We start from the raw sequence: 72089 nt of genomic DNA on the forward strand, positions 1-72089 counted from the left end.
CTTGACATTTTTATCTTTTTGATTGCATCATGAAATTGTTTTTATATCCCAGATGGACCATCTCAATTCTACAAAGCAGATGCTGTTTTACAATCCCCAGAAACCTGCTTTGATAGCCCCCCCGAGCGCTTTACCAGACTCATTCAGATTTCATAACCAGCTCTGGATCTGGTGCAGAAGGAAATTGGACGATAGAGCACTAGTCCTCTCGTTTTAAAAAACCGCCCCAGACCCACTTGACTCAAGAATATTCAGCTTGACTGCCTTAAGTTCCTCTGTGGGCAATTACATTTAAAAACCCAAGGGTTATACTCTCAAACAGCATTCTTTACATTTACATTCTCAGGTACAGGAAGGTGAGTGTCTATGGCAAACCATTTTCTCACTTAACGGATATCAACATTAAGGCATTGTAGTAATGTTCTGACACATCAAGTCGCTTGGCTTTGCAGGCACAGACGTAACCGAGTGGTGGGGGGAAAGGGGAAGTTTGGTCTAGACCCTGAATTCCTGGTTACACCGCTGCTTGCCTGTTGAGAACATAACTTACATACCAGGTCCATGACACATTATCGTATAGTATCATGATACACCCTCTAAGCATATGGGGTGACATGGCTCAGGCAGTAAGAGCAGTCGTCTGGCAGTCGGAGGGTTGCTGGTTCGATCCCCCGCCTGGGCTGTGTCGAAGTGTCCTTGAACACTTAACCCCCAAATGCTTCTGACGAGCTGGTCGGCGCCTTGCACGGCAGCCAATCGCCGTCGGTGTGTGAGTGTGTGTGAGTGTGTGTATGAATGGGTGAATGAGAAGCATCAATTGTACAGCACTTTGGATAAAGGTGCTATATAAATGCCAACCGTTTACCATTTTATATCAACCGCATGAGCTTCATGCGCAGCCGTTTCAGGGCACTTTAAAATTAATGCAAGCTTAATTAAATTGATACCGAGTTTAATGTAAACAACTGCACCGATCTGCAATCAAAGTGCACTTCTGTTATCAGAAACGTTGATAGCAACCTTGATATCAAGAGTAGCGCATGCGGACCTCAGACTATCAGAAGGTTGATACTGAAAAGATACTGAAAAGTTTTTTTAGCGTTTAGTTCCAAGCTTGTGCAAATAAATGACCTTGAGATCGAGGTCGGCCATCCCTGAACACTACACAAAACAGGTCTTCTCGCATGAACTGCATGTGGCTACGAGTGTTCACAGTGATGCATGCAAATGAGGTGGTAAGTGGAGGCGCATACAAATGTATGCCCCCATTTCTATTATGAGGGACTATGAGCTCTGAAGGGCATCTCCCGTTTGAATACTTATCTGCTCACAATTTAATTTGGACACTTCCTCATTTGCAAACATAACACTTTTAAACTTTTAACTTTTAACTTTTAAAGTAAACTGCACGGTTGACGGCAAGTTATTTCACACATCTGACACTACGAACGAACTACAAACCGCAGGTTGATATCAGGAAGGGCGAGCATCATTACAGTCTATTTGTATAGACCGTTTTGAGGCAAAGCAATGCTGACAAGTTAATAATTTGTGTTGTCAACCCACAATGTCACTCAACCAACCAGTAATGAAATGTTAGCATGCTGCATTCATGTCACTATCATTTAAACGATAACTGCAGTTTAGCTTTGCTCTCACATGAGCATAGGAAATACTATGACTATTGGTCACATAAACATTTTGTCTTATTTGTCTATGGTAAATAATCTAAAGGTAATGGGGGAACAAATAATTTTAGGCAGTGATTTGTTAGAGCATTATTAGTCCTATTACCGGTTCCCACTGTCTCATTCACAGCACCAGCAGTGGTACAGCACCACAAGCAGATCTGAGACTCCTGCTGAACTAATTATGCAGTGACAGACATGTAGACAGAATGGTCACCAAATTTAGATTATTTTTTGAAACCGGGCAGAGAGAACATGTCATTCCCATGGTGTTACTATCCATCACATAAGAAGAAATACATCCCACATTGGATCACACAAAAATCCTCTGTGACAGAACAAATTTTCCTACAATATAATTATGTGCAATATTCGAAGAAAAAACCCCAAAGAAAACAAAGTGAGACGCTAGTGAAAAAACAAAAAACTCTTGTGAAGAGATACTTAAAATGGCTCAAGGATAGTTCACATTCGTAAGTTTTTGATATTCATTTGGTTTTGTGTGTATGTATTTGGCCAGCCAAGTTTTTTTGTGTGATGAGAGATATTTTTTGACAATCTGTCAGCTTATCAATGGCTGGTATAAGAACACTGACGTGTTTGCAGTTAAAAGCAAGAAAATACACGCCAGACAGTTCGTACAGCAATGCTATGCTTCCAGACAACACACACCAACACAATCATAATTGTCATGTGATAATTATATGCTGGCACTTCTTTCCTTCTCTGTTCAAAAGCGGCAAAAGCACTTCACTCCCAAGGGCCAGAGAAATGCCAATATCATAAATGTAGCATAGCAATATGTTATAACAAGGTGATAACAATACCAATGATAGTATTAGCAGTAATAGTAGTTATAGGGCTAATAGTAGCATGCTGTCTTTACATTGAATGCACTTGGGAGATTGGAGAGGATTGGGTGTGGAGCAGTAGTGTCAGCAGTGGAGAGGGGGCAGGTGGCAGGGCGCACAGATAGGTACAGTGTCTGGAACTCGGGTAAAAACAAAAAACACAATGCTGAGGCACTGAGGCCATGTTTACTAATTTTTATTTATATTATTATATAAAAGAAGCATTAGCGCTCAGCTGTCAGCACAGATAGACTTGCAGCGAATACAGGGGCACGGCTGCTCTCCACAGCGCCCCCCGGGGCACAACTGAATAATGCAACAAAGCCTGCAGCCTGGCTGCCAGCCAGCCCGGCCGGTTTAAAGGCTCCCTCTGACAGCCGCACCCCGGGCAGCGCAACGCCTCCTAAACTCCAGGATTACAGGGGGAAGCTGGTTCTGCGCTCTTCAAGAAAGCCTCCTCAACTTCCCCAGGTAAAGATGAAGGAACTGTCCAACCTCCCGTCTGATTGGTGGAGCAATGAGCCCCACCCAGTCAGTGATAGTCTCTCTGGGGGGGTGTCCCTTCATTCAGGCGCGGTGGTTAGCGGCGTGTGGCGGTGACGCAGGCATGGCCGGAACGTTCCGGTCTGGCTCCTTTTGATTTCGCCGGTTGTGTGTTTGGTCACGGCGGGGGGGCCGGGCCTCACAGGGAGATGAGAGCGAGGGGGAGAGAGGCTCCAGCATGAAGGGGTGTGAGAGCTTCACCGCCGGGCCCAACCGCTCCACCCCCAGACAGCCTGGGAGGCAGCCGGGGCCAGAACAGATCACATCACCTCAGCCCAGAGGGAGGACACCTCTGTGCTCGCACTGCTGAGGCCATTAACTGCACTGAGAACGTGTCGGTCTCCCAGGGTGAAAGAACGGACCAGTAGCTACGGCTGCCGTTATTATCACTGTTGTTATTGTTACATAGATAGATAGATTATTGCATTTATATAGTGCTTTTCTAGACAGCCAAAGCGCTTTACAGTGTTGAGGGGGAAACTTGCCTCTACCGCCACCAATTCCCTGCTATAGATTGGCATCCTGTTCAGGGTGTTTTCCGACCTTTCGCCCAATGCATGATGGGATAGGCTCCAGTAACACCCTGACCAGGAATAAGTAGGTTAGATAATTGATGGATGGATGAATTATTATTATTATTATTAACTGAATCCAGGACAATCTGTGCAGCTTACATTTGTACACGATATCTATTTATACAGCCGAACGCTGAACTGCCAGCCAACCTGGCACTAAAATATATGTTTATTTTTCAGATTAGTCATTCAATTTTCCTTCCACAGCACTAACACTGTCCAGTGGGTGACGAGGAAGTTCATATGACTGGCTCCTCACGCCCACTCTTATTAAGACTCTTAAAATATCAATCTACCCAACCGCTCTGCGTATCGCCGCAGACCAAGGCGGCCATTCAGAGCACCTGCTGTGGAAAACGCACAGCATGCATTACAAGGGCTAACATTATTAACCAGCGCTCTGAATGCAGGGCTGCCTTCCTTTAGCGCAGCGCTACTCAACCTCACGTCCTGCGGGCCACGCCGTCTGCAGGTATTCGCTCTTACCGTGCGCTACACCGCCTGCTTTCACAAATCAGCTGGTTGGTGAACCAAGCAGGTAAAATAATTAGTGAAATCGGTTGGTGCGGTGCACCGTTGACACTGCGGCCCGCAGGATGTGGAGTTGAGTAAGCTGGAGGGTTTCACATTAACGCTAACAAAGCATGCATCAACAAACAGCTAGAGAGCTTGAGCTGCTTATTAGTAGAATCAGGTGTGACAAACTAGGGTTAAAATGAAATCTGCAGGACGGTAGATCTCCTGGAGCAGGGTTGGGAACCCTTAGAAATAATTTTTTTGATTCTTGGAAACACAATTATTTTGTGTTTATTATGTAATGGTAAATGGTTGGCATTTATATAGCGCCTTTATCCAAAGCGCTGTACAATTGATGCTTCTCATTCACCCATTCATACACACACTCACACACCAACGGCGATTGGCTGCCATGCAAGGCGCCGACCAGCTCGTCAGGAGCATTTGGGGATTAGGTGTCTTGCTCAGGCACAATTCGACACAGCCCGGGCGGGGGATCAAACCGGCAACCCTCCGACTGCCAGACGACTGGTCTTACCGCCTGAGCTAATGTTAATATATGTATGTACATATATTAACCATATACTGTGCATATATTCAAGATACACGCTATATATACCTATATATGTTCTCTGTTTTTTTTAAGTGTGATTTATATTGTTTTTGGGAATTTAATATTTCACAATGCAATAAATGTTTTTCAATGGTGCAGTCTCGATAAAAAATTTTTATCACATTTTCACACACGTTACCATCTGGACTTGCAGCAGTACTCCCCTGAGGAATATTCTTTCGCTGTCAGGCAGACAGACAGAATCTCACAGGTGGAGTTCACAAATACAATATGACACCCAATCACTTTATGCGACGATCCGTCTCCGAATGAAACATAACGAGAATGAGGAAAGACTGATTTGACATCTATCCGCTCGTACGGGCCTGCCAGCCCGGCTACCGACCTCATTCGGCATTCTGAGCGCGGCGTCTGCAGACTCCCTCTCACCGGGACACCCGCCGATCCATACGACCCGTAATGCAACAGCCAGCCATTCAGTCTTTGAGCACTCAACGGTGTTCCAAAAGGAAGAATGAAAAGACATAAATGAAACGCAAAAAGACACGGCACGTAGGCACATCAGAGAGTCGGGGACAGAGGGATGGGGGGATGGGGGGATGGGGGGGGGCGAGGGTAGGGGGGTGTAGGGAGGAGGGAGGGGGACACGGAGAGGGGCAGAGATTCCTGCTGTGTGCTCGCGCTCTGTGTGTCTCCTGAAGCTCGTGCGTTAGAGGGATTTATAAAAGAGTATGTGATGGGGACCCGGAGACCGAGTGAGGGAGCTGTAAAAGGAATGATAAATCACTTCAGCTGTGCCTCGTGTGCTGTCTGCCCAGCTTCCGTACACTATGCGAAACGTATACGTGCCTCAAACCCACACACACACGCTTCAATCACACCCGCTAACACATACACACATACACACATACATACATGCTTCAAACTCCCCCCCCCACACACACACACACGCTTCAACCCCCCCCCCCTACACGCACACACACACAAACACACACACGCTTCAACCCCCCCCCCACACACACATACACACACACACACACACTTCAAACCCACCCCTCAACACACCCACACACACTGCAGTTCTTGATGACTGAATCAAGTTCTTTGTAGAAATCCCATATTTTTTGATCTACTGTAACCAGCTTGTATGTGGCCTGAATGTCCATGCAGCTTGTATGATACGCATGCGCACAGAGTAATGCTGGTAAGGTTGGCATAGCAACAGACACACACCAACAAGGAGCCCAGTGAAGTTAGGATGACATTGCTTTTATTCAATGTCCAGCACTTCAAAGACAGGATTTGCAGTGGTAGGAAATGTTTTGAACGAGAAAAGAAACCTTCGAATATCTGTGCTATTATCCTTCCCATTGTTTTTGCCAGCAAAGCACTCCTTTTTGCCAGCCAATTCCTGTCAGGAAGTGAGAAGGAGTAGAGTTGGTGTCTCATTACTGGTGTAGTATATCACACTATTGCACACTTTTTCGGCATAAGCACATCCTCAGTGTATTTGATAGTTTGTAAGGACCTACAAAGTGTACTTTGTCGAGAATACATACATTTGCCCCAAGGTGAGCATTACATTACATTGCATTAATGGCATTTGGTAGACGCTCTTATCCAGAGCAACGTACAGTTGGTTAGACTAAGCAGGAGACAATCCTCCCCTGGAGCAAAGCAGGGTTAAGGGCCTTGCTCAAGGGCCCAACGGCTGTGCGGATCTTATTGTGGCTACACCGGGGATTGAACCACCAAGCTTTAAAAATGAAGTGGTAGATCCCCATCACAGCCACGACAAGAAGGGTTTTTGTTAAAACAGGCTTCAAATGGTTTGATTACTATTTGAAAAAGTAATTAACAATAATAAAAACATGGATAGCAAATGAGTTCATTGTTATGTTTTGCTTTTAATAAATAAAAATAGTAAAAAGGCAAGAAATATTTACTTAAATTAACCAGCTAAAAGCCCTGCTGTATTTAATGCATCATACAACACACACATCATTTCAACAGCTCACTTTTGGGCCAAAATTTGTTCGGAGCGTTTAGATTCTTGTTGGGTGTTGCCAATTGCATCAGAAATTCATCCCACATACAGTGTACAAAGGAGGCCTACATCTGTTCTCAAACAAACCGGATTCATGTGTTTTTCTGCTGAAGTGTTCAATCAGATCTGTGTCAGTTGTGTGGAAAAAATTGGAATTGGGTCACATCAGAATGGTACTGTAAATGGGCCACACACACACTCACAGTTTTATACACATTTACACACACCCACAGACATACACACACACACACACACACACACACGCAGGCACACACACCTTTATACATATTTAGACACACATACACACACACACATACTCACATACACTTTTATACACATTTACACACACACAGACATACACTCACAGGCAAGCACTCAAACCCACTTTTATACACATTTACACACACACGCACACACACATATACACACACACAGACCTACACACACAGACACAAATGCATGCACATGCTTTTATACACATTTACACACACACACACACACACACACATAGACATACACAGTTTTATGCACATTTACACACACACACAGACATACACACAAACACACACACACACATACACATTTCTATACACATTTACACACACACATGCACACGCAATTACACACACACACCTGTACAGTACTGTGCAAAGGCCTTCGGCACATGTAAAAAGAGAATATGCTTTAAAAAATAATTCAATGAAAAATTTTTACATATAAAAAAATGTACTATGAAGAGCCGTAAACTGTTAAAAACGAAATCAATATTTGTTGTGACAGAACTTCGCCTTTAAAAATGCATCAGTTCTCTTCGGTACACTGTCCTAAAAACAGAAATGGCTGGTAGGTTGTTCTCACAGTTTTTCTGCAGACCTTGGCTGTCTCTCTTGCTTCCGGCTCTAGGTAATCCCAGACAGCCTTGCTCAAGTTCTTATTTGGAAAATGTTACTTAATACGTTATTTTATTGAATGAAATACAAAAAATGATCTAACATTGAATTGCTTGGGAGGCGGTATGGATGGTGCAGTGGGTAGCAATGCCGCCTCACAGCAAGGAGGTCCTGGGTTCGAATCCCGGTCAGCCGGGGCCTCTCTGTGGTGTGGAGTTTGCATGTTCTCCCCGTGTCTGCGTGGGAAATTAATGCTTGGAAATCTAAAATCTGCTCTTTTCTAGTGACACACTTATGCAGAAAACAAAAAATGGACACATATTTCATTCATACTGTATATCTAAAACAATAATAATAATAATAATAATAATAATAATAATCTATGGTGCCCAAGACTTATCAATATGCACAGTACTACTTATATTCATTGACACACCAAGGAACACACACACACACACACACACACACACACTCACACCCGCGCACACGCACACACACACACACACATTTAAAATAGCGTGGCGCTGTGTGACGGGGCTCAGAGAGAGCACGCCTGAGCTCTCCGGGCGTAGAGAGCAGTCCATGGAGCCACAGGACTTCCACACCGTAACCCTACTGTAGGCACAGGAGAGACCACCCTCTCCCAATACATTACTCACTCACATCATTACCATGGCTTCTGCTTTGATAATGCCAATGAATACCATGTATAGCTCTCTCTTCGGTTTCAGTGATATAATATGTGACACATGAGTTAATGATGATGCAGTGATTTAATGTGACATGTGAGTTAATGATGATGCAGTGATGACAGGTGACACATGAGTTAATGATGAAACTATGCGATGTTATGTGACACCTGTGTTAAAGATGAAACCATGTGATGTTACGATGTACTTGATGTGATGTAATCATCTACACTGAAGACAGAGCTAAGCATATTCGCATAGATATCATTATGCTGCCAGTATAAAGGCATTACATCCGTATGACACAGCCTTTCAATTCAGAACCCTTGAATCTGTGATACTAATTATGCAACAAGTTCTCTCACAAGCTTTAGATAATCTGCATTCGATGTTCGCCTGGATAATACCGTGTTTTCTGAAGCAGCTTCTTCGAGAAGGATGGCAATATGCCCCCAAACACAATGAGCCTCTCTATCGCTCTCTCCCTCTCTCTCTCTCTCTCAGGGCGAGAAGTGAAGACTTGAAGAAAGGGAGAGTGTTGCGTAACTGGCGGATGGCTGCTAGCGCTCCGTACGCAGGTGCTGTTTACAGACGGCAGAACCAGCTCAGTCATCCTGGCAGCGAGCGGCGCTGGGGCCAGCCAATCTGCCGCTCCGTAACACACGAGTCTGAACGCACGGTTAGCTGAACACGTGGTTAGCTGAACGCGCAGTTAGCTGAACGCACGGTTAGCTGAACACGCGGTTAGCTGAACGCACGATTAGCTGAACGTGCGGTTAGCTGAACGCACGATTAGCTGAACGTGCGGTTAGCTGAACGCACGGTTAGCTGAACACGCGGTTAGCTGGACGCCCAGTTAGCTGAACGTGCGGTTAGCTGAACGCACGGTTAACTGAACGCGCGGTTAGCTGAACGCACGGTTAGCTGAACACGCGGTTAGCTGAACGCACGGTTAGCCGCGACTGTAATCACGGCTAACGGCGGGAGCGGCCTGCAGCAGGGTGCATAGGCCAAAGTGCTCATGCAATCGTGCAGCGGTGTAAATTAATAGGTTTTAATGCTGCAAGCTGGGAGAGCTACAAGCCTGAAATAACGCAGGAAACGGTTATGCGCTATGATCATTAGAAACCGTCATGCACACTTTGGGCATACACTATGATCATTAGAAACCGTCATGCACACTTCGGGATATGCTATGATCATTAGAAATAGCCATGCACACTTTGGGGATACACTATGATCATTAGAAACAGTCATGCACATTTCGGGATATGCTATGATCATTAGAAATAGTCATGCACATTTTTGAATATGCTATGATCATTAGAAATAGTCATGCACACTTTGCGATAGGCTATGATCATTAGAAACAGTCAAGCACACTTTTGAATATGCTATGATCATTACACAAGAAGAACATGAGAATTCATAATGATGGCAATACAGTTCATCTGGGCTCATTTAGTAACAGTGCAGAGTACCCTGCACTGGGTTAAGCTTTGAGGGTCTCTGTCTATATGATTATATGACATGGCCAGTGGTACCGTGCTTTTCTAATTGTCTGTAAGTACATACTCTCGTTCGCGTCCCTCTCGGCAGCTGAAATCGGTCGGTAATTTTTACAATGTTTGAGAAACCCTGTGTGGCTGTCTGACAGAACTGAAAAGAACTGGAGCCTCTACTGTTGTATTTTTTTTTAGCCGTTTGTTTGTTTTCCAGGCAGTTCAAGCCAAGCCAAGGCTTATTATATGTGCTGATCACATTCTACGAGGTGGTGCAAAGAAAGTTTCGCGGTCTCTGCAGGCAGAACCTGCCTGAAACGCCAGTGATTAACAGTCTCCGCTGCGTTTGGGAGAAGCCAGAAGGAGCACGAGAGACGAAATGGCTCCAGAAACACGACACTGCATCCACCTGTCAATCACTGCTGACAGTGCGCTGTCATAATACAAACAGCCATCTGCGCACCCTTATTGGTCCCTTCTGACTCTGCTTTGAGCAAGAGAAACAAACTTCAGACTCTTGGGATACTCAACAACTGCTGCAGTACTGCATGTTCTGTAGGCCAGGGCAGTGTATCCAGCCCTGGTCCTGGAGAGCTCCATGGTTCGCTGGTTTTTGGCTTTCACATGAAAATCAACAACCAAATCAGATCCAGCCCGGTGAGTTAACAGAATAATTTGGCTGCTTTAATCTCTCAGGGAAGGTTCTGTTCCACTGAAAAAAAGAATAATTTTCAGTCAAATGTACCTTTTTCTGTTTACTGCTGCAAATCATCCCTCAACTATTCAACTTTCAGGATAATACCACCTATTGAATGATTACGCCATGTGTATGGGGAAATTAGTATAATTATTGACCGTTTCTATCTGAGTCGATTTTCTCTAAACCTAGTTTTGAACGATATTACAGGACTCATTTCTCAGTGTGCAGTCATCCTATCAGAGCAGAGGTTATATTTCATCAGGCTGCTGAAGAAGGCCAGACTCGGACTCAAGCCCCTCACCCAAGTCTACAGAGGACTTGTGGAAAGTATCCTCACCAGTGGTATCACAGTGTGGTACGGAAACACCACTATGGCTGAGAGGAAAAGACTGCAACAGGTCATAAAGACAGCAGAGAGAATAATCGGCTCTGATCTCCCCTCCATGGACACTATATACACCCAGCGCTGCAGGAGGAGAGCACAGTGTATCCTCAAGGACAAACAGCACCCAGCACACACCCTGTTCATATGAGTGGACTCAGGCTACAACCTGAGGCATCGCAGGCCTGTGAGCATCAAAACTCACAGGGCCCGCTTTCACAACAGCTTTTTCCCAGCCACTGGCACAAGAATTCCAATGTACCTGTACTGTATTGTACCTGTGCAAATGGCAATAAAACTCTAAACTCTAAAAAAAACTCTATTCTATCATCATGAAACTTTACAAACCTTTACTCCGTACCCAGAGAGTGTTTTGAGACAATTCTTTTATTGTTATACGCTTTAGGGGCGGGTACAGCATCACAAATTATATTGTAAGATCATAATTGTTCTTTATGAAATATCTGGAATTTCTAGAAAGATTACTATTAGGTACTGGTTTAGAATCCAAAAGAATTAAATTTGAAATTTTTTCTATTTGACAGATGGCTTTAATCCAGAGAGATTTACAAGTGCATAGATTCTTCCACAAGTTAAAAGCATCAAATCCATAACTAGCAAAACACGCACAAAGAGCTGTAATTTCCGCCATATTGAATAAAGTATGCAAATGAGCTCATTTACAAATTTTGTTGTAATTTATCTTTTCAACCAAAGATAAATCTGGAAAACCAAAGACGCGTTTTCGGTGGAACATAGCCATAAAGTAGTAACATGGTGGTTGGGCACACTTTCTAGGTTTTTACATGCAATTTGCACGCAACGATATTACAGAAATATGATGAAAGTATTAAATATGTCCATTCTTTAGTTTTGGAGCAGTAAGCATTTAAAATTTTTCATCCTCTTTTGAACTGGTTGAGAATGTTCTCCTCGTGTGCGTCACAGGCAAGACAATGCAAATATTTGACTCACCTTAGGTTTGCTTAAATTTGATTGCCTTTCAAGGAATATTAGACTATTTCTGGTCATTCTTTTATCTAGCTAGCTAGTTTGCTTTCATAAGGACGTTATAGGTTAGTTGTGCTTTTATCTTAACTTGGCTAGGAAGCTAGCAAAAATTATTATTGGATAAGTCAGTGTCCCTACCTTAGGTATCGATAGTTGATATGCTAAGTTTGGCAGCTAGTGAAAATGTAGTCTCCCAAGATGGGTCCATATGATGGAGGAAACAACAATGTGTGGAAAGTGGGGGCACTGTCTGTAAATCACAGTTCTCATTACCACACCCAGACAGTTTGGGTGAACTTTTATAGTGGGAAATTTAGGCTTAAATTAAAAAAAAATTTTAAACATTTAAATGGCTGCATACGAGGAAAAAAAAGCACATTTGTTTTATTGTTGCCTAAAGACAACTAGCAAGTGTCACATTCAACCACCATGTTACTCCTTTAAGTGCGGCATAAAAAACCAGCAGAACGTGTAGCTCTCTAGGACTCTGGAACGGGCGGTCAGACCACTCCGGTCTGCCAGCTCTGGTCGCCTTACGGTTCCCTCTCTACGTGCACCTGGCGGTCGAGCTGCACGTTCACGCCTGTTTTCCGTTCTGGTTCCTCAGTGGTGGAATGACTTGCCTACCACTGTCAGCAGCAGAATCCCTCCCCCTATTTCGAAGCAGACTCAAAACCCACCTTTTCAAACTCTACCTTAGTCCTCCCTCCTGATTTCCCCTGCCCCTCCTTTCTGATATCCCTATCCTTGTCTAACCCCCCCCCCCCATGATGACAACTATGTTTAGAACAGCATTTCCTGTGTATTTTGCTAGTTTCTGGATGTGATGCTCTGACTTATGGTAGAACCTATGCACTTGTAAGTCGCTTTGGATTAAAAGCGTCTGCCAAATGACTAAAATGTAAAAATGTAGGACCAGGGTTAGACAACATGCAAAATGGACAAGCCTACACAGCCTGGATTATTTTTTTCTTAATTATTTTACCACAAAACTTGCTTGTTTTTCAATTTTCTTTAATTAACGATTATATTTTATTCTATAGCTTGTAGAGAAATTCATTGAAAATAACTCTTTTCAATGAATGGAGAAAGCGGGCAAGTTTGGCATTGAGGATAGTGGTAGTGTCAGTGAAGGAGAAAAGATAGCAATGCCTTGCACAAATTGTGCAGTGAGATTGTAGAGACCGACAGCATTTCCGCTCTTCTAACAAGTATTTATTGGGTGGTGCATACTCCAAGCAGAGCTGCATCCATTAGGGAGACCTGGTAAATGCATTCACTGGGGGTGTCATTCAGTGAAAGAGAGGGCTTGTCAGAGACATAGTCAAAGACTCGTTTCTGAATCCAAAATAAATGAGGAGGGGAAAAAGAGCCTGCTGGTGCATTCATTGAGAACTGATTCATGTGCAGAGCAGATTATGGCTGGGTGCTTGTCCCAGAAGTTGCAGGTGTCATGATTTTGCCATTTTTTCCAATTTGGCATTTTCACTCACTGTCAAAGCTTTCCGTGATTTCCCGGCAGTTTCCGGAACGTGCTGGGATTGAGCTTGCCGTCCTTGTCGGCTATTGGTACACTTATATAAATGCCATCATGCATTCTCATCCTAGGCTATCCAGACAATGCCGAGCCAGTGCTGGTGGTGCGCGATTTGTGAAGGATGGATAGATGGATGAGATAAGAAACATCCACATCCTGTGGACAATGGGCAGTGACTCCAATGTCCCGATTGTTCTGTGGAACTCATTTCACCCCTGGGGGGGACAGAGAGGAGACACTTGAGCACTCGGGCCCTCGGGGGCTGGCTGGGAGAAGACTAAATAGGAAGCATCGCTGTATAAACTGAGTATGAATAGCAATCCATTAAGGGGTGACCTTCAGCTGAATACTCTGAAGTGCTTGTACCCTCTACACCGGACTGCAATTGTTCAGGCCGGCTTGTTTGTAAAGACACGGACTTGTTGTACTTCCTGCGTTGTCATGGTATCTGGGCTGTTGTGGGCATTACAGTATGCCTCGGTTAGAGGTTGTTGGCCAGGCATGCATTAGTGAACAGTGCATCTCGCCATCCTTCCACAACTCTGGGTAAAACAACTGCTTCTGGCTCACACAGCCTACTCTGTGTGTGCAAGTGTGAGGAGTCACACAGTATGGTGTTTATTAATGTTTTTTTAATTAAGCTAGTCAAGAGTGCGATGACTGAAAGCTTTTCGAAGGTAATGAACCAAGGCAGCAATATTTATGCAGGTCGCATAGCGCCGATTCTGCCAGCTCTGATAATATTGTAAATCATATGCTTTCAAATGAGAGATTATTATTATTTCATATTCCGTGAAGTGTGTTTGTTTCTCTTTGTTTTCCTTTTTATCCAGAGCCAAGCTGTGGCATGAACACAATGAGGATTTGTGACCCCATTTTGAGTTTGGAGAAATGAGGGCTTCCGTACAGCACGTCTGTTAAACCCCAGAGGGAAATTCTTCCTGGATCATAGATGTGTTCCCAGAAAGTGGGGCACCTCAATTAAGTATTTCTGTAGAGTTCATGGGTCCAAAATACAAAATGGTATAAAATAATGACTGCATTAATGATTAGACAGAACTGAAGCCAACCAGGGAACACAAGTATGTTACCAGCTATTCAACAGACACAAGGTGCAGCCCTATTGTATTTAGTGTTTTAGTATTTAGTTACATTAAATCAATGTAACTATATACTAACCTGCCTCATTGTTTCTGAGGCACTATTGTTACAAGTCATGTCAGTGGTTGTTAACGCAGGATTTTCTGGGTTTATTTGCAGAAAAAAGAGCCAAAATGCAGGGGGGAAATACACTGCATTCTATAAATAAATATCTTATTCTTTTAAACATTACAACAGATGATGATCCAGACTTGAACCAAAACAAAATAAATATTCCCGTTTCTTTGAGCCAATAGTCAGCTGTTGTAAGCATTGCAAGATTCAAAGAGAAAACGCTTAATTTGAATGAAAAGTCAAAACAAGATATCACATTCTAGCTAACTTGCCTAACATGAAATCACACCTAGGGTTTTTTTAACTTTTTTAACATTTTTAATCAGAACGGCAAAACATTATTGGCAGCTTATTTCATCCCACTACTTCCATCATTTCATCCCATTTCTGTCACAAGTAAAGTTAAAATTATGAATGACAAACATTTATTGTGTTGTTATTGTGAGTAAAATAGTTATCTTTATCAGAACACAAGTGAATTAGTGTAAAATGCAGATCTGTTCCAACATTCCATGGGGTAGCGCATCCACTGCATCTTTGCAGTGTCTAGCATACATTACCTTTGTGTTCTCAGACGAAATGTCATGTTTCCAACATATTCTAACCATCACATTCCCATGGACTGTTGGCAGATCTGGGCCAAGCCCACACTGAAAAATATTTAACTCTTAAAACACTCCAGTTGCCTCATCATTCCACTAACCAAAGCACATAATCATGGGCTCAGGAGGTAAGAGCAGTCGTAAGGCATTGCTCCAGCGTGTGGATGGGCCCCATGGTCCGGTGTTGGAGCTGGACTGTGACAGTGCTGGAACTGCTCCACAGAGTGGGGCTTAGTGTGTGTGCTGAACCATAATTGGCTATAGCATCACTGATGGGAGGGATTCGCCCGGCAGGTATGACCACATCCTGCTGCTCACTAGCGCCAGCCACTGTCCAAACGGGGGACCACAGTCTGCCTGCACAAGCTACACATGGAGTCTTCCACAGACTTCTGGAAGCGATGGTTTGGCACTCGTTTCAGATGAGAGCACCTGCTTCTGTGTCCAGAGATCATAGTATTGAATGGAGCTGTTGAACTGGGTTCGCAGATTAGGCAGAAAAAAAGATATATTAATAAAAACGCTTGTTAAAATAAAATTGGGCTTAAAATAAAATTGCCCGTAAACAGTTTAAAATGTAAAATAATTATTAACCAATTCTCAGATCTGGGTTTTAGATGTTGAAAGAGGGGAGAGGCCATTAAGGGTACTTGTCAGTATTGGTCCACAGACTAGGGCTAAAGAGGCACCATGACTGGAGCCCCCAAAAACCCTCAGCTCCTGTTCTAGTCATCACGTGATCGGAGAGCATGGCTGAACCTGAGCCAGACGGTGACACAATCACCATGTGGTGCGTAGGAGGGCGCAGCAGAAAATTACGGAATGGCACTGTTGACATCACATAATTATGGGCTGAGAAATATGCTGTTTGCTTGCCATGGAAAGAAAACACCTTTAACATTAAATGCGAGACTGCAACCGACATAGTTGAAGAACGCAAACAGCTATCAGCTGAGCTGCCCAGACAACAGGAAGGTGAGCAGTCTGATACTACAGGCTAAAATGAGCAGTCACCTCCCTGCTCAACCCTCACCTGGCTAAAGGCAGAGGCTTCAGGTTTCCCAAAGGGCTGACATTCCTGCAGCACTGAGAAACGGACACACACATGCACACACAGGCACACACCACACAAACACACACTATAGGGCTAGTATTTATTTTCCCCTCTGTTGTTCTGTGGGGTAGCTTTATGAAATTGAATTGAACCACCCACACCACAAACACACACACACCACCCACACACACGTGCGCGTACACACACACAAACACACACATGCGCACACACACGCGCACACACGCCCTACCCACCCACTCATGGACACCCACAGATGCAAGAACACACGCAGAGGAACTTGGAAACAACTGAAAAAAACTGAAAGGTTACTAAGTTTCAACATTTTTAAAAACTTAACATTCATAGCATATACAGCAGTTTCTATGTAAAGTTGAAGCTAAAGATTTAAGTATTTAAGCACATTGCCTCAAGGATAATTACAGAAGAAATGCCATTTCAGGCCTCTTGAAATATTTTTAAAAAGTAACACATAGTCAGAGCGGAGGACAGGTAGAGGACTAACAATGGAGCATAAAATTTACTGTTTACTGATGCAAATCATCCCTCAACTATTCAACTTCCAGGATAATACCACCTTTTGAATGATTATGCCATGTGTATAGAGAAATTAGTATAATCATTTCTATCTTTCGAGTCAATTTTCATTTTTACTCCATATTTTTACTCCAATTTTCATTTTTACTCCATACCCAGGAGAATGTTTTGAGGCAATTTGTGTCTTGTTATAAGATTTAGGGGTGGGTACAACATAACAAATCTTACTGTCAGATTCTGAAAATGTCATCATTTTTCTTCATGAAAAATCTGAAATTTCTCTAAAAATGACTATTGGGTACTCGTGAAAAAAAAAGGCTTACATTTTTGAATTTGTAACTTCATCTTGAATAAAGTATGCAATTGAGCTCATTTACATATTGTGTCAGAATTTATCTATTCAAGTCCATACCTCATGATAATTGAAGTATGAAGTATGAAATGATCTGGAAGACCAATGATGTGTTTTTGGTGGAACATAACCTTAATCCTACTTGGTCTCAGCTCTGCTATTCAGAGAAGGCCATGCCTTAACACACAAAGAGCCAAGACCTGCAATCCTCAAGCCCCTCTCACCCAACAGCATGCCCCAAGGGCAGCTCAGCATCGCTCTCAGAAAAACAGGTTCTCAAGACGGGGAACAAAAAACATACTATAATAACAGTGCCTGCATGACAGGCACATTACTGAGCACAGCATGCAGTGCGTGGCAAGGCCAGGCCTGAACGCAGAGGGAACACGTACAAGGACACTGTCCCCTCAGACATTTCCCATAATATGTGCGCTGAACAATGGCACAGAAGGGTCTATGAGCACAGTGCTTATGTCACCGTCATGACTATCCATCCCCAGATCAGAGCCATGGTGACTTTAACTGTATGTTTTATGCAAAATTTGATATGTGAAGTACATTTACACAGTACTGGTGGGGCCGGAGTGGCTTGCTAAAGGAGCGTACGGTTGCTTTACCTCTCCCATCCAATGCCAAGGGAGTGGTGGGGGGCAATCCTCCATTCATCCATGCTGCCTAAATCCACCGGCACCACCTGGGACACCGCCAGGCCTGACGGCGGGCCGTTGGAGCCGGGCCCGGCGTTCCGGGCGGGACAGCCGCCGGGGACCACAAACGCGCCAGATCGCCAGCGAGTGGGTGGGCGTGCCAGAGAGCTGAACTGGGCTCTGACTCATTGACTGATGCTCCGTGATGCAAGCGAAAAGAGAGAGACATGCGCCAAGCGCTGAGGCAGCAAGGAGACGGGCTCCGAACACGCAGCGGGAGTCACGAGTCACACGCACTCTGTGAACACAGCGTTCTTCTAGTGGCCGTGTGGGCTGGGAGTGAGATTCTCTAGTGACATTCTGACCAGGGAGTGAGATTCTCTAGTGACATTCTGACCTGGGAGTGAGATTCTCTAGTGACATTCTGACCTGGAAGTGAGATTCTCTAGTGACATTCTGACCTGGGAGTGAGATTCTCTAGTGACATTCTGACCTGGAAGTGAGATTCTCTAGTGACATTCTGACCTGGGAGTGAGATTCTCTAGTGACATTCTGACCTGGAAGTGAGATTCTCTAGTGACATTGAGCAGAGAGTGAGATTCTCTAGTGACATTCTGACCAGGGAGTGAGATTCTCTAGTGACATTCTGACCTGGAAGTGAGATTCTCTAGTGACATTCTGACCTGGAAGTGAGATTCTCTAGTGACATTGAGCAGAGAGTGAGATTCTCTAGTGACATTCTGACCAGGGAGTGAGATTCTCTAGTGACATTCTGACCAGGGAGTGAGATTCTCTAGTGACATTGAGCAGAGAGTGAGATTCTCTAGTGACATTCTGACCAGGGAGTGAGATTCTCTAGTGACATTCTGACCTGGAAGTGAGATTCTCTAGTGACATTCTGACCTGGAAGTGAGATTCTCTAGTGACATTGAGCAGAGAGTGAGATTCTCTAGTGACATTCTGACCAGGGAGTGAGATTCTCTAGTGACATTCTGACCAGGGAGTGAGATTCTCTAGTGACATTGAGCAGAGAGTGAGATTCTCTAGTGACATTCTGACCAGGGAGTGAGATTCTCTAGTGACATTCTGACCAGGGAGTGAGATTCTCTAGTGACATTCTGACCAGGGAGTGAGATTCTCTAGTGACATTCAGACCAGGGAGTGACATTTTCGTGACATTCTGACCTGGGAGTGAGATTCTCTAGTGACATTCAGACCAGGGAGTGACATTTTCGTGACATTCTGACCTGGGAGTGAGATTCTCTAGTGACACTGAGCAGAGAGTGAGATTCTCTAGTGACACTGTGAGCTGGGAGTGAGATTCTCTAGTGACACTGAGCAGAGAGTGAGATTCTCTAGTGACACTGTGAGCTGAGAGTGAGATTCTCTAGTGACACTGAGCAGAGAGTGAGATTCTCTAGTGACACTGTGAGCTGGGAGTGAGATTCTCTCGTGACACTGAGTAGAGAGTGAGATTATCTAGTGACACTGAGCAGAGAGTGAGATTATCTAGTGACACTGAGCAGAGAGTGAGATTATCTAGTGACACTGTGAGCTGGGAGTGAGATTCTCTAGTGACACTGTGAGCTGGGAGTGAGATTCTCTAGTGACACGGAGCAGAGAGTGAGATTCTCTAGTGACACTGTGAGCTGGGAGTGAGATTCTCTAGTGACACTGAGCTGGGAGTGAGATTCTCTAGTGACACTGTGAGATGGGAGTGAGATTCTCTAGTGATGCTGAGCAGAGAGTGAGATTCTCTAGTGACACGGAGCAGAGAGTGAGATTCTCTAGTGACACTGAGCTGGGAGTGAGATTCTCTATTGACACTGTGAGCTGGGAGTGAGATTCTCTAGTGATGCTGAGCAGAGAGTGAGATTCTCTAGTGATGCTGAGCAGAGAGTGAGATTCTCTATTGACACTGTGAGCTGGGAGTGAGATTCTCTATTGACACTGTGAGATGGGAGTGAGATTCTCTTGTACAAAAACTGTGAGGTCCATCCCATTTACTGTCCATATGGTCCCAGTGCTGGTGTATTTCACTGAGACTCTTACTGAAGCTAATGCCATAACAAAAACTGCCCAGTAAATGTTCAGTGATATTTATTGTGTGCTGAGCAGACTGCAGATTATAGGACTAGAGGCTGCATGCATGAACTAAAATATGAAATGCAAAGACACTGTGCTGGGAGTAAGGTTATATCCACCCTTCTGCTGACCAGACAATTTACAAATAAATGTTAAATGTAAATAACTTTATATTCCTTCTGTTGTGTTGCACAGGGGGTCCTGAGTTTGGTCCATCTGAAAGAATGGTTGTGTATAAAGATATACAGCACTTGACAGGCTATGTTTTAAAATACACTGAGAGACAGACCAAATAGAATAACAACAAATCAAAACATGCAGCTTTAAAGGGCTCAAGGTGAAATGTCAGACACACAGACATGTGCATACTTTTAAAATGCAGTCTAAGAACTGCACCGCAGGCATCCTGGAACACATCCACAGTCTGCATTGCGTCATGACAATGCTTTATGAAATGCTTTTATTAAACATATAGATATATACATGAACTACTTTCTTTTAATGAAAAAAGGTCCAAGGATGCTGGAATATACGGGGTTTGGACAAAATAATGGAAACAGTAGACCACATACTAAAAGTACTAACATCAGTTACCCAGATGAGTCATGTAAATTACAATGCCAATTAGCAATATGTGTCAATTACAAAAAAGTCAGATATTCAGCAAGGTGATATGCGAGTTGCCAAAGCAATATGAGGCGAGTAACATTACCAAGGAGGCCAAATAGACATCGGTCACAATACTGCAATATTTAGAGTTTGGAGAAATCAAAAGAAAGCTTTCAACCCACCAATACCTGTCAACTTGGCAGACACCATGTAATGGTATGGGCAGCTATTTGATGTGAGTCATTGGGTCTGATGATTGCTCTGCATCGCCATAACAGCCAATGAATATGAAGCCATTTCATCAAGCCAGGTCCACCCTGTGGTGCAAACACTGTTCCCTCATGATGTGCCCATATTCGAGGATGATAACGCCCCCATACACACTGCTAAGCAAATTCACGAGTGGTTTCATGAAAACAAGGCTGAAGTAAAATCCCTTCTATGGTCTCCAGAAGCACCAACATAATTGAGGGTTTATGGGAAGTTCTGGAGCAGGGTTCACAGTAAATGTTTGCCTTCATCCCTAAAAGAACCGGAGGCTTCTTTAACGTGAACTTCATTCTTGAATAATGATCTACGTATATACAGTACTGTATATACTGTATGCTGGACGGTGTATTCTACAGCCTCTCAGCTATTCAACATTCTGCTGGTCAAAAATGTATCTTTTCCTATGGTCTGTTGGAAAGGCATGCAGCATAGCTACAGGAAGCACGGGTTTATGAAAAGCTGATTTACAACAAACGCTCGCTCGTATTTTCTGTCTCCAAACTGTGTCCCCACCCCCAAACCAAAACTGCTAAAGCAAACTCACGCGCACACAGACTTCAAAAGACCGCTAGTGACGTAATGCCACTTTCGACCAATCCGAGCGCTTCATCTGCAGCGCCAAGCTCCGTATATTCATCTGTTGAAGAAGCGCTGCTGTCTTTTCAGCACCACGGTGCATCACTTCGGAACTGCAAATTATCAAAGCACGTCTTCAACGTTACTGGATTTTTATTATCTTCATCGCTGTTTATTTTTCTTACGACTACAATATTTTTTATTTTCACTTAAAGAACGGTTTCAGTGTGGGCAGAGCAACGCAGTAGTCATATTAAACATAGTTTTAAATTATAAATGTGTAGTTATCTGTGTACTGTGCATATTTTGGATTTGTGGCGCTTACGTATGCAACCGTTCTTGCACTTCTAAATATCATATACCCTTGTATATTGATGCTTCTAAAGAGTAAATTGTTTTAAAATGTGCTTTTGACAGCTCCGCAATCCTGGACTACAACCATTTTTCGCGATCTGATTAAAGACGAAATCCAAGTAAAAAATCTATTCGAGATATAAACGATATATTACATTTGACAGCGGTGTTTACAGATATCACTGGAACTCGCAAGCTTATGCGAGAGAAGTTAAGTTGTTACAACAACCTGTAAAAGGTAGCTTACTGTAATCGTTATTATATTTGTCGGCATGCTCGTCTCCGTCGTTGGACTGCTGTACTTTTACGCACTGGGTTGTGGGAGAATTGTGCGAGGTCATGACGCCAAGGGTACCCGCTTCGTTTGCAGCGCGATCCCTAAAAACGTGGATCCGGGCTGCTCGCTTCCCCCGAATCCCATGCAGAGCACGAGCGCGCAGGAGGACGAGCTGAGGGGCACGGTCATGCAGCTGCGCGAGACCGTTCTGCAGCAACGGGAGACCATCGTCAACCAACAGGGCACAATCAAGGAACTGACCTCAAAACTTTCGCGCTGCGAGACCGCCGCCCTGGACACACTGCATGACGGAAAATATCCAGGGTCATGGAGACAAGACGGCAAAAACACCATGGGAGACCTCCCCCGGGACCCGACTGAGACTATCGACCACCTCGGGAAGACCATGCAAAGTCTTAAGGACCGGCTCGGGAATTTGGAGGTGAGAACTGAGAGATGATATTTCCATGTGCGCCAGAAAATATGCAATGCAAATGCTGGAATGAGCATTTGCGGATGCATGGTCTATTCTACATAGAGGCGCACTGACCACTTATAATTTAGTTTAGCCCAGAAGAGTTAAAAGTGGTTTCGTGTGGAAGAGTTAAGCGTGACACTATTAATTTAATCCCATCTTCGACAGAATAGTTAATATAATTAACCAAGTTAATTACTTTGAGTTAGGTAAAGACGTAAAAATCTGCGGTTTAACATTACAAAAAAGGAACACAATAGCGGTTTGTGTGCATGTATTATATTGAATTGTTGTTTGTAAAACTATATAGATAGATAGAGCACCCCTGTGTTTTCTCCAGGAGTCGCCTTTCAAACTCGAATATTTCCATGAGCACCCGATGAAATTCGTCTTAAAATGAAGGCATACACTTGCGCACATAGACTAAAACTAAATTCGTGAAATGTGCTTCACTGACCACCAGTGCGCATTGATTCGGTGTCGAGATGTTATCTGTAGCTGTATAGCTACACGTGACTCTAGAGTATAAACTACGATAGAATAGGGTATACTGATATCCGTTTAGGCACTACAAAATTACTTCTCGTTGCAATATTCCAGCAGCTAAGTTTCCCGTCGGACGCATCTCTGTTGCTAAGGCAAATTAGTAGGTATAAGAAACCTTATCCTTCGCAAAATATTCTACTGTACTTACGTTGATGTTAAAAGCGGGTATGTGCTTAACCGCATCCGTTGTGAAAAAATGAGTTGAGTCCTCTTAGAGCATGAATGCAAGCCATTCCTCTTGGATTAAACATACGCGCTTAATAGCACGTTAATGGAACACGTATTCTATTGCTTTTAAATCCCTATTTTGTCGTTCACTTCAAATGTGGTCTAAACGGAGTTTGAAAAGTTGCCATCTCAATCGGTTATCCAGAAACAGCCGCTTTTTTCTAATTCATTGGAACAATAGAAAATATTATGCCCCGGTTTTGGCGCGTTCAGTAGCCAACCGTTGGCGCAGGCTCCTTCCTGTACAAAACAGCCAGGGTACCAGGTTTTTCGGCCGTGCTCATTTTCAAACAAACACACGGCCGCCTTTTTGTCTGATACCATAGTTGTCTTTATTTGGATTTCTGTGGTTGTTAATGGGTGACTTGTAGTACGCATCATGCCACCACCAGAACATTCATGTCCTCGAGCTACAAGTGTACTGACACAAAGAGGGGACTGTTGGCTGTGATGTCGGGAGTGCTGTGCGGTGATTACCACTGTTATATTCCGTTTCTTGTCTAGGTCTTTGATATGTTTCCGTGTTCCATTGCTCCAGCCCCTTGGGACACAGATGAAAGCTTCCTTTAGAAATGTGACAAAACTGCATTTACGTTTGCCAGAGAAACAGGATGAATCTTATTAGTTAGAGACAGGACCCCAGGTGCTGTCACGCCAACATTTGTGCCTGATAACGGGCCAAAGTCTTGCCATCTGGTCAGTCTTGTTCTCCTGCTTCCTGTAAACTACAGGTAGGAGGACCCAGTGCAGGCACAAGACGAAGTGTCAAAGATCATGGCCAAGGCTTTTCCAACATGTCACCACTGGAAACTGGCTTGCTAACCCCCAGATAACCACAGGGGGTTGCCTGGGTGTATGGGCAATTCCACTGTTATGGATGTGACAAAATGACAAACAAAATCCCTCAGAAAAATGACTCCTCTTCCAGGATACATTTTTTTAATGCATATTATCATAGCACCCACATGTGGGGGAACAAATGTGACAAATAACCTGCGTTATGGATGTGATGCAAAACGGCAGGTATTTTGGGGAGACTACCCACTTATAAAAACTATAATTTTTTTATGTCTAATGCATAGCGTTTCATATCCATGCAATACAGGAGGCTTGGCTAAACCTAAAAGTAGCAATACTGAACATTTTATTGATTCTGAAATGGTTCTGATTGTCAGTTTTCACATTGAGAAAACCGTCTGAAATGGTTTTGAATGTTTTCAAGATGGTCGCCAAATAGCATTGATTTAAATATTAATGGGACAAATTTTGAAGCATTATTCTGTTGTTAGTCTACATTTTAATCAGATTTCAAAATGGTCACAATCGACTGTTTGTGACATAATAAGTTTAATTGGAAAGTAAGTAAGTTAATTTCTTCATGCTCAGGCTGACATCATTGTGGAATTGCCTGTATATCACACCAGTGCCTTTTCAGAACTGGGCCAGAGCAGGTGAACTTTCTTATCAAAACAAGGAACCCAAGCAACATGGATAACACCTATATTTGCACAATAAACTTGAATCCTATTTTCTGCAATATTCTTGGATCAGAACCAAAATCTAACTGCAATTCACAGATTTACACTGTGTTTATTCTGGCCGTATTACATGTGGTATTGCTCAGAAAAGCTTGTATTTGTGCCTTCGTATTGTCAGTTTGAACGTTTGTTAGCAGGTAGCGGCTAACGTGCTCATCTCTGTGCTGTACAGCAGCAGATACGGGTGAACGCTTGTTAGCGGGTAGCGGCTAACGTGCTCATCTCTGTGCAGCAGCAGATATGGGTGAACGTTTGTTAGCGGGTAGCGGCTAACGTGCTACTCTCTGTGCTGTGCAGCAGCAGATACGGGTGAACGGGTCTGCAGCGGGGCAGTCCAGCGAGATGCGGGAGGTGCTGAAGAGCCGGCTGAGTGAGCTGGAGAAGCAGCTCCTGGGCAAAGTGGCCGAGCTGGAGGAGGAGAAGTCCCAGCTGTACAACGAGACCACGGCCCACCGCCAGCGCACCGAGACCACCCTCAACCAGTTGCTGGAGAGGATCACAGAGCTGGAGAAAGGTGCGCTGCAACACACACGCATGCACGCACACACACACACACACACACACATTCATACACACACACACACACACACATTCATACACACACGCCCTCAAACACACACACACAGACACACATCCTCAAACACACACACACATTCATACACACGCCCTCAAGCACACACACACGCACATACACATATACACACACACACACACTCTAAAACACACACACACACATTCATACACACACGCCCTCAAACACACACACACATACACACACCCAAACACACACACACATTCATACAAACACACCCTCAAACACACACACACATATTCATACACACACCCTCAAACACACACACACACATATTCATACACACACCCTCAAACACGCACACACGTTCATACATCTCTATAATATCAGCATCTGCATATCTGCATACCTCAGCCGTCACTCACCGCCCGCCCCCTCCCCCTGCAGGAAGCAGCAAGTTTAAATCCCCGGAGGAGTTCAAGCTGTCCCTGCCGCTGCGCACTAACTACCTGTACGGGCGCATCAAGAAGAGCCTGCCCGAGATGTACGCCTTCACCATCTGCATGTGGCTGAAGTCCAGTGCCAGCCCCGGCATCGGCACCCCCTTCTCCTACGCCGTGCCCGGCCAGGCCAACGAGATCGTGCTCATCGAGTGGGGCACCAACCCCATGGAGCTGCTGGTCAACGACAAGGTGGGCCGACAGCGTCACGGTGCTAACTAAACCCCCTGCCTCATAGTCACTGAGCCCCACTGCCCCCATAGGAAGTCCCTCACTCATTCCCCCAATCACTGAGCTCCAAACCACACCCATAGGAAGTCCTTCACTTATTCCCTCTCAGTCACTGAGCACCACTGCCCCCATAGGAAGTCCCTCACTCATTCCCCCAATCACTGAGCCCCAAACCACACCCATAGGAAGTCCCTCACTCATTCCCCTCAGTCACTGAGCACCACTGCCCCCATAGGAAGTCCCTCACTCATTCTCTCAGTCACTGAGCCCTGCCGCCCCACTCTTCCCTGTCACTCAGCTGTGCTCCTGTGTTTGATGGTGCGCCGACAGCTCATGCCAGAAGGTTAGAACTTAGACAAAAGGGAAACATAATTAGAATCACTTTGACCATACCACGTTCACGCATGCTTGGAATAGTGGGTGTCACCAAAAAAACCACGATGTGTTCAGGCACCTCGGTCTTCTCCGGAGGTGCCCGAGATTCCGGAGCGACTACATTTATAGCCGTTCAAAAGTACACTTTCTAATTGGAAGTCGGAAACTGCCAAGACGCCATGAGAGCTGCATACATAAGTCTCTCTCTGCTCGCTTTCATTCAGCCTCGTCCCTAAGCCCTGCCCCTCTCTGTTATTAAGCCCAGTCCCCATGTCCTGCCCCTGAGTCCTGCCCACTCTTCTGGCCCGCAGTCACTTAGTTTACCCCCTCCCTCCCCCTCCCCTACTAACACTGGGGCCATGTCTGGATGGAGATCTGAAGCTTTCAGAAAAAAAAGTAGGAAAGTCATTCCTGTGAAGGCTTAGCTCAGCGAGCTCTCCAGCGACTCCCACAAAGAGCATTCATAAACACTCGCTATGTCGAGCCTGATTACACGACATTAAACTGCATCCGTTTAGTGTACAGAACCACTTTCCAGCAGCACCGACTACAAAGGAGAGTTAACACACAGAACCGCACGCAACTGCAGAACACCAAGCGCTGGAATCAACAGCGCTGTTAGCATCAGCATTTAACCCAGCCTTGCAAATTGCCTCCTTCACACTTTAGATTAAACTCATAAGACACGCCGCATAATTAAACTCACACATTTGTGGGAGGGATGTTTGTGCGGTGTGGAAAAATGTTGCGCGCCACAAAACGGTGGATAAAGGATTTCAGCAGATGGATTTTTGCCTAAGGAAAACAGTGTTGGAGGCGGTTTGTCTACACAGCTCCTTAGTGCGCTTGAATTATACATGTGCGCGGAGGGCACATGAAGGAAGGGGGGGGGGAGAGTAAGTGAGAGTAGGTGAAGAGAGAGATTAGGGGAAAGAGAGAGTAGGGGAAAGAGAGTGAGAGTAGGGAGAAGAGAGAGAGAGTAGGGGAAGAGAGAGAGAGTGAGCGTAAGGGGAAGAGAGTGAGAGTAGGGGAAGCGAGTGAGAGGAGGGGAAAGAGAAAGAGAGAGTATGGGTAAAGAGGGAGAGAGAAGGAATTGGAGGGGTTTTGTTCGCTTGTTAGTACTTATGAAATTTCTAGCAGGCGAGCGCTTGCCAACATGCAGGGCGGTGTTATTCCTCCCAACGTACAAATAAATTTGATAGAAAGAGATGATATGAGAGGCAGAAAGAGAGGGAGAGAAGGAGAGGGAACGGGGAGGAGGCAGACGGAGGCCGTGAGAGAGAGAGAGAGAGAGAGAGAGAGAGAGAGAGCCATCCTTTGACTGCGATTGCTATGAATGGAGGAACTGAGCTCATTGTGCGTTCTGGAAAAGAGTGAAAGACAGAAATAAACACTTCAGCCATGAATGTGCACACTCTCTCTCTCTTCTTTCTCTTCCCCTCTCTCTCTCTCCCTCTTTCCATATTCAGCATCTCCGTTGTGATCATTATTATAGCTCATTGAGATGCAGCCACAGGGCATTAGAGGCTGGCGGTATGTCAAAAACAGATGAAGCTCTAGACCTTGCCAGTGCAATTATTGATGGAGGCTGAAGGGACTGGGTTTGAAAGAAAAAAGCCAGCTAATTAGTCTTTCTAGAGCAGAAATCCCGGGAATGAGCTTACTTTATTCTGCGTAGCGAGGGAACCGCGTATATAAAGCAAAAAGAAGTATTTCAGAATTGAGATTTCGTTGTGGATTTTTTCCCCCTCAACTATCCTGACAGAATACCTTTTTTACCTGCCGAGAGATGTCCAGTTCTGTGTTGACTAAATCTACTGTGGAACAGTTTCCTTTCTGTTGCCATAGAGAAAATGTTATTGATCGATCTTCATTTTCTTCATCATACCCCTCTCTATTGCTGTCTATAACATTCCCATTTCTACAGCATTTGCATATCTATTACATTAATGTTCCCATACGGTGCTCTGGTTTGTTTTTGCCTCCTTTTTTCTTTCATCTCTCGACTCGTATTATTATTACGATTATGTATCGAAAATGGCATCAGGGTCTCATACACAGTTGATACTGTACGCCTCCTTTCCGTGCTGCCCTGTATTTTCTAAATCTGTTGCGCTATTCTTTGCTATTCTCTATTGTCTCTATTGTCTTCTGTTCCTCCTCCTCCACCGCAACCTTGTTTTCTTTCCTTATTTATACTCCTCTGTACTTTGGCGACTATGTTTTGCTCACTGCCTCTCTCCCCCCTGCTCAGGTGGCACAGCTGCCCCTGTCAGTGAGCGACGGGCACTGGCACCACGTCTGCATCACCTGGACGACCAGGGACGGGTACTGGGAGGCCTACCAGGACGGCGAGAAGCTGGGATCCGGCGAGAACCTGGCCCCCTGGCACCCAATTAAACCAGGAGGAGCCATCATCCTGGGCCAGGAGCAGGTGAGCTCTTCTCACGCGAAGCTCCCCCCCCCCCTCCTCCCCTCGCCCAATCCCCGCGGGGACCAGGCGATGTCACGCGGCTCAGACCGGGGTTTCCAGGGGATACAGTGCCGAGGGAGGGCCGGTTTGCGCATGAATGAGGATCCACATCCTCTCTAAAGTCATACAGCGTTTGGCGCTATCATTATTGTACATACATTTATTTTGAAAATGATTTTCGTATTAATATGATGGATTTGTAATTTTCCGTGGATTTTATTATTTCTTCTCTGATGTTCCTCTTCATTAATTTAAATAATATCCTATAATAAATTATGCAACACATTCCATTGGGATTTTGGTTTCAAGCTCGAGGATAGAATTCTTAGGAAATGTTGAATAATAATTATTATTTTTTTTACCATTAGACTGGACTACATATTTCTCTAAACCGCTAAATAAAAGCCAAATGTATGTTTTCATAAATAAATACAATGCGTTTAAAATCTTTTTTTCTAAAACAGATAAGGGAAAGGGATTAGCTGGGACCCAACCATGATAAGGGCGTGAATTTGAATTTGAGAGAAAAAGCATTTTTGCATTGTTGGTCCTTTTTGTCCCTGGCAGGACATCGTAGGGGGTCGCTTCGATGCCACGCAGGCGTTCGTGGGGGAGCTGAGCCAGTTCAACGTGTGGGACCGCGTCCTGCGGCCGGCCGACATCGAGGGCCTGGCCAACTGCTCGTCCTACATGCCGGGGAACGTGGTGCCCTGGGTGGACAGCAACGTGGAGGTGTTCGGCGGCGCCACCAAGTGGGCGCTGGAGATGTGCGAGGACAGGCTGTACGACTCGTAAGGAGCGCAACCCCACAGAGACGCGGAAAAAACCCACCCCCCCCGTCCCGCCCCTCCCGAGTCACCCCCTGCCGAGTCACCCCCTGCCGAGTCACCCCTGCCCACCCCCGTTTACGACCTACTGAAGCAGCCGTGGTTTCACTGATCGCAGGTCACCTGTAACCCGCTGCTGGACCTTGTGCCCGTCTCGAGTGGCCGGTGACTGGGCTTCGTCATTTCAGGGGGAAGGCAGTCTGTTTGATGTGTTCACTGTGTTCAACTTATATGCATATGCATGTGAGTCAGCTGTTGGTTAGCGAATCGTCGGTTTCGGTTGATTTTTCTTTCGCTTGCGTTGTCGGGCTTTCTGTCAATGTGCTGAAAATTTTACGCCAGATAAGGTTGCACTTTTTCCTTCTGAATGACGACTATTTTTTGTGCGACTCGAGGTTTTAAAAAAAAACTTTTTACAACTGGATTTTGGAATATTTGTACTGTAACTGTTGTTTCTATGTGCTTCTACATCAAATTACAACATGCAGGTGCTGATTTCTCATGGACAATCACAGCCAAATCCTGATTTTATGTCATTGTCCAGTGTGACCTGTGTCTCTGAATTAACCAGGAACACTTGAGAACACTGGAGAGGACTAAGAATGTGAACACAATCCAACTGTGCATTGTACACTGCCACAAGCGATCAGAATGTATGCGATTTGAACAGGACACAAGCACACATACACGCACCAACACTAAAGTGTACGAATGCGTCAGACCTGGGTCAAATATTTTATCGGGAATTTTTTGTGTCTGAGACAAACTTCATTTGTTCAGTCGTGCCACTTTTGCTCTCCTGGACAGGAGCACACTTTTTCCAAAGTCAATGTAACAGCAGCCTTACACCAGTTCCGAGAAAGAAAAAAAAGAAAAAAAAAAGAAAAAGCATTTTGTTTGCTCAAGATACTTTAGAAATATTACCAAGGAAACCGACGGCCTCTTATGACACATGAGTATGTTTGATGAATGTGTTCACTACCCATGGGGATGACCCTGCTAGGCAGTGTGTACCATGACAGATATTAGACTCAGCTCTATGCTCCTTCTATCACCCCCATATTCGCCACTACAGGAGGCTCTGGTTATTACCGGAGTTTCTAGTGCATTCTACTCAAAACCATATCGCACTGGGTCACTCCCAAAAGACGCATGAAATTTCTATGTTTCAACGTCACAGCTAGGAAGGCGGAACCTGATATAAACACAACACATCCGCCACATCTGTGATAGTACCGGTGAAACTTTAGGACTATGAATGTGTAGTTAGCGAGAACGTCCTTTATCCCAAAACTAGGAATTATCGTCGGCTTAGCCCCTGAGCTACAGTGGCACACGGGCCAGCATTGTCGTGTGTGCGGTTCTGTACATCTGTGTGGCAATGCTCCCTGCTCTGATGGATGACCATTACACACTGTGTGCGTGTGCGCTTTATGGCCGACGGCCCTGGGTCCTGTTGCTTTCATAACGCCGCACTAGCTGCGTCTCGCCACGACGGCCTTGTCGACTCGCTCTCGCTGGGAGAGCATTTGCCAAATAAGTGAGGAAAAAAGAAATCACTTTAAATTGAAAAATATTTCGTTTTAAAATCTCACCGGTCTGTGGCTGTATACAAAATAAATGCTAGCCAGGCCACAGTGTGTAACTGTGGTGTCACGGTCCTCACCTGTTCAGGAAATTACCAAAGTCGCACCAACATCACACACCGACCAGGAGACTGCGTTCCATCTCAGCAGGTCCTCTCCCTCTGAGATTAACGGGTTCCTGGGTGAAAGGTTTTTTAAAAAATGTTTTTCTGTACTTGGCCTTCATCATGCCAGTTTGATGCCAAAAGTTTGTGAGCTTGTGCATGTGCGGTTGTCTGGATTTGTTTTTGTTTTGTTTTTATGCAGTATATTCTGATGTTAAGTTAGTTGTGTTTGATTTGTTCAGCAATGTGTGATCTTTATTCATCAAGATATGAGGGAGGGGGAAAATAATGAATGATCAATCTGGTAGGGTAATAAAGCTGTCATTCATGCTGAGCAATTTGTAGCTTGCATTTCACATATTTTTATGATGTCACTTCATTCACAGAAAACCAAAAGAAGCTCCACAAGATTTCAATTGGCAACAGCCAATAGAACAATTTTGACCATGCTTCTTAGATTCTTGAGTTTCTTTGGAAATTTAGGCAGAAAGTATTCAGCACTCTTCTTGGGAATTGTCCTATTGGTTGTTGCCAATTCACACCATGGTTTGCGGAGCTCCTCACATTTTTTTATTGGCGAGGTGACATCACCACCTTCATCCCAATAAAAAAAACCGGAAAATGCAAGTTATAAACTGCTCAAAAAAAGACCGAGCTAAAGCAAGGTCTGTATAAAATATGTTTTAAGAATGATTCTGAGGTTTGGGCTGAAGATAGTTCAACAGTTGAAATGTTGGGGGAGGGAGGGTTGTTGGAAGAATGCCTGACCAAGCAAAATAATATTTGGCATGCCCTGTATTTCTCTCAGTTTTTAAAAACAATTATTTTAAAGAAATTACATTAAGTTTTTATGAATAACTGAGAAAGCGTTTATTCTATGTGCATAACTCATACGTTTTTTTTGTAAATGTATCAATTGTTCCGGAAAATACTATTTTTAAAAAAATAGAAAAATATATGATGTATATATGTACATTTCTACTGAGAAACTGAACTGTTTGTTTGTTCATGTGTAATCGCATTGTTGCTCTGTGCTGGGGAGATGAACATTAATGTTATTTTACCTCGTTCCCTGTCCTGTCCTGGGTGAACCGATTCTCTCTATTTTTGTAAGCAGAAAAGCTGCTTTGTGGAGACCTAATTCTTTTACGCATTGTAAACCCGCCTCCAAGTCACCGGTCCGGCCTCCCGTGCAGGGCTTTCGTTGATTTGCTCTTTTGTCTGTTTGCTTATTAAATAAAGTTTAATAGTTAAAGTTACGCTTCCTAAAAATGCAATTTGACGTGAAGTCTTTTGTGGGCATCGGTGAAGAGGAGGTGAACTCTTTAAGGAACACCACAAAGGGGGTTGGAATGTTAAGCGCGCTGGTACAGACGCACTAACAAGGCGGTTAAAAGGGCAGAAACTCATATCCACCCAACGTGGGTGTCGTACTGCTCGGAGGCGAAGTTTAGAGCTGAAACTTCAGAGCGCAGAGATGTGCACTCTACACAAGGATGAGGAATACTGAAAAATCTGTCAGCCAAAAACACACGTGCCCACGCGCCTGCTCCCTCCTACCCCTCCCGGGCCGAGCTCCTGTGATGTCATCAGCCGCGACCGAGATGTCTCCGAGGCTTCACTCTACGTCAATGACATGCTTCATACATATTACTCAAATCAACAGTCAATATTTTTAATATGTTAAGTTATTCTCTCAGCAGAGAGATGATCTACAGAGAACACGTGAATGGCATGCGTCAGAGAAGTGTGGTTACAGGGTAAAAACTAATCAATAACATGCGTCACAAACACTGAAGGGTGGTCAGTGAGTAGCCTACAGTGTAAATACACATAACATGCGTCACAAATTCTGGGTCGGGATAACGGAGGCTAGCTTGAGTGGGACTGAGTGATCGTGAAGGTAGCAGGAGCGACCTAGTGCTAGACGCACACATGCACAGACACACACACATACGCACGCATACAAACACGCACGCACAGATGCACAGACGCACACACACAAACACACACGCACACACACACGCACAAATGCACGCACACATGCAGGCACGCACACATACACGCACAGACACGGGCACGCAGAGCTGGGTTCTGCTGGATCCCTGTAATTAGCTCACATCTCTTTTCTGCTCTTGGGCTCCTCGGGACTCATTAGAGCTATGGTCTCCAAGCAATAATAAGCACTCCTGCAGCCCTTTACTGCAGCTCTGCAATTAGCACTATACTCACCGTACAAAACCCAGTACAATCCCAGATCCACACAAAGATCCACTGCTGTGACATGCAGGTACACAGGCTACGCAAGGATATTACACTCACTTGCACACACATACATGTGCACATACACATTTAAACAACATACATGTGCACTCAGTGATCACTTTATTAGGTAGACCTGTACACCAGCTTGTTAATGCAAATATTTAATCAGCCAATCAGGTGCCCCTCCGAGGAATCGCCACCTTAACGTGGTGGAGGGGTTTGTGTGTCCCGGTGATCCTGGGTTGTCGGGGGCACTGTTAGCCCCCAGTAGGGTCTCCCAAGGCAAATTGGTCCCGGGGGAGGGGCCGGACTAAGAGCGATTCAAAGACTCCCATGACACGGCCACACAAAGACCAGTTACCTCGCCCGGAAAAGGGAAACCGGGGCCCCCTGCTGGAGCCAGACCCGGGAGGGGAGCTCGTCGGCGAGCGTCTGGTGGCCGGGCCTTATCCCATGGGCTCGGCCGGGCACAGCCCGAACTGGTCACGTGGGGTCGCCGCCCTGTGGGCTCACCACCTGCAGGGGTCGGCATCGGAGTCGGGTGCTTTGCCCAACGGGCAGTAGGCAAAGGCGGGGATCCGGGCGTGCTGATCCTCGGCATCGCAGACTGGTTCTGGGGACGTGGAACGTCACCTCTCTGGTGGGGAAGGAACCGGAGCTAGTGCGGGAGGCGGAGCGGTACCAACTAGATATAGTTGGGCTCACCTCCACGCACAGTACTGGTTCCGGAACCAAACTCCTGGAGAGGGGCTGGACTCTGTTCTTTTCTGGAGTTGCTCAAGGTGAGAGGCGCCGGGCGGGTGTGGGGAGACTCACAAGCCACCGGCTGAGCGCCACTGTGTTGGAGTTCCACCCGGGGAACGAGAGGGTCGCCTCTCTGCGACTACGTGTCGCTGGGGGGAAGGCTCTGACTGTCATTTGTGCGTATGCACCAAATGGCAGTTCAGAGTATCCGGCCTTCTTGGAGTCACTGGGTGGCATTCTGGAAAGGGTGCCACCCGGAGACTCCATAGTTCTGCTGGGCGACTTCAACGCTCACGTGGGCAATGACGGAGAAACCTGGAGGGGGGTGATTGGGAGGAACGGCCTGCCTGATCTGAACCCAAGCGGTGTTTTGTTATTGGACTTCTGTGCTGGTCATGGATTGTCGATAACAAACACCATGTTCGAGCATAGGGTAGCTCATAAGTGTACTTGGTACCAGAGCACCTTAGGCCAAAGATCGATGATCGACTTTGTGGTCGTATCATCAGACCTGCGGCCGTATGTCTTGGACACTCGGGTGAAGAGAGGAGCAGAGCTGTCAACTGATCACCACCTGGTGGTGAGTTGGATCAAGTGGCCGGGGAGGCTGCCTGACAGACCCGGTAAACCCAAACGTGTAGTGAGGGTGAACTGGGAACGTCTGGCGGAGGCCCCTGTTCGCGAGGTCTTCAACTCCCACCTCCGGAAGAACTTCTCACGCATCCCGGGGGAAGCTGGGGACATGGAGTCCGAGTGGGCCATGTTCAAAGCCTCCATTGCAGAGGCGGCAAGCAGGAGCTGTGGCCAGAAGGTCATCGGTGCCTGTCGGGGCGGCAACCCAAGAACCCGCTGGTGGACACCAGCGGTGAGGGAGGCCGTCAAGCTGAAGAAGGAGGCCTTTCGGGCTTGGCTGGCCCGGGGGTCCCCTGAAGCAGCAGACAGGTACCGGGTGGCCAGAAGGGCTGCAGCTTCGGCAGTCGCTGAAGCAAAAACCCGGGTATGGGAGGAGTTCGGGGAGGCTATGGAGAAGGACTTTCGGTTGGCCTCGAGGAAGTTCTGGCAAACCATCCGACGACTCAGAAAGGGAAAGCAGGGCTTGTCTCAGGCTGTTTTCAGCAGGGGAGGAGAACTGCTGACCCGGACTGGGGATATTGTCGGGCGGTGGAAAGAGCACTTCGAGGAGCTCCTGAACCCGAACAACACGTCCTCTGTGGAAGAGGCAGAGCCTGAAGACTCGGGGGAATCTGCACCTATATCCCTGGCGGAAGTTGCTGAGGTAGTCAAAAAGCTCCTCAGTGGCAAGTCGCCAGGTGTAGATGAGATTCGCCCTGAGATGCTGAAGGCTCTGGACATTGTTGGGCTGTCTTGGCTGACACGCCTCTTCAGTGTCGCGTGGAGATCGGGGACAGTACCTGTAGAGTGGCAGACCGGGGTGGTGGTCCCCATTTTCAAGAAGGGGGACCGGAGGGTGTGCTCCAATTACCGGGGTATCACACTCCTCAGCCTCCCTGGGAAAGCTTACTCTAGGGTACTGGAAAGGAGGCTCCGACCGACGGTCGAACCTCAGATTCAGGAGGAGCAATGTGGCTTCCGTCCTGGCCGTGGAACAGTGGACCAGCTCTTTACCTTGGCAGGGTTGCTGGCGGGGTCATGGGAGTTTGCCCATCCAGTCCACATGTGCTTTGTGGACTTGGAGAAGGCTTTCGACCGTGTCCCCCGGGGAACCCTGTGGGGTGTACTGCGGGAGTATGGGGTACCGGGGCCGTTGTTACGAGCCATCAGGTCCCTGTATAACCAAAGTGAGAGCTGTGTCCGCATTCTCGGCACAAAGTCAAGCACGTTTCCGGTGGGTGTTGGACTCCGCCAAGGTTGCCCCTTGTCACCGGTCCTGTTTGTGGTATTCATGGACAGGATCTCAAGGCGCAGCCGAGGTGAGGAGAGTGTCCGGTTTGGTGACCTCAGAATCACATCTCTGCTTTTTGCGGATGATGTGGTTCTGCTGGCTTCATCGGACCGTGACCTTCAGCACGCACTGGAGCGGTTTGCAGCCGAGTGTGAAGCGGCCGGGATGAGAGTCAGCACCTCCAAGTCCGAGGCCATGGTTCTCTGCCGGAAAACGGTGGATTGCTTCCTCCGGGTTGGGAACGAGTCTTTGCCCCAAGTGAAGGAGTTCAAGTATCTCGGGGTCTTGTTCACGAGTGAGGGTAGAAGGGAGCGTGAGATCGACAGGCGGATCGGTGCAGCGTCAGCAGTAATGCGGGTGTTGCACCGGACCGTTGTGGTGAAGATTTACTGGTCGATCTACGTCCCAACCCTCACCTATGGTCACAAGCTTTGGGTAGTGACCGAAAGAACGAGATCGCGTATACAAGCGGCCGAAATGAGCTTCCTCCGTAGGGTGGCCGGGCTCAGCCTTAGAGATAGGGTGAGGAGCTCGGACATCCGGAGGGAGCTCGGAGTAGAGCCGCTGCTCCTTCGCGTCGAAAGGAGCCAATTGAGGTGGTTCGGGAATCTGATCAGGATGCCTCCCGGGCGCCTCCCTTTGGAGGTTTTCCGGGCTCGTCCAACTGGGCGGAGACCCCGAGGGAGACCCAGAGCCCGCTGGAGAGATTATATATCTCTCCTGGCCAGGGAACGCCTCGGGATCCCCCAGGAGGAGCTAGAATGCGTTGCTGGGGAGAGGGACGCCTGGAATACCCGGCTTTGCCTACTGCCCCCGCGACCCGACTCCGGATAAGCGGGTGATGATGGATGGATGGATGGCCAATCAGGTGGCAGCGACTAAATGCATAAAAGCATGCAGACGTGGTCAAGAGGTTCAGCGGTTTTTCAGACCAAATGTCAGAATTGGGAAGAAATGTGATCTAATTGCAGTGACTTTGACCATGGAATGATTGTTGGTGCCAGACAGGCTGCTTTGAGTATCTTTGAAACTGCTGATATTTTGGAATTTTCACACACAACAATCTCTAGAGTTCGCAGAGAATGGTGCAAAAAACAAAAAATATCCAGTGAGCAGCAGTCCTGCAGGCAAAAATGCCTTGTTAATGCCTTGTCAGTGGAGAAGGGCCAGACTGTAAAAACGAGTAATAAATAGCTAATTAACAAATATGTACACATACACAAACCTTGCCCCTTCAAAATAAATGGTGCCTTACATTTGTACTTTGTGGTCAGAATAATGCAGATTTTTGAAAGAGAGAAAGAGAGAAAAGGGTCTACAACAAGTCAGCCTTGGAGCAGCTGGTCTTCTGAAAGGATGAATTGCATAGAAGACAGACTGACAAGCTATTTCCAGACACATGTTTGAAAAGAAAGGTCAACTGTACAAGGCTGAATTAAACACTTAAGTGCACCTTGATGAGACTACCAGGAGCAAGCCTTAGCATTTTCAAACACTGCTGAAAACATCTTCAGACTATACAAGGAAGCCATTAAGTGCACGCTGAGGCTGAAAAGATAACTGCCATTCTAACTCAATGCTGACAACAAGGGGACATTATTCAATACATTCCTGTAATCTCACCAATGGATAAAGATAAAGACCAAAAAGATGACTTGGAGGTTGTGCCCGAATATTAAGCCAGATTGTTTTTCATCTGAGCACAGTGCTTTCATGCCTTCCTCTGTCGTATTACTTTGAAAAATGTTATAAAACAGGCAGAAAACAAGAGTTTAAGAAGTCAAACAAGGCAAAGACACTACTCCTGCTTCTGCCTGTATTAAAAAACCCAAATTCAAATGACAATGCAATTTACAAAGCTGATAGATACAAAACTAATGGAAATGGCAAATTCTGCAATAGCTGTTACGTGGATAATCATAACATAACATTAACATCAATAAATGTTGTGAATACAATTATTCAAATTCAAGCGTAATGTGTTAAGATGCGATGAATGTGGCTCTTTCACAATGCGCATGTAATCATAATTAGTATCACCATTCTTCCAAAAGCAGTTCTTACCTACATTTCAGTCATAGCATGAAGCCAGCTGAGACTTAGCATGACAATAATCACATTACACCTCCCACATCATCTGCCACTTAACTATGATTGACAGCAATGTTTTCACACAATCTTGTGCTGCACTAATCGTGGTTATTAGAGCCATAGACATGTGGCATACAGCATATTTCACAGAGTTGTGAAATTTATGGGAAGTAGCCTATAGTGTATTCAACAGAAGAAATTAACCCGTTCAATCCCAAGAGTTGGCACTTTCGACCAACTGACCAAATGACTGCTATAGTATATTATTGTTTGTGCCCCTATTAAAACCCTACTAAATTTTCTCAACTAAAGCCTTGGGATTAGGATTGAGCCTACATATTGGGTGTGAAAGGGTTAATCAAAAACTCTTTCTATCGTGTTGTACAATGCTTGGGGTAAACTGGTCCATACATAGAGATGCATCCTAAAGTTGGTTGTAACAAACAAGAGTTCTGCTTTCTGTATAATATTTGGGAAGAATTTCTCACTTCTGTCCAGAAACCCTAGCTAGTTTCATAGCAATGCTGTTTTCTTGTGCAAATCATTTGCAATTGATGAGTTAAGAAGAACAGTTCTTGTGAAGTCCTGGAATCAAGGCCTGAGGAGTTTTGTCAGACTTGCTTGGGATCAAAAACTTCAAAACATCAAAAATCTTGCAAAGCACAGAATTTGTGCACGGGTTGAAAGAAACCCAGTTTGGAAAATGTTGTCAGTTTCACTACAATTTCTAAAAAAAAAAGTAACATGCTGGCTTCATTGGTTTTCACTATGCTTGGTGGCAGCTGAGCTGGTGTTTGGTATGCATTTTTAGTTCAAACTCTTAGCATGTTATGCTTTCTGATTTCCCTGCTAACAAACCGACAGATCATTCCAACAAAGCTTTTGGCAAGTATTTCTGTGAGTGCACTTAAACCTTAGTCTGACATCTCCTCTCAGGGCTTTGCCAGCTCAGCAGCATTGTGTCAGATGTCCATCCCTAAGCTCACACATCCAGAACATAATTTCAGGTACTGGGTTACCTAACTCAAGTGGGAGCTTTAGGTCTGAACCGCCATTATTCCATTCCACCGAAGCACTTTTATTAAATATCCATTTCATTTGGTCACATGAAAAAAGTCTTGCTTTGATGACACTAACTTTAAAAAGATGGCAGTTAGCACATATCAGCGGTTAGCATTGTCATACCTTCACTGAGGTGCCTGAGGAAGTAAGTTGCTTTCTTTCAGCCTGAAACCAGCGTTCCAGCATGTTTACAGATAGCATGACGACATTCTCTTCAGCACCATTGCACAGCATTGCATTGCAGACAGTGATCAGAAACGGGGCTTTCTGACAGTGTGAAACTGTTCCAAATTGAAAGCAGTGGGGGTCAGTACACAGAAGCGCTCTTCAAACAATGTTTGTCTTCACAAAATGTTTTTTGCCCCCCAAGTAACTAGAGGATTTGCGTATTTTAAAAATAAAATTTATGAGAAAGCGATTTAGAGGCGTTAAAAAAAAAAGTGCCTTTCGTCCAACATTCCTAACTACTTCATAATATTTTAGAATCCCACGTTCAACTGATTTCAATTGAATAGAACAAATAAATGAATGAAAAAGGCAATTCTTTTAAAACATGTTTCTGGACCCCAAAAACCCCGGGGGGAGCCTCAGGTTCATTACTCAAAAGTGACGGAGATAAAGACAAGGGCATAAATGCCAATGTACAGACCACAGTTCACCCCACCCCTAATTGTCTGGGGTAATGGACCTAAATCTTAGAAGTGCAATAAACCAAATTGTAATAATTTGAAAGAACCTGTTAAATGCCATCACCAATCTTTTCCACGCTGAAATATAAATCTGATGTGATTTATATGCAGTACAGAATGACAGCAAACAATTGAAACTTAGATCCTATGCTGGCCAGACAATGTAGAATTAATAGCTCATGGCAGTAATTGTTCTGATCTTGATAATGATTACTATCAGTTACACTCTTTCCCTTGGATGCAAATGCAAATATGACACTAATTAAGTACTTAGATCCCAATTATTATTATATTTGCTGTAGTTTAATGTGTGGGTTTTACACATACTCGGGCAAGCCACTTATTGTGGAAAAATCCATTGTTAATTATAAACACTCTTGAAAGCAGTGGTTAGTGACGTTTCCTTATATGAAGTTGTTGTTGCCGTCTATGATGAAATCAGCTAGTTTTTAGTGGGACTTCTGCTTTACGTCCCTATTTAGTAAACTATTTAGCACACCATATGCATATTCACTTGTTATGGATTAGCAATTAGTGAATAGTGAGCCATTTTGAACACAGCCCAGATCTTTAGCCGTTGAATGGTGTGTGCTTTTATGGAGTTGAATGGAGGGTATGGTTCTGTTCAATCAATTGGAGCTTAATAGTGATACTGTAAAATACTCTTTCAAAGAAATACTGCTGCTGATTATTGATTTTTTTAAAAAGCAATGGGAATTTCTTGTTGGATACGAAACTACAATCTGATCAACATAGGGGTTTTTTTTTTTTTACTGAAGCTGAAATGTCTTTGAGGGTGCGGGGGATGCTAAAATGAGTCTTAGAAATTATGATCTAAACTGAAAGCAGTCTTAATTATTATATCATGATGCAGGAGAAAACCATAATGGATGTTTACATTACATTATTGGCATTTGGCAGACGCTCTTATCCAGAGCGACATACAGTTGATTAGACAAAGCAGGAGACAATCCTCCCCTTGAGCAATGCAGGGTTAAGGGCCTTGCTCAAGGGCCCAACGGCTGTGCGGATCTTATTGTGGCTACAGATTAGGATTAGAACCACCGACCTTGCGTCTCCCAGTGATTTACCTTAACCACTACGCTACAGGCCATGCTATGCCTTGTGTGTTTCTTCCTTTCAGGCTCCATAATACATGATGAACAGATGGGCTCTAGTGAAAATACTAGTTTTAAAAAGAGCAATAAAATGTTTAGTGGTAACAATTTCTTGGCATACATATTTATATGCATGATCACATTTCCCAGAAAACTCTTAATACCAGTTCTCGCTGTGTTCTTCTATGACTCCAAAGGAATGACTGGACTGAATAGCCCATCTCATTCATTTATTCAGGCGTATGCCCTTTCCACAAGCACGCAATGTGTTTCAGGACCAAAAAAAAAAAAAGTGAATTCAATTATAAAACCAAATCTGAGGGGATATGAATAACATTTTAAAACGGAAATTTCCGTCACGATTCAGAAACCCCCCCCCGCGCATACTGCCGAATTGCGAGCGGAATTGATTTGTCAGAACAAAGAACTGCGTAACAAATCCGATTAAAACTTTAACGGCGGGTTGCGATACGACTAATTAGCAAACTAATGTTTTTTTTTTTTTAAAGGAAAAAAACCTGAATGGCGTGGCGGTCTACGCACGAGTGTTCCGAGAACAGGGCGCCGCGCTTAGCAACCTGGCGAGCCGCGCTCTCTCCCGCTGATGCGCTGACCCACCCTGCCGGCAGCACTCCAGCGCTGACCTTTCCGCCTCTCCTTAGTGCACAGCACGCGGTGCCGCGGGCTTTTAATGCACAGGGAGACCGCCACACACCAATTAGCACACGCTAATGAGCGTGCTCCATGGCCCCCTGTGCTGCCCATGGCTTATAACTCACTGCTCTCAGAAGGGGAACGCAACTTCCCCGCCTCCCAAACAGACAGTTCCGGATGACAGCCTTGCGTCAAGGTGACGGAGATGTACACTCACTGAGCACTTTATTATGTATTTATTAGACCTTTGTTTGTCTTATTGATCTTCTGCTGCTGTAGCCTATTCACGTAAGTGGTTTGATGCATTGTGTGTTCAGAGATGCTCTTCTGCATACCACTGTTGTAATGTGTGGTTATTTGCATCACTGTCACCTTCCTGTCAGCATTGTCCGGTCAAGCCATTCTCCCTTGACCTCTTTCATTAACGCATTTGCATGCAGATCTGCCACTCTGAAAGGATGTTTTTTGTTTTTCGCACCAATCTCTGCAAACTGTAGACACCGTTGTGTGTGGAAATCCCAGCAGATCAGCAGTTTCTGAGATACTCAAACCACCCTGGTCTGGCACCAAACAATCATTCCATGTTTCCATCCCATTTAGACATTTGGTCTGAAAAACAGCTGAACCTCTTGACCGCGTCTGCATGCTTTTACGCATTTAGTTGCTGCCACATGATTGACAGATTAAATATTTGCATTAACAAGCTGGTGTACAGGGCAACCTAATAACGTGCTTAGAGTGGGTTTGTTTGGTCCTTGTGACGTTGATGGGAATCCACTCTCTCAAGTTCAAGTACATGATTGCATCGACCTACAAATATCATTCTCTCAGGAAATGGAGACACGCTGAAAGCAGAGCCAGTTATAGGCACAGGTGACGTCCATCGGCGGGGAAAGTAAGGGAAAGTGATTTTGCACAGCAGAAGGCCAGAGATGTGCCCGGCTAAATGGGTCATGTGATTATATAGGCAAGGTTATTATAGCCTACACTCAAACGTTAATAATAACAGCTGTATTGTGCAAACTGAAAAGATGGTGCTCACGATTCAAAATAAAATCATCAACCGTTGGTGTGGTCGCATTTGTTTGCACATGAACAGTCCCTGTGCTGTCCAACATGTTCTTTAAAAGCAGGCTGTGACAGAAGGAAACTATATTAATTATGATGCAATAAGAGGATCGGGAGCTTTGGGAGTTGGGAACATGCCCCTTTCACCAGCCAATCATATCAGCAACCGGTGATGTCATCCCCTACACTGTTTCTGCCTCCTCAGGCTAGGCTGCCCAGGAGAGAACTCCCTGTAAACACACTAACACATTCATTATTCACATTAGACACAAATACGCATGCACAAACAGAGAAATGCATGCAATCTCATGCACAATAAAACACTCATACAAGCACTCCCAAGTATACTAATGCACAATTGCAAGCACACACAAATGTGCCAGCCACCAAGCCTGCACAGAGATACACACACACACACACGCGTGCAGACACAGTTATTCAGAAATAATAAATAAATTGGATAACACATTATAAAACAATACATGAATTGGATAACATGTTCAAAAACAATAAATGAATTGGATAACACATTCAAAAATACTAAATAAACTGGATAACAAATTCTAAAATAATAAATTGATTCTCAGACTCCCTGCTGAGACCCAAGGGACATCTTGTAAACGTTCTAAAATTCTGCAAGATAAAACAATGTTTCTGAAAACGGTGCATGTATGCATGCCATGACCCCTTTTCTCTGTATTATAGTCACAATAAAACCATAAACAGTCTATTTATTCAACTCTTTCCAATATACATAAAATGTACGATTTACCTGGGAATTTCATTTTCAATTTGAAACAAATTGTCAGAAAGCTCAATGAGTGAACACACCTTAATGAATCTTCAATAGCTTTCCAATGTACTGCTTTTTAATTTGCTGTATAGCACATATATAAATGATTCAATTTTGTCTGATTAAATGTTAAATTTTATGACCAATTGATGTGGTTTTCTGCATACCTTGTCACGGAGCGGACTTGCCCCAAATCTTTTTGCGATTATACCAACCAGGCTTTTATTATGCTCGTGTGCTCCACTCCAGTAACACTCTCTTTGATCTGTTCCCTTGTTAATCTTTAAAATACCACCTCTTTTTAATATCTGCAAGTGGCAAAAATGTCTCCAGATTATCGTTTACCTCCTGTGCCATTATCATTTCTCATCATACTCGATGAATGTTCTGTAATTTCTTCTAACTAAGCCTGCTTAACGCTGCAGGGACACACAGTTGCATGCTGGGCTGGCGGAACATCTGCTGTGCTCGTGGGGCAGAAGTGACGGAGCGGTTTGGAGCAAAAGAAAAGACCCGTGAAAAACACACCCACTCCACTTCTGCTCACTTGCTCTGGCACTCCAACAACTGCCCGTTTAAAAACCAGTCTGATATTATCTAGCCAGCCGCCTGAAACTCATCCAACCATTCCGTCAGAGGCCGACCTTTATGACATCACTGGCTCGGAATGTTGGGTGCAGCCATTCAGCAGCCAAAGCAAGTCCGGTGACCAGACCCAAAAGGTCAGTTCAGGGGCTCTACCGCAAAAGAGATGCAAAAGAGCTGGGTTTCCCAAGAAAGTACTGAATTCTGTGGAAACTGTAGAGCCTCATCTGTGTGTGGCTCATGGCTCTGCCGCTCATTAATTCACTCAGCCCCGCTCACTGACCGACACCTTAGGAGCTACAAGTGAAAATTTTAGATTACACATCACAAATACATCAAAAGAAGACTTATATGAAAGTCAAACACACCTACCCTTCCCCCTTCCCAGCCCTGAAAATGAGACAGATGGTTTTACATTCATGTGCCTCTCGCATACATCAAATAGCATGAATGACAGAACAAATGTGGTCAATGCTATGTGACTGCATGCAGCATGAGCTGACTTGCGATGAACCAGCTGCATATCAACACTGCATGAGAATATGTCCCATAGACATAGGCCTTCCCTCTCAACCTCAACTGGTGTGTGCGATGCTTCCTGGCACGAAATGGCTGCCGGACTACACTTTGGAGATGCTCGAGCACAGTTCTCCCACTCAAGTGTAATAAGGAGTAATTTCATGGAGTTTCATGATCAAACTACACTTTTTCTGGAAAAGAGCAAGCTGAGATTCCCAAAAATTTGATCAGCCAGGTTCTGTCCTCTGTTCCTTAATGCAAGCCGTCCCAGAACCAAGCATTACTCCCAGTTTTGGGACTACTTGACTTGGAAATAAACAAGCAAATGCAAATGTGTTTGATTTATAAATATCTGGCATCTCTGGTGAAATCGCATCTGCATATACAATCCCCCCCCCCCAAGCTTCCCGTCAGAACCAATGCCACAATTTGACGTTTCTGAAGACAGAGAGCAGGAGAGAGCGCAGGTAAGGGAGATAATTGGGGTGAGAGGGAGGGTATGAGAGAGAGACACATGTTGTGGGACTCCCAAATTAACAGGAGGTGTTCCCAACTGTCGCTCGTCTCCTGTAGCGCGCCACACCGCCAGCTTCCGAGAGCCGGCGCGTCCGCCCGGTTACACAACGTTCAGGGGAGAAAGGAGCGCGGCGCTTTTGGGAAGAAAGTGGCTGTGATTTTTTCATCATACACTATGTAAAGCCAAACCCAAATTCAGTGAGATTTCCTGCAGCCTGACGTGAAAATCGTTTGAAGTGTGAAACAATGCGGTGTGTTGCTGGCCAGCGCTTCCCAGCAGCGTATACGAGCTGATGATTCACTTGAGGAAATTATTTTCAGCCCCCCTACGGTTCATTAAGGCCTATTAAAAATCCATAGAGTAAAGCAGCAGAATTCCAACTAGAGTTCCCACACGCAATCCACCAAACAACAGCATCCTGAGAATTTTTTTTTAGATAGATAGATGGTTGCATTTATATAGCGCTGTTCTCACACTCAAAGCACTTTACAGTGATGAGGGAGAACTTGCCTCAACCACCATCAATGAGCAGCACCAACCAGGGGGATGTAATGGCAGCCATTTTGTGCCAGCATGCTCACCACACACCAGCTAGGGTAGAGAGGGAGAGAATGGCAACCCCATCACTGCACTGGGGCTTGGGGCTTATTGGACCAGAGGGAAGATCGCCCCCTACTGGCCCACCAACACCACTTCCAGCAGAAACTTAAGTTTTCCCAGGAGGTCTCCCAACCAAGCCCACACCGGTTTAGCTTCAGCCATTCTGCATGTTGGCCTGACATAAAGCAGCTGGTGTAAAGGTACTTCAAAGTGGTCTGGTCTGCACTAGCAGTAATGCCACTGTCAACATCAGATAAATCAAATATATAGCTACAAGCAGCTAGGGTTCTAAGCACACATTGTAAATATGGAAGAAAACATGGAAGACAGACAAACTTTTGTGAGTATTGGACAGGCAGTTTGTAAGATCAGGCTAATTTTGTGCTCGGCCAAGACCTGTTGACAATGAATCAAGGGCATCAAAAATCAGTAAAAATCTAAATTAGTGTGAAATTATTCCCCATTTCAAATTATGCCCACAAGCTGGAGAGTGTAGGCCGGCCCCCGCGGTGAAGCCAAAGAAGCAACTGGAAACTAGCATTTACTTGTGCATGTTATGTTGAATTCTGCTTGCTGCCCATTGAATCCAATGTGGAAAACCAAGGACATTTAACCACCAAAGAACACCTCATCAGTCAAATATTTTGTTGTGAGTAGCAGTTGAAAAACAGTGGTCGTTATGAGAATTATTTGTGGAAACATGAAATACATATTTTATTGGGCCTGAATATGAGATTTTCACAATGTTTTTCATACGAAACGTACAGTAACAATAATTGAGTCGAGCTTCGAAATACAATCAATGAAGTTGTATTTTGCCTTCAAAAGTCAGATATTCCCCATTCACTTTAATAAAAGCTCCAATGTTCTGCTCTTGCAGTACAGGTGTACTTCTGGGGCTTCGCAAGCTCCGGATAGCTGAACGTGTGCCTTCCTGTCTCGTTAAAAATAGGGGCGAGAACGATGCCAGGTTGTGTTGGAGGATGTGTGACAATTACATTTCCACATGTGGGATCAATAAAGTGTGACTCATCACTCCGTTATTCAATCTGAAAAACAGTTTTAGCGGCATAAACACCATCCTGAGTCCACAACTTCGGGACTCAAATCAACTAACATCCACAAAGGCTGGACCCTTCAGCACTAGGTTACACAGTGAGCATGCTGGGAGGTGAATGGGGTTTAAGGGGTGACTTTGCAGCAGGCCAAGCCGTGTCGACAACCTGAGAGAGAATATTTTAACTTTACTAGAAACTAATTCTCAAGGCCTAAGAGTTAAGACTTTTTATCCATTTTTAAATTTTTAAGTATGTAAGGCCATTACACCACCACATTTTCACTAATCATAGTCATATGAAATAATTTGGTGTCGAGTCATGCCTGTCGAATATTTGATTAGCTTCAACCCTCTATCTTTAATGTTTTCCTGTTTTCACTGAAACAAGTTAATCCTCTTAGGTTAACACATGTACAATGTTTCACATTGAAGGAATTCTGGCCAGTTACGTAGTTTGCCACAACAGTTTGTTTTTTTTCGCCAATTCATGTGTTCATAGCAGCAAAACATGTGATTGGGAAGGTATATAGAACATTTGTGTATCCTAGTCTCCTGAAGCTGTGTGCCAACTTTGAAACAAACAGGAGCAATGACAAAAAAAAAAAGTACATGCTTGGAACCCTAATTAAAAACTGTGATACAACAGAAAGTCTGTGGGGAAAACTAAACTAAAAATGAGACTTAAAGCCAAAATGACTAAACAAATGAATCACTAGGGGGATAGAAGAATTGCGAAAACGCACCAGGAAGAATGGGGGAAGCAACTGGAGAGTCATTACTGCAGCAGAGCGCAGGTCTTGGCAGAGCGAACCGTCTACAGCACACATGCTGTACCAGGATTCTGGTGTCCTGAAGGACACAGGTTGTTGTTTTTTTTTAAAGACACGAATTCCATTTTGTTATCCGCAATTGTGTCCGATTGCTATTGTCTGCCGGAAATGAGATTTGTGAATAGATGGCAAACTCGTCCATCAGAGCTTCTTTCGATCGGCGTTTGCATTGTCTGGCTCTGGAATTGTAAGAATTCTGTCCATTCAAAGCGACGCTCGGCCAAGAACAAAGCAGCGTATCAGCAGCTTTTCCATTAGCCACCATTTCACATGAAAACAGGAAGGTCTCCTGAACTTGATGAAAATTAGGTTTATACACGGGAACGGAACAGTTGTCAGAAATACATGAAACGCATTCTGGATTCAGCACTGAACCCAGATTTTTTGCCGCGATTACTTTTTATCCCATTCTGAGACCAGGAATGTTCAATACACATAATAGGAAGGATGTAGTGAATCTGCGACACCTATCAGTCGGCTGAAGTGTATTCAATCCGGTGGTGATTGAATTAGCATGTTTGTTTGACTTGAGTAGCTCCTGATCTCACTCCCTGCTGAGATTCTACCATGGTACCGACTGATTCTGATAAGATCCAGGGAATGTGCGGCCAGCAAACATACTGGCATCAGAGACAGATTTCTTTCAGTTCATTTTCTCTTCTACAAACCTCCATGTGTATTTTGAGATTGATGTAGGGCCCTGTTTCCACAGTGCAGTGTTACAATCTTTTGAAAAATACTAGCCTGAACAAAGGAAAGCAGATGTAATTGAGATTTGTGTAGATATAATCTGAACCAAATCCGGAGGTAGTCTGCGTATTTCCTGTACTGGACGTGAATGTCAATGCACCTGTAAGCTCCTGGTGCTTACATCCTGCTTATAATTACATCTCAAACTATGGCTGCAGGAGCCGTAAGACACCCTGTTGCAAAGCGGGTTGTAAAATTGGATGAAACACTGGGTGCAATGACTCAGAAAGATTTGATCTTGCTCTACATGCGGAGAAGACGGTTCTAACACTCACTGCACACACTATTCTAGCATTTCTGCGTTCTTGTGCAGATTTTCAGCATTTATTAAAGAATATTTCACCATGTAGAAATGACAGCCCTTTTTATACATATACATTTCTGTGTCATAATAATTGGGAGAAATGGCTTCATGGGTATTTTTGATGAGTCAGGTGTGTTCCTTGGTGCAGTTATAAGAGAGCTTTCAGTATCTAGTCTTGATTCTAGAATTATAATTGCCTTTGGAGTCTGTTATTGGTTTGTCAACATGAGGACCAGAGTTGAGCCAATGGAAGTCAAGGAAACCATTATGAGGCTGAGAAATGAGAAAACAGTTAGACACATAGGCCAAACAATATGTTTACCAAAATAAACCAGTCCTCAGGTTGACAAACCCCAATATAACTCCAAAGGCAATCAAAAGCCTAGAAGACTAGATGCGGAAAGCACACTTATACAAGTACTAAGGAAGCGAATGAGCACCTGACGAATCAGAAGCACCTGTGAAGCCATTCGCCCCAAACATTATGGTGCCCTGAAATAGTTCTGCAATGAATACATTGTGAAACCAAAATGCACACTCTATAATAACAACTGAAAAGCTGCACTTTAACCACGTGAATTGTTTGATAACAAATCTAAATTTGTAGAGTACAGAGGCAAATCAAGGAATGCATTCATCGCAAAACTTCTATCCTCACCAGCACCACTTTCCGCCATGAAAACTAGCTACGTCAGCTACAGAGAAAGACTGCGTGCCAGTTAAAAACCGCATCTATGCGCATTTGTTATATGTGTGATGTCTGTAAGTCATTTGCATATCAATGAAACGCTCTCACCATCCTGAAAGCCAGGTTCGGATCAGAGAAAAGGGCTGTAGATTTTCAAGGTTGGCCTTTTTCATTTTTTTCTCACGTTATCTGTGTCATATATTTGATGGAACATTTTTGTACACAATACAATTGTTTTGGATGCCAAAGACATATTGCAGTGGAATTATTTTGGAAACTTTTGCCTTTTATTGAACATCCATTGTAGTGCATGTTTCCGCATAGCAGAATATACAGTATGGTTCTTGAGATTACGACTTGAGACTCATGTCTTCTGTTGTATTTGTAGAGGCATCTCAATCCTGCAACATCCTATATTTATTAAAGAACGTGACCCAGACATCTTGTTTGTTTTGTTGCCATATTAACTAAACTATATCCTGTTTTCTCCCATCACTTAATTCTGTTACTCCTGCTGCAGGGAGCACAACAAAATTTTATTGGAGTGTTGATTTCATTGGTGAGTAAATTGATTGATTGACAATGCCAGCCAATCCCAAACAGCCACATTCACTCATCCTTGCTTAAACCAGCGTGGGGGCTCTATCACTTCCTAGCCCTGCAGGTATGGGTTACCATAGAAACAGTCAAGAAGGCAAAGCAAAGAGAAGACGGGATCAGGGTCAATGTGTTTCATTGGCAAAAAAAATAATTTCACACTTTAACATTTTCCCCTACTGATGAACTGATATCTGCAAGATTTGAACAGGCTGAACAAGGATTTTCCATGGGTCAGTGATTGACTGCTCTGCAGAGAAACAAACCTGCAATACTTAAAAGGTCTTAAAGTGTGTCTTACCCAAAGGTCTGCCTTTAGACCTGCTGGGGAAATGGTATGATAGAATTGGAGCCATACCTATCCCACACAAACATACATTTCTGCCTTATTTTTGCAGCAGGTGTTGCAGTCCCAGGTAATTCCTCTGCAAAGGGATAAGACCGGGTCATCCAGAAGACTGAAGAAAGTTTAAATATTACCCCCGTGTTATCGGTTAATCTGAGGTTACCTTTCGGCAAATTCTTTGCATACATCCTGAGAACAAAAACGTTTGGACATAATACATACGATGTTGAAAGAACAGAATTTGTAAGCCAAGCTGTGAAATCATTCAGTGAGGAATATAAATTATTGGGACATGTGCACTTTGTTAATGAGCCAGGACATCCGTGTGCATTTGTAAACATATCAGCAGAAAATGCGCTTGCCATTGGCTGAAGCATAATTGGATTCTTGTGCATGATTGCCTCATCTGTATCAGTGGAAAACCGAGGGGAGGGGTTGCATTATGAACGGAGAATGCAAACACAGTTTGCTGCAATAATAAAAAATACAAATAAAAAAACTGCCTTTACAATAATAAACAGTAGCCCAAAAAGGCTTCATAAATTCAAGAAATCACAAAAACAATGATAAGACAGAAGACAGCGATAATTATCCTGACCCGCATCAGGACTATTCATACTGCTTAATGCCAGGGCATGGCAATTAGAGAAGGTTTAACACCAACAAGAGGACATCTTCTCCCCTCCTTCTGGCTTGTCTGGTCTGAGAGTTTGAGTGATGGAACTTTTGGTAAATAACAGAAACTGAGAGTTGCTAGGTGACACATCCTGTCTAGTGACATTGTTCCTGGGCATACTGACTGCCAGCAGCCTGTTAAATGCATAATTTGTTGCGGTGTCACCCGGTGAGGGAGTCAGTCTGTTGCCGTGACATCCGTGTGGCATTGTGCACTGGCAAGTCCCGCCGGTCTGTCAGGCACTCAGCGTCTGCCTACACGAGCTACCAGTGGAGTGCGCTCCTCCGACTCTGTGCTTGTGTAGGCTTAACTGGCAGACTGCAGAGGGATGAGCAGTAGCTGACATCACACATTTTACAGAAGTGTACTCTCCTGAACTGACAGATAGCGGTGCACCAATGAGCCTGGCTTGCAAGGGGCGACATTGGGTCAGGCGGTAAGAGCAGTGGTCTGGCAGTTGGGCGGTTGTCAGTTCAATCTCACCATGGGTGTGTCAAAGTGTCCATGAGCAAGACACCTAACCCCCAAATGCTCCTGATGAGCTGGTTGGTGCCTTGCATGGCAGCCAATCGCCGTTGGTGTGTGAGTGTGAATGGGTGAGAAGCATCAATTGTACAGCACTTTGGATAAAGGTGCTATATAAAATGCCAACCAACAAGGGAGTTACTTACAGGAGTTTCAAATTGATATTGATATCTTTTTTCAAATGACATACTGGCTTAATAATGACCAGTATAGGGGCTTTTAGAAGTTGGTGGTTTAAAGCAAAAAATCACTTCAATAACTTGCAACACAAAAACTGCAAGCAAAATAAAAGAATGCATTAAAACTGAAATAATATTTTCAAATATATAAAGTGAGTTTTCCCTTGAAGTTGAGTTCCTGAAGCAAAACAAGAATTGACTCCCCTCATTCAATACACACACACACAAACATGCACAAATGTACACAATCACACATACGTACAAACACACATGCATGTAAATGCATGAAAACAAGTGTAGAAAGATTCACTCGGATGTAAAAATGAACAGACACACAAACCTATGGACAATTGCGTGCAAGCGAGGCATCCACACCCCAAAATGCGCTCATTACGACAAATAAAAATCGGAGAGATTGTGAGGAGACTGGTATGAGACCTAATCTTAATAAAAGATTAAAACATGCTGCAACACCATAGTTACTGGGGTGGTGGGGGTAGGGGGTTCAGAGCTATCAGGGCCCGAGTGACTGCACGCCAGTGGCACACCCTGCTCCACACGGATCTCCTCCGTCTGTCAGCCTTTCTGACAAGCGGCCCAGTTTCCACTCATTGTTCCGCACTTTATCACGGATAGGCAGCCACATCAATGAAGACAGCAGCATCAAATAGGCTCCACTAGCCCTCAATGCCCCAAAGGCCTCATTTTCCTGAATGCGGTATTGCTAATATCCTTCTACAAAGATCAGTGAAAGGGGTTCTCCCCTGATCTTAGCCTCAGCAGTTATAATTAAAACACGATTACGGCTTTTGTTGAACCTCTGAGGACAACGCACATTCCTGGGTATATATCGCCCCCTGGAGTAGGGAAATGGAACTGCCGACGATCGATTCAGTTCGAAGGACTAGCTCCTCTCATAACTAATATAGTTTTTTATTGTCAATTTCTGCCACAGCTTGCAAAATAATGAAGAGATTGCATTCTAGTTTATAAGTCTATTTTGATTCTTCTTTATTAGAAAAAATCTGTATGAGCTCCAAAACAATGAAAACAAAGTCTTGGATTTGCTATTTTTCCACGACACCCCCATTTTGGACTTGGTTCAATTAATCAATGAAGAATATTACACAGTAGAACCACCTGCAGTTGTGATCAAGGGAGAGCACTATTCTGCTTAAAAATTAGGCTTGTGTGCCATGTTCCAAAACTATGCACTAGTTTTGGAACAAAACTTAATCCCCTTGTGATTAATTTGGCATGTTAACATCACAGGGTTATACAACTTCGTTTGTAGATTATGCAATGACTTTGTCAGTGTCACTGATAACCTGGTATCATCAATGCAGTTTGCCTAACCTTATCATATGAACTTCTGTAATAAATAACTGCTACATATGTAAATGCACTTAGGGTACCATGGCCTGCACTCAAACACAACATCATAGTTACGTATACCATGCACCATACCATAGTTCCCAGAAGTCCTTACTTTTTGAAACAGCTTGTTCAAATCCTGACAAATTAGGTGGCAGTGATGAAAAATGTGTCCCGATGTCAGTGGTAGAGAGCAAGCCCAAGTTATTTTCACATTGTTAACTAGACATATGAGAAACATGCACGGCCCTCTATGAAATACTTGTGAAATTCCGGTAAATGCACTCAGAATACGTACTTGTAGAGCCACATGAGGGCGCCATATGAACTGCAATATGAACTGCAATGTGAACTGCCATATGAACCTACAGTCCCCATGAATACGTCTGGTGAGCCACACTGAGGTAAGGTGGCGCTTAAGTGCCAAAAAGAACTACTAATAAAACAAAAACTGGTGGTCATGAAGTTGAACACATAACATTAGCTGCACGGCTAAAAGTGACAGTTCACTTTCTGTGGTCTATTGCATCTGCATTTCAGGGTCCAAAGTTTTTGTGTTTTGTGTGTATATATGTGTGTGTGTGTGTGTGTGTGTGTGTGTTTTGCCATTCGCAGCCGAACACAACGTAGCCTATATAACAAATGAACGAGTGGCGGTGTGGCATTTCCATGGAAACGCCAGGGGTTTCCCATGAAAATATATAGCATTTTCTTTGTCAAAATGCATCTATGAACAAAAAAACAAGTAAAGGTACAGCGGTCATGAAGCTTCACAGTAATGTTTCCAAAATGTTTTACGAACGCCATTAATCATATTAAAGGTCTTCGTGAAGTTCATGAGATATAGGCTATTTATGGAGGGCAGGTCATTATAATGATGTGATAATAGTAATACATGAATTCACCCACAAATACCAAAATTATGTTTACTGATTGTTAGCAGCCAGCAGGTAGAGTAACTATGCATCCCGGAAGCTCGGGACAGGTGAGAGTAACTATGGCTGCCTCTGGGGAACGCCCCGACCCCGGCATCCGACCGGTGTAAACTCGCCTTTCAGAGCTTTGAGCCTGCAACGGGGCAGGCGTGACGTCGGTGGTGGAGCCTACCTTTGCCTGCCTCCGCACTGCCGCACACGTTTGACAGCTCAGCTCTCGAACCGCATTGCCCGTAGGCGTACGGCTGCGAGCTTGCCCCATTCTTGCTGCGAATCGCATCGTGAAATAACACTTTATTGGGCAGGTAAATATCCTAAACGAGGCAAACTCAACCGCACTTTCAGGGTAGGCGATTATGTAGCCTATAGGGATTTACACCGACAGCGAAGACTTGGATGTTCCCACACAACTGGTCTGGGGGTGGTTGTTTTTATTTATTTCAGTTGGGAGAAAAAGCCATCGGATTGTTCCTCGTTTGAAATACGTACTTTAAAAGGGATACAAACATGTCCAGGGATCCAGAAGATGTCAGCAAGCTCACCGAAAGTACATACAAGGTAAGCGAGTAATGTTATCTCATTGTAGCCTACCCCCAATTTGAAGTTTAATTGCTTGGGGCTGATTTAAAGTATGTGATATTTCCACATTTCCATTTCATGTTTACACTATCGGTCAGGTTCTACTTTGGTCAAATGTGGAAATGAAAAGTTTTCCAGCAGTTTGACTAGGATTTAGAGAGACAGGACAGGTGGGCTGTTTACTAGCTTCGTGGAAAAGCCTGAATAACGCTTGCAAGTTCTTACGAAAATACACTCACTTTTTTAATACGACTGTGATCCTAACGTCCTTTGATAGTGTACTCGCATGTGAAGAATTACCGCGACGCCTAATCTGTATCCCCGGCGATGGCTAGTCGACAGGTGTTTTTCACTGAGCCCATGGCACACCCAGTAAGACTTAACAGCACGCGAGACAAGAAATACACGAATTTGTCATACAAGTCGGTGTTCCCGTCTCAAGTAGTCACACGCACGCCTAACGCACACAATGGAAAGTGAAATATTTTATAATTAGCCGTTTTATTTCGTGCTGCTGGATCGCGACTCTTAGGCGACACATCTTGGACTTGGGACGTGTGCCAACTTATAATGATGTTTATGATCGTTTTATTGGAAGATATTTTATTAATACACTTCAACTATGTCCATAAAATGTTTCAAATAAAAAGTAAACTGAGTTCTAAGTGTAATGTGGTAATTACATTATTGATAACCTTTCCAAATAATTAAAAGTACAACACATACTTCATATATGAACTGGCTTCTACATAGATGCACATCCTGAATAAATCAGACTTACAGGCCATTTGTTACTTTAATGTGATTGCTGTGAATGTGCCAGCCAGCTACAAAGAATCACCTGAATGGCAGCACTCCCACCATTTAGAATGCACAAGATATGCAATACTCATCCCATTTCCTTCTTGTATGTACTGTATATTTATGTGTGCCTCTGTGTGTGTGTGTGTGTGTGTGTGTGTGTGTGTGTGTGTGTGTGTGTATACAGGTTTTTTGTGGTCACTATCACTTTTTTCACTTTAGTTTTCCCATAGATTTTCAACTCCTCATTCATTTGGCTACTGCTCCAACTATTCCTAAAGTGCTAACCAAATTTGAACATTTTTAACAGAAAAGTAATTATTTTACACACACACACACACACACACACACACACACACACACATATATATATATATATATATATATATATATATAAAATCTCACATGCATTTCACACATTTCATTTGCCCATTACCTGCAGTTAATTTTAGGTCTTGCTGGACATCCTTATGTACTCAGATTAAATGACCTGAAAGTAACAAGTAAATGAGAGATTTTTTCTCCCTTCTCTGAGACTTGAGCTCCAGCCAACACTGTTCATGATTTGGAATATAAGAGGGGAAAATAGCCATGTGTGGGCGTCAAACAAACACAAATATATTCATCTTTAATTCAACACCTCCATTTTCTTGAGGCTAAACAGAATGTTGTATTGATTATTATCAGCAGTAAGTTCCACACCAAGCTTTCAAGGGGAAATCAAACTTTACTTGCAGGAGGCAACTTTCTCTTGACTCTCAAAATAATAAAAAGTTGAAAAAATATTTTTTCATTGTTTTTCTCCCACTGTAAGCGTAGTTTGTGGTCACGGAGCATGATTCATTTGCTTAGCACACCCCCAATCTGTGGTTATTTGCATAGCTTTTTTTGGCACATTCACTGTCTTACATGTAAATACTTACTACTGAAGTAGCTCAGGTTTAATGCATCTTGCCCAAGAGTGAAACAACCAAACAACCCATTAAATCAGTCACAAATGTCCTCTGAACCTATAGAGTGGCCAATGCATTACACTACTACTACAATGCAGAATAAGTTAAGCTACACCACAAGATAGATCAACAAAGACATATTTCACCTCACAGGATATAGGATACAGAGGATATAGCAGTCAATTATGTATTTGTAATCTAATTATCCTATGGATAATTTAACTGGAAAGGAAGAATTCCATCCACTCCATGTAAGAATTCATCAAAGTCCCTCTCGGCTGAAATTGATTGGCTTTACAGTAAAGGGTTCACCAAGCACTGCTTACGATGTGGTAAATAAGGTCACACGATCTTTAGTGAATCTTAACACCTGGCACATATTCATACAGCATCTCAGAGTAGTATGAGCACTGTGGTAGATCGGGTTTCATCATCAATATTCTATCACCATCTACTAGTATGAAGAAGAAAGGGCTAAACTGACCCTGGATCAGCACTCATACTCTGTTATGCATACAAGCCCTGTTGTCATTTACAATAATACACACCAACAACAAGTCTCAGAAAGCTTGTACTACGAGTCTCTCTCATTTATCCTGAGCAATTTGGAAAAATACCTCTTCAGTAATTTGTTTTTTTACAGATTAATGTCAAGCATTTTTCACAGACATTCTCTCAGTTTTTGTTTATACACAAAATTAATATGTAAAATATTTCAATAACCAGAAGGTAGCATTATTGCTTGGGACAGGAGTACCAAGGGGTCAATGAAAACTGGCTGTATAGTCACCCAAGGAGGGAGAAACCAGAAGAAGCGCAGTCTCCCAACTCTACTGGAAGCAATGGGCAACCAATTAAGATGCAGCACTGCACAAAGTGCAATCCCCATTGGCTGTAATGATGGACTGGCTGGAACAGGAGGCAGGCATGACCAACAGGGGATCTGGCAACCCTATACACTAGTAGTAGTGCAAGCGGTCTGCTTTGCAGCCTTTCCACTTTCCCAAGTAACACACAGCTGTAGCATGAGCTAAACGACATAATTTCAAGTAGAATTTATCAAGTGGTGACTTTTGCCTACAGGCATGGACCCTAAATTAAATTAAGATAAATTGGGGCCACCATTGTGGTTTCATGTGAGTGGTCATACCTGCCAGTCTGTCATTTTTTATTTATTTATATTTAATGCTTTTTCATTTTGTGGAAGACAATACCTGCGCAAAACTGAAGGTCGTGTTCTGGCCTCTTCACTTCTTGTCCACCATTCTGCTTGCTGCCATCCTTCTTACGGTCACTGGAAAACATACAAATGCATGTGGACATGCATCACCCTCTGTTACTGTAACCCATAAGGGTGGGGTCCCAAAGCATGGGCAGGACCGCTGGATCACAGCACCAAGGAGACAACTTCACAAACTTCACTGTGACTTTAAAGGCAAAGCCCAACAGGGCGACTTCTATTCAGCAAGCTACTGAAAAATATGTCCATGAGATGCACCGTATGCTATTCACAGGAGTCAAAATCACTGCTTCGGCTGTGAACCAAAACACAGTTGCCCCAAAGGATTCGAGAGCATCGAAGCTTGGTTTCAACCCTCCCATGTCTCCCGTTAGGGCCTGAACGATCGGTTCGGACCTCTTCCACAAGCGAGGGGAATTGGAGGGAACGCACCTGAATACTGCCCTAAGGCGGTTTGCGTTCGTGAGCACCAGGAAAACTTCCTGGTCATAACGAGGAAGTGGTGACAGAGTAACGAGCATGGCGCTTACCCAGCTAATCCGAAGCGTGGTTCCCGACATGTAGGACTGCATTTCAATTCAAACCAAAATCCCAGGGGAACTGGTCTTTGAATATACCAACTGAACGTTTATAAACCCGACTCGTTTCATTCAAATATTCCAAATGAAACGCTTTCTCTGATGATAACTTTGAAATCTGTATAATTTTTTTTGCGCTTCAAGTTTAAAAGTAGGCCAACGTCAAATAGCAGTTAGTGCCAGCAATCTAAACTTAAACTGGTTACTCAGAAAAATCAATTTTTCTACAGACATATGCTAGATTTAATTTTAACTAATTGAGGCGGGTGTCTGTGATATTCTCATTGAAAACTTACCTGCATGCCTACATTGGATGGATACTCTTCCAATCTCAGCAAAACCAAACGCTCATCTTGTCTTCGATGACTTTCTTGAACGGCGACGTGCAGCACGTGAAAAGGCGTCATCTACACAATGTGACCTCACTGCCATTAAGATGTATTTTATAATGTACAGTATATATGGTACTGTAGGTGGATTCTGTATTATAGATGGCCAATGGGATTAACAGGAACAAGGGACGACTGATACCTGATTGGGTAGTCTGCAGTTCCTTAGTTTTTGACAAAACATAAGAATATGGTGGACCTAAACTTTGTCTTTTTTCTCATAAACAGTCCACTGAATACATTTCTGAAAACATGAAGGCAAGAAATAAGCAATGTAGTTGCTGAATCTTCATTCATATTTGATCTGCAACACCTAGTTTGAAAGTTTGATCTGAGTTTGGTGTGCCAGATGAGCTGCACTGACATGCACTGCAAGGCTGTTGTTTATACGTTATATGACTTGTACGACAGGTCAGGTCACGTAAATGTTGTTCCTACTCAAGGGAGAATTCTAAATAAAATAAAATTGTTGAATCTCTTGAAAAGATTTAAGTGATTTTAAGAATAAATCTTGAGAACAATCTTTGCACGAGTGGTTCTTGCATGAGGCCCATTGAGCACAGCTGTCATTAACAGGGAGAAACATATATTGGATTGACCAGCCAGGTTTGGTAGTTAGATCTGAGAGGCAGAAGATCTGATGGCTGATGTGTTTTTTTGTCTTCCCTCATCCCCCCCACCCCAGAATGTTATGGAACAGTTCAACCCCGGGTTACGGAACCTGGTCACCCTGGGAAAGAACTACGAGAAGGCAGTGGGTGGTGAGTTAATATTATAGCTTTATGTTCTGGAATGCTGAGAAGCAGACTACTTATACCAATTATTTAATATTCCACCTGTTGTTGGAATATATTTGTGAATTTTGCATTGAAAAAAAACAAATTTTGTTAAAATGATCACCAAAAATGTCTGTAAAACTGACAATTACACTATTTATTGTGCACAAACTACAATGTAACAGATTACACTCCCTTAAAATGCTATTTTAATGTAAAAACCTTCATATAGTGATGGTACATATTTCGTTAATTTTGTCCACGTGCAGCCATGAACCTTGCCGGAAAGATTTACTTTGACGCCGTGTCAAAAATAGGGGAGAACGCGGCAGTGTCACCGGTCTCCAGGGAACTGGGTAAGACTACAATGCAGCGGTGAATGCCCTGCCCTCCTCCTCCTTTTCCTCTACCCTTTCCTCCTCTGGAGATAAGAGTTAAACATGGAGATCAGGTATTATTGTGCATGCCCTGTTTGATGTGCTAGATAATACCTGGGAATATTCATGAGAGAGATGGGACCACAGACAGTGAAGTGAATCTTTAAGAGCCTTCCGGCTGAAGCACTAGCACTCAGTCCTCCGACATGTCCCCTGGACATCAGTCCTCCAAGCCGAGCTGTGAGGTTGTAGGGTTAGGCTGGCAGCATGTGCTTTGGAGATGCACACTACTTCTCCCTAGTGCTACTAATTTATGGAGGAATGAGAGCGGTCTGTAAATATGATAAGGCATCACAGACTGATGGAAATGAGTAAAAGCCAGGGCAAAACTGCACAGAAACTGCTGGAGCTGAACGCTCTTCATGTGCTGAAGACTGGGACAGTATCAGGAGTTACAGAGCCTCCACCTGACCTCACAGCATACCCGGGGTCACACCTTAACACAGAGCTACTGTGCATACAGCCATCTCAGATAAGGGCTGACATGATAAATATATCAATATGTCTTCATGCAAAATTCATACAAATAAACCGTTTGGTGTTAATTCAACTCTTACAGAGTAGATGTGGTCCCAGTTGGACTTGTATGTACACTGTTAAAGAGTCATTAGCACTGGACATTTTACTGTGTGTACCCATTCATTTGTATGGGGAAGCGATGCATTCATTTCCTTGTGCCTAATCCCATTTAATGCCCGTTCACGCAAATGTTGGTGTGCAATTTGCAAATGAGTGATTCAAATGATCTTGTACCATTCTCCTGCCTGCTTCCACCGTCTCCTCCACCGCTTTTGAGTGACAGGACTGAATTACAGTGTACAGATCAACAGCGTTTGCATGCTTCACCTCCAAAAACGTTGTTTTATTGTGAAAACGTTTTGTTCCAAGAGGTCATTTGCTGGGTTATTTGGTCTGTTTGGAATCAAATATTTTCAGAAAGAGCTCATTTGAACAATAGCAGTGTCTGGATACTGTTTCTTAGGTCACACATGTATTATGCATCAGGAATTTCATGCCACACTGAATGCTTTATAAGTAGCACTAAATGCAGTGAGAGGTTACTGATATTCTGAGGTGAAGCTGGTGATTCATCTATGGAAGAGATTGGTTGTCCCTCCTGTAACCCCGTTACATGTTTGCTTTCGTCAGTTGTTCAGTTTTGTACTGTGCCTCTCTTGCAGTGTATAGGGTTGCCAGATCCCCGATTTTCAAATCATTTGTACAGGTCCAGTTTGTGTCCAGTACCAGTCAGAGTAATACTGTAGAAAGAATTTACCATTTGTAGTTTGTAATGAATTTGCATTTCAACCACAGGTCAGCAATCCATTCCAATAGCTGACCCGGATGTCTACCCTCTCCCGAATTGGCTGCAGACAATTCCATGTGAACGGCGCTGTACATTGCTAACTGCCCATTCCAAATTAGAGGGGGAATTGGGTATACTACAGTTTAGGAAAACAGAGCAGTTACCCCACCCTAACAAAAAATTTGCACAACATATGGTCTGTAGCGTAGTGGTTAAGGTACGTGACTGGGACCCGCAAGGTCGGTGGTTCGATCCCCGGTGTAGTCACAAGGCCCTTAACCCTGCATTGCTCTAGAGGAGGATTGTCTCTTGCTTAGTCTAATCAACTGTATGTCGCTTTGGATAAAAGTGTCAGCCAAATGACATGTAATGTCAGCCTGCTGAACTGTTTTCATGTTCATTAGCAAAGTAAAGCTTTTCTTCTGCATACACATTTCATCTCTGCTCTCATGCGGCACGTTAGAGCAGGATTGGACATTTTAACAGTCTGAAGGTGAAATCTGGATGCATGTGTATTTTCTGAGTCTTCTATCAGAGAGAACTGTCTTGGGGCCCTCTTGTGCAGTTGGCCTAAGGAATATCGGATAAGGAGAGCTGAGCAATCTCTCCATTGTAAATATGACACACTTTCACATTCCTTTCAGAAACTGAGATAACAGAAATAGAAAGAATTTGGACTTTACCTGCCTGGTTTCCACACATACCTGAGATTAGGGCATATGGTTGTGAAATATTGACACTGCCCATGATAAAACACCTGCTGTGTTTTGTAAAGGCATGCTTGCAATCTCAATTTGAATGATCATCACGTCAGGATTTCCGCCATCTGATCTTCTTACAAGACTAATCTGTTGTTGTGTTAGTTGGGTCCTTTGACTATACGATAAAATTGTTGCTCTACATTGTTATTGCGTTAGAGTCAAAAGGCTAACATACATATATGGGCCAAAATTTAGATAAAGAGATCAGATTAACACTAGAATATAGTAGTACAAACATGGAGTGTGTTTTATCTAGCTGATACAGCATCAAAACAAAAATCCCTTAAGTCAATTGTTCTGGGCTGAGAGAAAAATGTTTTTCCCAAAAAAATACCTCAGGCACCCTTTTAATTGTATTTACATGGTCATTATATGCTGGGGGTTTCCTGGTGTATCATTTCCTTGAGAACTACATTTCCTCATTAAATCCCACAGTCCTAGAGAAACCTTCACAAGGACTCCAGATCCCACAGTCCTCCCTGAGAGGACAGCCAAAGACCCCCCCAGCAGGTGCATCAATCCCGTTGGCTTGTTGACGCCAAGCTGCTCATTCGGCGAGCCTCGTCAAACTGCTTCCAATGACATTTACATGTAGGCTATTTATTAAGCAGATGGCGTTAGCAGATCGGCTTCACACACACCATGTACAATGAGTGAGGCGATAAGAGGTGCACAGTATATACAAGAATTGATGACAGTCAAAACAGTGTGTCATTGTAAAGCTTACAAAAGCAGCACTGTAATGAACAGACACGTAGGCGCTGCACAGGCCTTACTGGATGGGTCTGCAGTGAGTGTGATTTGGGGTCACCACGTGCAGTGGGTGTGGCATTGCGCAGAGCTCATGGAACAGGCTTGGCAGGTTGGTGGCAAAGATTTCAGTAAACCTTATAATCCTGTCTAATTGAGCATGCTCAGATCAGACCAGCGCAGTAGATCCAGCTGCGCATGTCCTGCGATCCCTTTCACGAATCTGAAGACGTCAAGCGCTGTGACCTTGTACCATTTCCCCGTCAGGTGACTTCATTTGTCATAAAGGCACGCTCACGTCCTCGCATTCTGCCGAGGTGTGGCCTGCCCTCTAACACGACAGTGTCATAGATACGGTGTGCGCGGAATGACTTGATAGGGTAGCGGGACCTGTCAATTGAGAACGATTTAGGAACACTGGGGATTCCGTACGTTCTTGTATGATTCAGTCAAACACAAACTATTTGAGCTCACAGTTTGGTTGTAGTCAATATGTAATGCACAAACTCTCTGCAAGCAGTATTAGTACATTTTACATTTACATTTACATTTTAGTCATTTGGCAGACGCTTTTAATCCAAAGCGACTTACAAGTGCATAGGTTCTTCCACAAGTCAAAGCATCACATCCATAACTAGGAAAATAAGTGCTGTTTTAAACATATAGTCATCATAAGTGTAATTTGTTTTTGTTTGGTTTTTTTTTGGGGGGGGGGTTAGACAAGAGGGTTAGGGATATCAGAAAGGGGGGCAGGGGAAATCAGGAGGGAGTCCTCTACGAGTCCTCTACAAGTACTATACAAATGCTAAATGTCTTAAATTAAATTAACCTTATGTGAGACGTAAAGAATACTGCAAACATGTTAACGTTGTTTTACAATAATTATTGCGATTGCATCGGTATTGGAATCATTGCTGTACATTTATTGATACTTTTACATCACATAAGATCTTTTTTGCGCATGATGAATATTTGAGAATTCTTTCAAGGTTTTATAATGGGATAATGTTCTTCTTGCTGCACCACAGGCTAGGAGCAGAGATTTGCATTTTATTCGGGCAACAACCAGTAGCCTGTGGAGGGAGATGAGGAGAAGCGTGACATGTGTATATTTTGGCTGATTGTAGATGTGACGAGGAGCAGCAGCATCCTGATGGTAACTGCAGGCAGACACGCAGGAGAGAGCAATACCCTGCTGAACAAAACAGCTCAAGCTAGGCTTTGAAGCCGCTGGTAGCTGCTATTTCAAGCTGGTCGTAGCTGGATTTAAAACCAGAAAAATAGTGCTCCTATTAGGACAGGGCCTGGATAATGGTCTGGGTAAAGACACCTTGGTGAATAATGACAGTCTTCCTGGTGTAAACATCATGCGACCATTGAAAGATGTCTGTATTTTGATAGGCTAGCATCGGTGCCTTCCTTTCTCTTGACACGTACTGCACTCCTTGATGAGGGCCAAATGAATTGGAGGCCAAAAGTGAGGGCTTGAGGCACCAAGAAGGCCCAACCAAAACACCACAAAAGCCTAGAGGTGTCTGCTCTTGCGTTTGGACGGCATGCTTATTCTGTGTCACGCCTGTGTTAACTCATGCATTCAGACACACCTTGTACTGGATGAACATGTTCACACATGATTTTTATTTTGTATATACCACACATACATTCGGGTGAATTAGTGTTCAAATAAAAATTTGTATCACTGCTTTATTGTTATCAGACCAGGGCTGGTTTATCGCGGAGTGAAATCATTTGACGGACTGCTGAGCACAGTGGCATTGAGAAATGTGTTCTGAATAGTTGCACTATGTCTATAATTGGTGAGAGATAAAAGGAGGTGACTGGTGGTAGAAATGATAAAGTGCAGTGTCTCACCTCCATTTGCTCTACATAACAGCTCTAACACCAGAAGGGTGAAATTCGATGCTTGCTTGCGGACATTGACTCGCCATAGATGCAGCACAGATACACTGATCTTTATGTTAAATGAGCAGCGCTGAAGATAGACGCTGGTGAGTGGATAAATCAATCCACATGATATACCGATTTGGGGGGGGGGGGACAATAAGAGTCCAATACTCATACATACGTGATGGACATTTTTGGGGGGGGTTGAATATACTCAATTAAAACCCCAATTGACCATCAATTGTTTTCCAGCTGCTTCTTCACACGGGACAGACAGCAGTTAAGCTGGCATAGAGCAGAGTTGGAGGGAGACCTTTCATATGCGTCCCTTGACTGTTATTTACGGGTGCCCAGCCGACCAGCAGGGCTGGCTAGATAGCAAGTAACATGGAGCCCTGGCTGAATCCTCCCATCTGTGGGCAATGCGACTGGCAATTGCCGGTCACCTTTTGGAGGGACCAGCCGCGGTCGGCACTGGTTGAGAATGAGCCATCCAGCAGCTCCCAGATGGACATCCACATTCCCATGGAAACCTGACGTTCTTTTTATGGCTAACTGGTTAAATAACGGACTGCTCAGATTCTGACATGGAAAAATGGCCACCCCATGGCCAAACACCTGCCTACATCTCCTCAATAACATGGGATGAATGTTTGTATGTTTATATGCCTTGTGTTGTATGTTAGACAGTTGGATCTATTAATGTTCCATTTTTAGACTTGGTCTCCACAGTGGCACAGTGGATAGCACTGTCGCCTCACAGCAAGAAGGTCCTGGGTTCGAATCTCGACCTGGGCCTTTCTGTGTGGAGTTTGCATGTTCTCGCTGCATCTGTGTGGGTTTCCTCCCGGTATTCCAGTTTCCTCCCACCATACAGACCAAAAAATACCTTAGGCACCCTTTTAATTGTATTTACATGGTCATTATATGGTGGGGGTTTCCTGGTGTATCATTAAACCCCACAGTCCTTGAGAGTTCTTGTCGTGTCTGTCTGGGTTTCCTCCCGGTACTCTGGTTTCCTCCCACCATACAGACATGCACATTAGACTACTTGGGGGGGCATTAACAGGGCATTGCTGCAAAAGAGCATGTGTGCTCAGTGAACTTACCCTGTATAAATAAAGGTAAATAATGAATATATAAATCTGACCTGAGGCCTGAGTAACTCACTCTGACCCTGTCCACGCTAACAGTGTGGTTAAAGACAGCATGGCCACCAGGAACACAACAGCACCATTAGTTACCCCGTTACGCCAGTACAGGTTTAAGCAGTAATGTGACCCCACAGTACTGTTAAGCTCCTACAGTTGCAATATGAGACCTGAACCACAGCGCAATGTACACTCTTTTTTTTTTTTTTTACATCCTGCTTACCTGCCTTTCCTTTTAGGTTATTTTTAGGACTCTGATGTCAATCAGGTCATTATTTCCCCTTGGGCTTATATAAAAGACTCAGTAATCATAATAAGCTTGACCATATGGCTGTACTTAATGATATAGAACTCTAAAGGAGAGGGGAAAAAAACGTACTTTAGTTAAAGTTATTTGTGGGCAGAATAAGCAATGGGATGTCTATAATGGGATGTTATTTATTATTTTCTACGTAGAGGAGTTGGAAACACTTAACAATATATGAATATCAAGTAACTAATAAGAAGTAGGGCCACCATTTGCCTTCAGAACAGCTTTAGTCCTTCTTGGAATGCTGTTATACAAGTTCTGAACTGTGTGTAGTTAGATATTGGACCATTCTTCCTGAATAAATGCCTCTAATTCTTTGAAGGATGAAAGGTACTTTCCACTCTTGATGTTTTTTAACTGTGTGTGGGAATATCTTGGAATAAGGGGACACCTCAAGGGAACAGTTTGCATGACAGGGTGCACCTTATAACATGGATTCATATTCATTGGCTGTTATATGACCATGCGCTCTGCATCATTGGACCCAATGACTGGCATAAAATGGCTGCCCATGCCATTAAATATCCTCCACTATTTCAAAGTTGGGGACAGACATTGTGGATTGAAAGCTTCATTTGGCTTTCTCCATATGTAAGCTCTTTCAGATCAGGCCATATTACGCTCTCCTTTGCTCAGGTTGCGTGCTCCTTACGCCAGACTATGTGTTTCTGTGCATTACATGTGGATTCCAGTGGTTTTCAAATGGCAAACCTGTCATAAAGACATTGAGCAGTTCATATTGAGACTGACTAACCTAGATATTCACTCAATTCCATGGTCATTTCTGAGCATGTAGTATTTTTTGAGCCTTTAGCTTTTTGAGGCATGGACTGGAGTACATGTCTGCCATGCTTTCCTTTCATAGCCGTCCCCTGGCTGTCCCGTGTGCCTGGGCTCAGACTCACAGCAAGGCTGCCTTCAGCCATTATGGCTCCAGCCTCTGGAACAGCCTGCAGCCATTATGGCTCCAGCCTCTGGAACAGCCTGCTCTGAGGACAGCAGAGAGTCGGGACACTTTTAAGAGGAAAGCTTGGCTTTTAGTTATGCTGCTTTTACTTTTCATGTTATTTGTTTTATTTGACTTATTTCTGTTTTATTGTCTATCTCGTCTATCTTATCCTGGTAGACATGTAAGAGGTTTTGGAGAAGTAATATACTGTGACAAGGGACATGTAACATAAATGCCCCCCATACTTTTCATGTTTTATGACCTGCATTTTATCTTGATATTATGTTGATCACTTTGAATCGCACCATGACTGCACAAACTGTAATATTAAAAGGCTGATTGATTGATTTATTGATAGGTTGGTTTTGCGGTGTATAGCAACTACACTTAGGTGTCTGTCTGTCACTTAATTTGCCAATGTAATTTGTTCTTGGTACATGTTGTCATAATTTTCCACACTTTTCCGGTCGCCATATTAAAACATTTTATAGTTTTGTGACTGACGCACCTGAAATTCTGGCACCGACTATTTGCGTCACCAGGAATACATCAAGGACTTCCACATTCATGAAAGTAATTATGTTGATACATGGTTGAATTGTCGAGTAAAATATGATACAGGCTGGCACTGGTGTTCCACTGACTCAGCCAACTGAGTAGCAGGTGCTAGAGTTCTGAGTCAGAGCATTGTGATGTCACTCGGGAGATCTGGTCATCACAATGTATCCATAGCAACACAGCAGCACACACCCATTTTGCCCTGACAGTGGAATGAATAGAGCCTACAGTACATTAAAGACCTTTATAATCCGCATAGCAAGGGAAATGTTGTTTTCCACAATATGGAATCTTTAAGTGTGATTAAGTGGGTAGATTAAGTAGGTATAAAACAGGAAATGTGTGTGGATTTGGGTCTCCCAATTTTTAATTGAATTTTTTAAAATAAATTTGGCATCTCCATTCCAAGCCCAATTCAAGAAGCTACTGTACCTACAAGAGTGTTCATATAAGCCCCCTGCTGCCAGCTTGGGAGAGTGAAGACAACTCGCACTTCTCCTCTAAAACACGCGGTGCCAGCCAGCTGGTGTTTTCACACTGCAGCCCCTATCCCTGCAAGCACAGTGCAGGGAAGGAGGAGACCAATCATATGCACAAGAGCAAGCCACGGGCCCCTCGACAGGGGTCACTTCAGCTATGAGCAATGCTATCCCCGCCTACTGAATCCCTCCCATATATCATATATTTCTTGGGTGACGCAAAGCCATTTTCCTGCAGGGCATAACTGGCGCTGGTGTGAGGCAGATTCGATCCGAGACCATCGTGCACAGTGCACACTCATGCACCACAAGTGGCCCTTTGAGTGAGCTACCCAGCTTCTCCAAATATTGGGGAATTTTAAATCTTTAAATGGGAGACTGTCAAGTGATAAATGATAATTTGAGTAAGTAGTTTCCCTATTGGGGATTTTAATTGAACTAAAAGCTTTGTTGAGATGGATGGTTAACTGGCAACCTTACACATAGTCTGCATTGGGATTTGTATAACTTTCTATATGCCAACTATAAGCATTTTAAACATAGCCTATTCCCAAATGCTGGGAGAAACAAATCCATGCGATTAAATCCATAAGCATCAATGTATTTTAGATGATTCTTACCTTATTTATTCCTAGGCAACTGCACTTGTTACTGTTGCTATTGCACATTATTGTAATGTTTAGCACTCTGCCGTTTTTCTGTGATTTCTGCCGTTCCCCCCACCACATTTTTACTTTCATAATCCCTTGCTATATGTGCACACTTTATGTACAACGTAAGAGTAGAGTAGTGGCTAATGTCGGGAGTCTGGCTCAGATTGGAAGCTGAAATGCCAAGAGAGACACTTTAATCTCACTTGAAAACTACTGCTGGACTGGTGGTTATCCTCAGCATTTAAAATGGCAAGCTTGTCCTGATCTGAATGTTACATTTTACATCGAAATTTACCGGTTTTGTTTAGTTTTTTTTTTAGTCCAGAGCAATGATAGACCTTTTGTTTCAACAGCTATCACAGACCGACCACCAATCTGGATCTGGGAGGAACTTCTTTTATACAAGCCTGTGTTGTAAAGATAATATTTCAAACCGATGATCACCTTGAGAGAACTGCGAACTGTGCTCGTGTCACCTGGCTCAGTGCCTTGTTAGACATATTTTTATAACCCTCTCAGTTGCCTAGAAACATGATGTCCAGGCCAATGATATGTTGGCTAAACAAAACGGGCTGAACCGCAGGCAAAGTGCAAATCCTGTGATCTGAGAACACGTGGGTCCTCTACCCACACTGCATTAGAGCCCAGGTGAGAGGATCCATAAAGGCTATAATACTCACCTGAAAATAATTGGCATGTTACCCAACCAAAATATACATTCATTTGAAATATAAATTTTGAATCTGAATGTTGGAAATTGTCTTTTTTTAAAACTGTCAGCAATGTACATGAGCTACACTGATGTATAAAAGGGTTTTAAAGCATGTTTTTAAACTGTTTTTCCAGGTTGTCCAGTTGACCTTTAGACAGCAGCATCGTCATAACTGGCTGATCGATAACATGCAAAAGCACTGCTCTAAATAATGTGTTTTATCTGCATCCATTCGCTTTTGTGTTGTGCGAGAAACAACTTCCTTCTCACAGTGCGAGTGTTAGAGCGAATGTTGGAATCCGCCCTCTTTCACGTCCAGTGTAAGGTAGTAGAAATCCATTAACCAGAGACAAAACAGAACAAAAAGTGTCTATGAGAAGTAGTGGCTTTAACCCAGAAGATTGGATCTTAGGGCCCACTTCCCCCCCCTCTGGTGAGCCGTTTCACCTGGTAGAGGTCCTGCTGTGTCTGAGTCACAATGGCCATCTGCTGAACCTCAGGATGTTGGAGTACAGTCCAGGAACAGCAGGGGTGGTGGCGGTTCGTCATCCTGGGCTGGAGACCTTTGAAAACCCTCAGTGGAGACACTCAGGCTCGTCATGCCGTGGTGCCAGCACACCTGCTGACAGGCGTGGAGCGCCCGCCCTGCCCTCTTCAGCCCACTGGCTTAGAAACACAGCCTACGCAGAGACGCCTTATGGGTTACTAGCAGCGGAGGCTGCTGTCACTGGCCAGGCTTGTGCAGTGAAGAGTTTAGGGCCAATTCAAGCAACCAGCTCATTTAAAAAAACTAGCCTATTCAAAACTAATGTATACCGATTGATTGCTTTGGCCTCTACGAGCCCATAGCCTCAGCCAGCTAGACAGGGATGTCCTCCTTTTTGAGATATATTCCTCCTAAAGTTTCCTTTTTGTAACTATCAAGGGTCTTCTGTGAAGCGTATTAAGACACTTAAATGTGTCTCAATACACTTAAATGTTCCATTAACTCATGATGAATGCATTTGATTTTAATTTAATTTCCAAACAGTCAATTCAGTAAGTTCAATGCATTAAATTGAATCAGTTTTACTACCATTTAGCTTCTTGGATAATCTAAGATACTTGATATTCTATCATCTTTACATGCTCTTATCGAGAGCGACTTGCAAACACAAGGGCAAAGAGCGAGGAGTGAAGTGCTTTAAATCCCTCGAGGGGAGGAATGTCTAGTCCCAGGAGAGGCCACAAATGCAATAAGTGCAGACTCCATTTACAACTCGTCAACCACCCCAGTAAACATTAAACTAAATTGTACAAACAAGAATAAAACTACCTCAATGTACAATAAACTACATGAAGTGAACAACACAGGGATAGAAAACAAAAAAGAAGAAGTATAAGGGGGTTATTGTATTAGGGACAGGGTCCAGAAGTCAAGGTAGCTAATAGCATACACATGGCATAACACCTGTCATATCTGGTTATAGCTGCATAATGAAGCTTGCAATAGCTGTCATCACACAGTATTAATATCAGCAGCAACCATTTTGTGACAGTTGTTTTGAAATCTGGCTATTAAGAGAAACTGGAGTCATTTAAAAAGATGAGTCATGCGTTTAGACAGCTTAAAGAAGTGCACTTCCTGAAAATGGTCTCTTGGAAGAGTGATTCACAGAAGGTGGGAGGTTAGCCGGTGCTGCTCGATACAGTCTTTGGTGTCTCTTGGGAATGTCTCCCAAGTGACAGGAGGAACATAGAACATCTCCAAAGGTCAGCAACCTGTACCCACACAAAATTACTTTAGACAAACTGCAGTACGTACATATTCAACTCCACCATCCTAAACATGGAGAATTCTGTCCACCTACTGATGAAGTGACAGATTTCAATTTGATTCGTTTTCTACCCTGCTGAAAAAACAACAGTTCAAGCCAGGGTTTGGAACAGCTGGTAGCTGGTTGACCAGTTCAGACCAGCTCCATACTCAATATGGTTTGACGAGCTCAAGCTATGTTTTGAATCAGCCTGGTAGTTGATCATTTCAAGCTGGTTATAGCTGGATTTTACACTAGGGTAAATGAATTTCATTAAGGGAAATGTACAGTACTGTGGTATGGGAATGTTATTTAAATGTTCTTTAAGTGTTCCACTGATGTTTGTTATCCCCCCAGGTGTTGTGCTGGTGGAGATCGCTGAAGTACACAAGAAGATCCACTTAGAGTTGGAGGAGAATGTGAGTTTTCTAATTCTCCAAAAATGTACCTTTCCTCTTCTGTCTATTTTAAAATAGGCAAACTCTTTTTTCATACAGCAGCCTACACTAGTAAATCTGTAAAGCAAAAAGCATATAAATCTGGCAACAGATTCACCCAGTTGTCAAGACTGTGTCCCCTGCACTTTGCTCTGTGTGTTTGACACTGTTACTCTGCGATTCC

At 43.9% G+C, this 72089-nt stretch overlaps 2 protein-coding genes across 5 annotated transcripts in view; both read left to right on the forward strand.

Annotated features, from left to right (window-relative positions):
• Positions 1–21597: 21597 nt before the first annotated feature.
• nptx2a (neuronal pentraxin 2a) lies at positions 21598–29794 on the forward strand. Its single transcript, XM_061224879.1, has 5 exons — positions 21598–22543; positions 25186–25402; positions 25868–26112; positions 28781–28960; positions 29567–29794. Exons 1-5 carry the CDS (start codon positions 22097–22099, stop codon positions 29792–29794), a joined length of 1317 nt encoding a protein of 438 aa, XP_061080863.1. The 5' UTR covers positions 21598–22096.
• Positions 29795–53835: 24041 nt separating this feature from the next.
• Positions 53836–72089, forward strand: part of baiap2l1b (BAR/IMD domain containing adaptor protein 2 like 1b) — a 37483-nt gene continuing 19229 nt past the window's right edge. For 2 of the 4 annotated variants that reach the window (XM_061224422.1, XM_061224426.1), the window contains exons 1-4: positions 54527–54943; positions 59611–59686; positions 59971–60057; positions 71826–71887. In XM_061224422.1, coding sequence (XP_061080406.1) covers positions 54893–54943; positions 59611–59686; positions 59971–60057; positions 71826–71887 — 276 coding nt within the window. In that variant the 5' untranslated portion in view covers positions 54527–54892. Of the gene's footprint in view, positions 53855–54526; positions 54944–59610; positions 59687–59970; positions 60058–71825; positions 71888–72089 lie in introns of those variants that run through there. The other 2 variants (XM_061224425.1, XM_061224424.1) reach the window with 2 other exon arrangements.

This window comes from Conger conger, chromosome 16 (assembly GCF_963514075.1).
Source record: "Conger conger chromosome 16, fConCon1.1, whole genome shotgun sequence".
In the NCBI taxonomy this organism is placed as follows: Eukaryota; Metazoa; Chordata; class Actinopteri; order Anguilliformes; family Congridae; genus Conger; species Conger conger.

Excerpts from the sequence above, each read along its gene's own strand:
- nptx2a (XM_061224879.1), top strand. The coding sequence starts at position 22,097 with ATGCTCGTCTCCGTCGTTGGACTGCTGTACTTTTACGCACTGGGTTGT. Across the intron at positions 22,544-25,185 it reads ACCGGCTCGGGAATTTGGAG|CAGCAGATACGGGTGAACGG; the intron begins GTGAGAACTGAG and ends TGTGCTGTGCAG. Across the intron at positions 26,113-28,780 it reads AGCTGCTGGTCAACGACAAG|GTGGCACAGCTGCCCCTGTC; the intron begins GTGGGCCGACAG and ends CCCCCTGCTCAG.